The 72,089-nt window shown below is 35.0% G+C and overlaps 5 protein-coding genes across 7 annotated transcripts; 3 read left to right on the top strand and 2 right to left on the bottom strand.

The window, feature by feature from the left end:
• The first annotated feature begins 10,378 nt into the window (after nucleotides 1-10,378).
• On the top strand, nucleotides 10,379-20,426 carry LOC143923150 (GPN-loop GTPase 1). Its single transcript, XM_077446687.1, has 8 exons — nucleotides 10,379-10,612; nucleotides 10,744-10,869; nucleotides 11,450-11,617; nucleotides 11,693-11,889; nucleotides 11,974-12,156; nucleotides 12,233-12,285; nucleotides 19,783-19,976; nucleotides 20,056-20,426. Exons 1-8 carry the CDS (start codon nucleotides 10,510-10,512, stop codon nucleotides 20,157-20,159), a joined length of 1,128 nt encoding a protein of 375 aa, XP_077302813.1. The 5' UTR covers nucleotides 10,379-10,509; the 3' UTR covers nucleotides 20,160-20,426.
• Nucleotides 15,841-18,520, top strand: LOC143909198 (uncharacterized). Its single transcript, XM_077427103.1, has 2 exons — nucleotides 15,841-16,235; nucleotides 17,934-18,520. The coding sequence occupies exons 1-2, from the start codon at nucleotides 16,064-16,066 to the stop codon at nucleotides 18,518-18,520; spliced, it is 759 nt and encodes a 252-aa protein (XP_077283229.1). The 5' UTR covers nucleotides 15,841-16,063.
• A 91-nt stretch (nucleotides 20,427-20,517) lies between the features above and the next one.
• Nucleotides 20,518-23,054, bottom strand: Flad2 (Flavin adenine dinucleotide synthetase 2). The gene is made up of 4 exons (XM_077430176.1): nucleotides 23,010-23,054; nucleotides 22,580-22,927; nucleotides 20,737-20,858; nucleotides 20,518-20,662 (listed from the first exon to the last, which is right to left on the bottom strand). Exons 1-4 carry the CDS (start codon nucleotides 23,052-23,054, stop codon nucleotides 20,518-20,520), a joined length of 660 nt encoding a protein of 219 aa, XP_077286302.1.
• A 2,024-nt stretch (nucleotides 23,055-25,078) lies between these two features.
• Nucleotides 25,079-26,755, bottom strand: LOC143923131 (tRNA (guanine(37)-N(1))-methyltransferase). 3 transcript variants are annotated; one of them, XM_077446666.1, is made up of 2 exons: nucleotides 26,636-26,737; nucleotides 25,079-26,489 (listed from the first exon to the last, which is right to left on the bottom strand). In XM_077446666.1, the coding sequence occupies exon 2, from the start codon at nucleotides 26,459-26,461 to the stop codon at nucleotides 25,145-25,147; it is 1,317 nt and encodes a 438-aa protein (XP_077302792.1). In that variant the 5' UTR covers nucleotides 26,462-26,489; nucleotides 26,636-26,737; the 3' UTR covers nucleotides 25,079-25,144. The 3 variants fall into 3 exon arrangements, with proteins under 3 accessions (XP_077302792.1, XP_077302784.1, XP_077302801.1); XM_077446658.1 differs by having other exon boundaries at nucleotides 25,080-26,565; nucleotides 26,636-26,755; XM_077446675.1 differs by having other exon boundaries at nucleotides 25,080-26,489; nucleotides 26,570-26,714.
• A 2,541-nt stretch (nucleotides 26,756-29,296) lies between these two features.
• On the top strand, nucleotides 29,297-40,155 carry LOC143923156 (ionotropic receptor 40a-like). Its single transcript, XM_077446700.1, has 14 exons — nucleotides 29,297-29,399; nucleotides 29,463-29,547; nucleotides 29,613-29,708; nucleotides 29,786-29,922; nucleotides 29,986-30,145; nucleotides 32,615-32,721; nucleotides 32,794-32,887; nucleotides 34,802-34,960; nucleotides 35,038-35,191; nucleotides 37,374-37,603; nucleotides 37,671-37,836; nucleotides 38,017-38,113; nucleotides 39,194-39,423; nucleotides 39,536-40,155. The coding sequence occupies exons 3-14, from the start codon at nucleotides 29,637-29,639 to the stop codon at nucleotides 39,721-39,723; spliced, it is 1,794 nt and encodes a 597-aa protein (XP_077302826.1). The 5' UTR covers nucleotides 29,297-29,399; nucleotides 29,463-29,547; nucleotides 29,613-29,636; the 3' UTR covers nucleotides 39,724-40,155.
• Nucleotides 40,156-72,089: the final 31,934 nt, after the last annotated feature.

Below are 72,089 nucleotides of genomic sequence, written 5' to 3' on the forward strand. Positions count from 1 at the left end.
AATTAATTAATTATAGAATTAATCCATTAAAACATCTATGGATTTAGATTTTGTGCAAAATTTTAACAAATTATACACACAATAAATACAGAAGATTTGTGAGAGCAGGAAAGATGATTTTTTGCCAATTTCGAGGAACCGTTTCAACAATGATCAGATAAAATTGGCAAACTCTGATAAGAAACGATCGATTTAGTGTCACAAATACCCACAAATCTAACCAGCAGTATGGCGGATCGAACCCACTGATCACTTGGTGCTAAACATACCATTAAGCCATATTGCTGGCTATGTTATAAATTTAAATTGAACAAAACTATTGCGATTCATTTTTATAATATTTTCATTCGATTAAAAGTAACATTACATGGTATCGGATTTCGGAAAAACTTGGTCTGTAATTAATGAAGTGCTTTATATTGAATTTTGTTATATTTATATACATTATATGTGCCATGACAGGAATTAGCCCAAGGCGATACATATGGTTAGATTATCTTTGTATATAAGTAAATATTTACAATTTTTAGAATATAATACATAGAATACAATAGAGACATCTATGGACAGTTAACAAATTTTAAGTACACAGCAATTTTACGAGAAACACTTTATGTAGGTACCGTATTTAGAAGATTCAACATATTTGAGAAGTCAATAAATCGCGTTTGCGAGAAACTGAGGGGATCATACCGATTTATTGGATCAACAACTAAGCTAGAAAAACCTAAGAAGAGGCCATGTAAAAATTGTAAAATTCCAACAGAGGATTCGACCTATCTTTTAGTATGTAATAGCTCTACCAGTGCAATACACAGTGGATACCTTACTTACATATGTAATAAATGGTCAGTATGTACATACATATATCGATTGGTCGTTATTTTAAGTGGTCGGTTTTTCGGGACATAATGAAATGATTTTTTAATGCTGAAAACGAGTTTTTTTTATATCGTATTATTAGTTTGGTTTATCAAACCAAATTTGATGTATCCAATCAAACCAAAAATTTGTTGTATCCAATCATTTACTAATGACTGAACTAACCATATTCGGATATATTATAGTTGCTCACCATTTAATTTAAAATTAAACAAAAATGAAAGACCTATTTTAAGATCAAAGTTTTAAAAAGCATAAAATAAAATAATAAAATATTCAGATAAGTTGTAATATATTCATATAAAGTTACCGCAGCTAAAATAAATGTGGAAGCTTTATTTGTTTTTGTTTTTAAATAATAACATTAATCTACATATTTGATAATGCAACACGTATGTTATATTTGATATTTTACTGATTTAAGTTTATGTTTTCACTGTGACAAGTGTTACAAATTTCAATTTGCGATGAACCGACTAAATTAAGTTAAAAACAGAAGTTCTTTTTGGTTTTATTCGATTTTGCAGGACTGTTAAACTGGTATGGGGGTTTCATACCCCACTGTTAAAACGAAGTGGGGTATGAAAGTGCCCCAATTTTTACGTTTTTCGTAATAACTATGTGGTTTTCAAAGCTATACACCCTATATTTCTTGTTAGAATGAACTACAATAAATTTATTTTAATAGATTTCGTATGATTTAGAAAAGGGGTACATTGTAAAAAATACATTTCCACGTTCCAAAGTATGATTTAAAGGCGGTAGCGATAAGTCATGTTTTTGACTGTTAGCTTGCATATTCTTGTTGATCGATGAATCAATGCGAGAGAAAGAGACAGCTATATTTTCGTAAGCTATTGTTTTCGTCGCTTTTGGCGCGTGACTATTGAGTCATGCAGTCGCCTGTTGACCTTACCTATGTGCGTTGGCGTGTCAATGCTTTTAGTTATTTTTTAATACAAAAATAGTCAAAAATATGCTATAGGACTAAAACTTTTTTATGTTGATGTATAAAATGATTAATAAGATATATATTGAACCTATTTGTATTGAGAAGAGCTGTATTTTGATTAAAAAATACTGGGGTCTTACTCGACCCCGGTTCGGGTCACTCGTTCGATCTCCACGCTTCGTCCTTCAAAGGTTAAGGAAATATTTAAGTTTATTTTTTATGAGTATGTTTTAATTTTTATTGGATATAAAATATAATATATAGGAATTTACTTTTGTCCTGCGCGGCTTTGTCGGGGTGCCATTTGATGCATGTTATCCACATCTTATCAATTTAGGTTTTTGTAATCATTGTAACATGTACTGCAAATCTTGATTTATTTTATTTTAAAGTAAAAGCCAACAGTCTTAAATCAAAAACAGAATGAATAATAAAATACATTACAAAAGACCAATTATAGGATTCCGCTGGTAGTAATAAACTAGGGATCCCAATCGAATATTCGAATTATTCGTCTGATTTTTCAGCCATTCGTTATTCGAATATTTCATCAACTATTCGAATATTATTCGTGTATATATTTTTTATAAACTAAATAAACAAAATCAACATGAAAAGAGTGATGACAAAGAAGCCGACGATTATGAAGAAAATGAAAAATACATATAATGGGGATAATTGTGATAAAAATGAAGATAATGAAGAAGATGAAATGTCTATATGTGAAGAAACGGATTTTTATTTATTAAATACGGAAATGTTTGAAGAAAATCTCTTTTCGATCGATAATAATCTCTACGAAATTTTAGAAAACATCAGAAAAATAATACGAATATTTAAGAAGTCACCGGCGAAATATTCATAAATTTTTACAAGAAATCATAATGAAAAAAGAAAATAAAAAATTGAAATTATTATTGGCTGTAAAAATGAGGTGGAACTCAATGGCAACTATGATAAGACGATTCATTCAAACTTATGCTTGGTACATTATTCGAATATTCCAATAGCTCTTGATTTACTATTCGATATTCGAATATTTGGGATCCCTATAATAAACTAAAGGGTAAACCTATCTAATATATAATTTGCATACATATCTAATATATAATTTCGAAAGAGACTTTGTATGCATGTAAGTATCTTTGGTTGGGAACTTCGTAAACAAAATAAAGTTTCTATGACAACAATTCAATTGGTTGAATATTATATTTTTTTCGATTCAAATAAATTTAATAAAATAAAAATGAATATTTACTATTAGATTCGCCATGTTTACGCTGTTTATATTGCAAATACTGAGCGAAGCCGAGTAAAACAACTACTGTATAATATGTAGAATATCAAATATTAAGGAAATGATAGGCTTTAATTCGAGGTTAGTATAACGATCAATATCACAGATTCCCAGAAATCTTTGTATGATTTATGAATCTCTGTTTCACATGAAGCTTTTTTAACACATTACATTTTTAATATCGGCCGAATCTGAATCCACGTATTGTTTCAACTGCAAATATCACTTCGCCGAAATGTGGTCTTTCATCAAAAGGTCATTTCCAAATCAATTAAGATTCACCAACCACATTGTGCGTTGCGCAGCCATTTTCCCAAACAATGTCGAATGACCAAACCGTGCGATTTCACGCATAGACCATACGAATTGCATCGATTATATGAAATTACAACAGCGGTTCATCACTACGATTGGTTTTGTTTACAATTTGATGACTCGACGACCCATTTTCAAAGGTTAGATTAGTGTAACAATTTTCCTAACGGGACTTGCCTACCAATTTGTACGTATAATATATGTAATATATATAATACATATATAAAAATCAGGAGGCGAAACCGTTTGAAAAATGTTACTTTAATGATATCTGCTGATTCTTACCGAAGGTGTGTGGGATTCGTTTACAGTTTAAGAACACTCTTCACACACGCTTTTTTTCCTCTGACACCAATCTACTGCGTACATCCTATTATTGAGATTTGATCTGTAAATCTTAACGTCGAAAAAATGCACTCATAATAACTTACTGTATGCACCTCTGTGTGTACTATTATGAGAAATGACTCGATCATTAATTTTAATCACGTGAAGTTCTTTGAATTTCTTAAAAAACTTCTCTCTAACGAATGTGCATAAGTAGGGTACAACTGAATAAACATAAATGACAGTACTTAAACCTACCTATGGCTTGATTCTTGAAGAAAAATTTGAAGTGAAGAGATGTATATTTAAGATTAACAATGTATGTAGCTGAATTGCCCGGCGTAGCTCGGGTTGGTGAGAGTTGAAAAAAAAAACCACGGAATTTTTGCTAAATGGTGAGATAGTGTACCAAATTTGGTTGTTTTAAAGTGAAAACTGTAATTTCATAAAGGATTTTGATTTTTAAATCTTTTTACTATTACGAAATTATGTTCACAATACATCTTACATATATATATTTTAATAGCTACTGATCTACTGATCATTTTCTATTTTACAATTTTAATTTAATTTGGTTAGTAATCATAGTATTATATAATTCTAATTTTAATGTACAGCATAATAGGAAAAAGAGCTCAAAAATCTATTTAATTCATAAAGGATAAACATTTACTTCTATATAGTAGATAAAGAAGACTACCCGAACTGCCCGGCGTTGCTCGAGCTAGTGAGAGTTAGAGATAAAAATAAAAAATCAAACTTTTTAGTGAATTTTAGTCTATGTACATATGATCTAAGTAAAAGAATCATAAGATAATATAAAATAATTTGTGAAATTGTAAACTGTAGATTTACACAAGGACAAACAAACAATGAATGATGTTTCTGTGATTTTGATCGTTTTAGATAATTTGAAGTTAAAATAGAATACGACCAATTTTGAACTGTAGAAATTTCTACGAACATACATGTAAGTATAAAATTGAATGAATAATTTTAAAAAGTATTAATTACAATATTCATAGTGAAACAATTCAGCATAAATAATTATTAAAATACACTTTTATTTTCAAAAAGATTTATTTTTAATAAATTAGTAATTATTTAAGACTTAAAACTACTGAAATTCTTTCGAAAATGGAATAATATGTCTGCGAATTTTATTATAATTTCATAACCTAATATTAATGTTTGGAGTCATGTAAATATGTAAAAATAATATTCATATCAAATGTGCAATGACAAATATGTAACAGTATATTCCGCTTCAAAAATAAATATGTTTTTTAATATTAAAATCACATTATATACTTAAAAATATACACACCCAAATAAAATACATATAAAATTTACACTTGAAATTTTGTTTATACATTTTTGAAACCACCTAAAGGTCCTAATTCATAAACGTAAACTCTTTCACGAATATAATTCCCATTTGCATCATTCAAAGTCATACTTTTACTACCTTTTTTTCTATAATCATCATCATCATCACTATCCGTTACCACTGCATATTGACGAATCGGCTTTTTTCGCTTGAACGAAATACTGCTATGTTCCTCATCGTCTAAAATGGTATAAGTTCTATCGATGTTAACCTCTTGATTGATATTGAACACAGTCTGAGGCGAACTGGTACTGACGTTCATAACATCATCGTTGCTTCTGCTCTCTAGTTTAATTTCTCTCTCAGAGTTTGAAACGGTACCTCTGATGTTTACAATGACCGTTGGTTTGATGACCATTTGCGACTCTCTATTCCCAATCTGACTTTGACCTGCTAAATTATTATTTTGCGGTCGTAGCTGAGTGGTAGTAGTGGGTGAAGCTGTGGACGATTGGATAGCAACCTGTTGGTTTTGGTCCAACACAGGAAAACTTGCATCGTCGACTTGTTTGATCACTAGCGGTCTACCCGGTTCAGCTTGAGGTTTGGGTCGTTTAGTAGGAAGAGTTGGTCTCTTCAGATTTAAGCTAGTCGAGACTGGTTTGAGTTTTTCAGGTACTAAATTTTGAATCGCGTCCAGGAGGGAATCTTTCAACACTACTTTAGTCGTGTCGTTTACTCCAGGTTCCACAGATATGTGTAGAGCTTTGGGTTTTGGAGCATTTTTCTTGACGATTGTGTCGTAATTGTACATTTGATAAGTTTTGGGTTTGATCTTCATGTAGTCCATAGGCTTCATTTGCTGCTTGTCGCTGTCGTGTTGTATGCTTCTGTAATGCCATTGGATTTGGCTAATTGGAGCTGCGATCAAAGCTGGCCTGTCGAATGCTTCTATTTGATACCAGATGATGGCGAAAAGTACAACAGTGCAGATCTAAAATGAGTGAAAAATAGTTTTAAAATCAAAGTGCAAAGTTTGAAAGTATTTAATTGTAAATTTTCACTCACTTGCGGTGTCATAGTTAGTATACGATGTTGCTTTCAACGATTGCAGGTTGTAACTGAGCTTTTCTAGCACGATCGTAGTGCAAACTTGACTTTCTAGATGCATTTCTCACTTTGCGAGATGCATTTTTCTTTTTGCTCGTCGAAGAAACTAGAAGCGTTGGGCTACTTATTCTGTAGCATCTTGTACGTATGTATATATCGATGTAATAAATATAAATTTAACGAAATCAGTGTCAAATTTATGTGTATGCATCCTTATATTGGATTATTTCAAGATTTGATTCCGTTTAAAATAGAGTATCTATTTTCAAGTTGGCATATTTAACGGTATTTCAGAATGAATTGTCTAGAATTCTAAAAATTTTCCGTTACTTTCTATAACTGAAGACAGAAAACAGGAAATGGTAAATAGCAGGAATACTTTACATCATAAATATGTAGATACATAAGTATATATGTATGTATATATACATATACATATATAGTACAAACTTTATGTAACGAAAATAATTATTGTGTCCTTTTTACTTTATAATAGTAACAATAGATGAAGCTTTGTAAACACGCGAAAATTTCAACTCCAGATTTTGACTGATTCGAACTCAGAATCGATCACTGATCACGTTTTCATGATCTAGAAAAAATGTGTGTCTGTGTGTCCGTTTATTTTGGGGATTTTTTGAACATCGTCACTAAAATTCTTATTGATAACAACGTAAATTTTTAAATGGTACCTTCCCTTATATGTACATAGTAGGTGTCCCCTTTTTTTAAGTTTTTAAATTCAATTATCTCCCAAATCAAATTTCATTTTACATGTAATAGAAATTATAAATTTTATACCGTAATATTTTTACCTCAACCAGAAGTAGTACTTTTACTCTAGAGAATCGATGTTTCTAATATTTTCGTCAGAAACCTTTTAGTTTATTGAACTGAAATTTCATATCAAGAAGTTTAGGCTCAAAAACAAGTTATGTATAAAATTTGGTAAGGATACGTCAACTGAAAGTGGCAGTTTACTCTTGTTCGATTTTTCTTCCACTATTTTTTTCGACTCCTTAAACATCTGTGCTCTTCACGAAAAAATATCAAGTATAATTCTTGTATCAATGTGATTAAAATAAAAAGAAAACACTAAATTTATTAAACCAGAAGTGGGATTTTTTCCTCTTAGAAAAGTCAAAAATTTTGTGACCACGATTCTTTCCACACCCCTGAACGTATCAAGCTGAAAATTTATATTTGTATTCTTTATGTACTAACTTAGAGCTGATAAGGTTTTGGTAGGTTAAAATATTCAATTCTACTGAAAATTAGTGTATCATTATCATTTAATAATGATCAAGAGCATCAACAGCAGATACTTTGTAATGTAATGGAGTTTTTATTTTTTAAATTGAAAAAAAAACGATTTAAGAGCGGCCAAAGACTGTTTTGTTTCCCCCATTTTAATTATAGATTTCGTTAGTAAATATAATTCAGGGCTGTGGAGTCGGAGTCGCGAAGTTGTAGCATGTCAAGCGGAGTCGGACTAATAAAAAATCAACAAATTCCGACTCCTTTTTATTACTTTCTTAAATTAATAGTATTTGACGGTCTAAAGTCTATAATATTATTAAAGTAAATTTACTGATAAATTTAAATTTAATAATTTATTTATAAAAGTCATGAATTTAAATTACATTATAAATAAACGATAACACATTAAATGGCCAGTTTTCAATCAAGTATATAAATCAGTTTTCGGCCTTTCAGTTATTATTAAATGTCAGTATAAATAATAAATGGACAGTATAAAAATCTGATGTTCATTCGCCAGAACAAATAGCAATGCCTGTTGGATGGAATTGTCTATCAAGATCGTATCAATCTTGTGTTGATACTAATCAAAACGTAATACTGGCCATTCGTCAAAATAAAACTAGCCATTTAACATTAACTGACCATTTAATATAAATACTGACTTTTTATTATTTATACTTACCACTTGTACACTGAACTATGGATACTGGCCGTTTAATATATGTAGATAGTGGCCATTTAATAAAAATACTGACATTTCATATTTAAACACTGACAAAAATAGAGTGAAATCCTTACCAGTAAAATACAAGCCTAAATAAAATTGTGGAATTTCACGTATTTTGATGTATTGTGACCAAAATACATCAAAATTTTTTGCGGTCTCATACTAATTTTATTAAATTGATTTGTTTCTGTATGAAATTCATACACATACACTCTGAATGTACTTACTTCTTGTTTACACCCATTTCATTACCAATAATTGAATAAATGGGGTTACATGCCAATTTTTAGTGAATTTTTTAATTCCTTTAATTTTACATATTTTGAAAATCGGTATTATTTTTGGTTCGGTGATTATTTAGACACACGTCACTAAAATCTCGATCACGGAACATCTGGCATCCGAAAATCCCATCCATCGAGAGGTATGCCACGCGAACTATCATACTAACAAGAAAGACTGCCAGATATTACTTATTCGTGATTTTCGTGACAACGATTGTTGTGTGCACGATCACAATGTGCGAAATAATCCGTTAAGCATTATTTTTATTACTGTTACGTATACCGCTGAGTAAGTGCAGTCGGATTAGGCCGAGTAGCATCCCAGAGACTGTGTGACCGTTATAGTTGGTTTCAACGATTTTCTCCAGACTAGGTGCAAGTGGGCTAAACAATGGCCACCGAATTGGCATAGTAAGCGGCACCCGATCCCTTCTCAGAAGTGACCGATATCGTGGGACTGAGTGTCGTGGGAATACATATCCGGGTATATGCCTTAACAATGGGGAAGTAACCGGACGTCGAAGATGCCCTGAGCGACCTGTCCCTTTAAGGTCTGTTCATACTTAGCAGCACTGCACGGCTTCAGCACTGCACGACTCCGTTTCAAATATGTCATTTTATTACATTTCAATTCATATCTACCTACACGTCGCGGTCACGTCACGTTAACAGCACTTTGGCCGAGTGCAAGGCAAAATCGGCTTACTTATACATTACAGGCCATGACGACACGGCGCAATATTGCTTACGTCGTATTGTCGAGTATTAGCAATATGAATGCATACACGTGCATTCGTAACTACGCGTCAGAATACAAGTAAGCAAAAATGTTTCGGCGTTTATCGAACGAAAAATTATGTATAATAGCGCTTTTTTATTGCCTCAAGAAGGCAATAAAAAAGCACGGAGGCGTTTTGATGTGCATCCCATGTTAAAAAATAGAAAAACGGAAGGAGAGTTTTGGACACTGTATAAGGAGCTTGTGGATGATGGACAAAATTTTTTTAAATATTTCCGTATGAACCGATACCAATTTGAAACAATACTGGATAAAATAAAAACACAAATCACCAAAAAATCTACAAAATTTATGGAAGTGTGGGTCTCGGGGGAACAGGGTAGTTCCTCCCCCACGAGTTAGGGCCGAATGGTCGAACGACAGCTCCACTGCCGTAACCATGGCGACCGGTGCTGCCACCCTCTTCTATGGGGTCGCCACAGAAGCATTGTCAAAAAGTCATTGTCAGCGCCAAAACCATGTCGAAAGATTGAACAGCTGTCAACTGTCACTATCGATAATTGGTCCAAAACAGCAAAGCGGCAGACTCATGGCACGTAATTCGCGTTTATATCTCCACGATGGCGAAAAAGACGGATACGATACGTTGACGGATGTTGCTGTAAGGTATGAACAGGAAATGTCAGGTACTGCTGTAAGCCTGCCGTGGCGTAAACGTGACGGTTGATATAAATATACCCATACAAAATGTACCAAAGAATACTTTTCGTACGGCCGGATACCTGCTGAAGTCGGTACGTGCCGACTAGGTATGAACAGACCTTTATACGGAGGTACTAAGATCATATTAAGACATTCTGGACGGAGCACTGCCAGTGCGTGTATCTCCTTAATCACCAATAAATGCTGTGACACGACTTTGGCCTTTTACTTGGATCCTCCACCCACCCCTACGCAACATTACTAACAATCTTATACGTTGGCAAAAAAGTCCACCTTACTAAAATCATTCGACTTAGAGTCGGAGTCGAAGTCCAATCATAAGATGAAGTCGGAGTCGTAGTCGGTAAATTTTAAAGCAACTCCACAGCCCTGATACAATGTATCATATTTCACCTAAAATTATATTAGCAGATGGACGTACATAAATATGGTATAGACCAAATACATTTGCTTGACAGTTTGACGTTTTAGGTTATGTACATCAACATTCGCGCGTAGTTGACGTTTAGCTTCAAAACTGAGTTCAAAATTCAATTATTATTAACTTGTTTCTCAATAAAATGAGCACAATGGACGTAGACGACGTCAAAGAGGAAATAGACGAAATTGCCGCTAAAAATATAGAATCTCCACTAAAACAACCGATATGTTTGATAGTTTTAGGTAAGAGAATCGTTTCAATCCTTATAAATACAATACTAGCATAGTAGTAGTTTCGAAACAGCCATAGAAGCAATTTAAACGATATTTTCATCATTGAACATTTGAGGTTATATTACATGTAAATATTCTAGGAATGGCCGGTGCTGGAAAAACATCCTTTGTGAAAAAATTGAGTTCCTTCAAATATGACGAACACACTCCATATTTAATTAATTTAGATCCGGCCTGCCGAGACGTACCTTATCCTGCTAATATAGGTAACATACTGTTCGACACGAAAAATGGTTCAGCGATGAGATTAAACTTCAGCACACTTCCAATTAACCCTTTTAAACGAAAATAAAAAATAGTGTGGCCAGAACACTATCCCAATAAACATGTTTCAATAGAAAATAATCAATATAAAACAGTATTAACAGTGGGAAAAAATCCCAAGTGAAAATACGTACTTTTGACTTTTGATTTGAACTGGACGACTACTTGAAGAGATTTAAAAGCTGAAAAGTACTACAAATGAAAGATAAAATACCCAACTATAGATTACAATATTCATTTTGAACAGAAAATTGACATATTTTGAGACATCGACCGAACAACACCAAGATATAGAAAAATCGCGCGATTTAAAAAAAACACATATCTCCGAATCTCGAGCCAATTAACATATTTTATTACCAGATTCGTGTTCACTGGGCATAGATCTATAAAAAAAGTCATATCTCGTCTCTGAACCAAAACAAAAGTCATCATTTGTCGAACAGTGAAATCATCAAATGCACAATATAATACGAATAAAACAGCTAGTTCTGAATGTGAATGCTTAATCGTTTTCCATAGATATTAGAGATACTATAAACTATAAGGAAGTGATGAAGCAATACGGATTGGGTCCGAACGGAGGCATTGTAACATCGTTGAACTTATTCTCTACTAAATTTGCACAGGTTTTAAGTTTGATAGAAAAAGCTGGTGAAACACACAAATATTGCGTCATAGACACACCTGGTATGAATTCTATATATATATTGTATATTGTATTTATATCGGACTGTGTTAAATCTACTATTTTGTATATTACAGGTCAGATCGAAGTGTTTACATGGTCGGCATCAGGAGTTATAATAACGGAGACATTGGCATCGTCACGTCCTACGGTGATAGTTTATGTGATGGACACAGTGAGAAGTGTCGCACCCGCTACGTTCATGTCTAACATGCTCTACGCTTGTTCGATTTTATATAAGTCGAGATTGCCCTTTATAATTGTTATGAATAAAGTATGCTTTTTTTATTATACATACATATATATGAGAGTTTTCATAATGTTTTGCTTGATCTTTTGATAATGTTTTTGTTTTAAGATTGATGTCGTTGAGCATACGTACGCATTGGAGTGGATGCAGGACTTTGAAGCGTTTCAAGAAGCTCTGGAAAGTGAATCGGATTCATCGTACATAGGTAATCTATCAAGATCAATGGCACTCGCTCTTGATGAATTCTATCAGGGGTTGAAGTGTTGTGGTGTGTCGGCTCTTACCGGTCAAGTACGTATTTTCATATCATTGAAATATACATTTATTGCGGTAAAAATATTCATTGCATGTTTAATTTCAATTTTAGGGTTTGGAAGAGTTCTTTAAACTGGTCAACGAATCTGCAGAGGAATATGAAAGGTTTGTAATACTTCATTTTATGTATTTGTATGATCGAGCTTTGTTCGATAAAGAGGTGTTTAACTTTTTGCCCGCGGCAATAAATATAGCGAACTATCTCTGTACATTCTCGGGAATTTGGCAATTGAGTTTTTGGCCTTAAATACAGATTTTAATATTTACTCAAGTAACCAGATATGTTAATTAACACATAAAGTATTATTTTAAACAATAAAATACATAATATATCTCGTTGTTTTGGCTTAATTGTCAAATAATCATTCTTCATACAATTGAGACGTATCGTCGCCATTGTTCAACAGACGTGACGTCACATAAACGAGGTTTCAGTATGGTTCCACAAAACCACTAATTTTGACTGGTATATATTCATTTTAAGCAAATTGAATAGATGGCATTCAACTCTCAGTAATATATTCAACCAATTTTGAACCTTAAAACAGTTGAAATAGGCGCATATAAGGCTCAAAATCCCGTGCAAAGTTCAGAGATTCTATGGAAGACAGCCGCGCTACAGACTTGTCGCGAAAAAGTTTCCATAGAAGACGGCCGTGGGCAAACGGTTAATAAGAGTATAGGACGGGAGGTTATGTTTTGACCGTATTCTCTATATGGAAACTCGGTTAAATACAGAGGATTATTTATTTTTTGTTCAATATACAAGTCCAGAGTATTCACAGCTAAGAGGGCTAGTTAATGACTTCAGTGAAAGTGCTGGCTGGTTTATATATAATATTGTTGCGTAGGGGTGGGTGGAGGAACCAAGTAAAAGGTCGTTTCACAGCATTTATTGTTGATTAAGGAGATACACGCACTGGCAGTGCTCCGTCCAGAATGTCTTGATATCGCCGAAGTACCGCCTTATAATGGATAGGTCGTTGAGGGCATCTTCGACGTCCGGTTACTTCCCTATTGTTTAGGCATGTACCTGGATATGTATTCCCACGACACTCAGTCCCACGCTATCGGTCACATCTGAGAAGGGACCAATAGCAGCCAATTCGGTGGCCATTGTTTAGCCTACTTGTACTTAGTCTGGAGATAATCCTTGAAACCTATTATAACGGTCACACAGTCTCTGGGATGCTACTCGGTCTAATCCGATTGCATTACTCGGCGGTGTACGTAACAATATTATATATATGGTTGAGTGATGTCATCATGCTTCCGGGGTTTCCTATGGGCTCGAGGTTATTCTTTGTATAACTGCGCCTCAAGGTTGCTCGATGTGCGGTCGCGTGATGAGATCATGCTTCTGGGGTTCTTATCTTGGGCTCGCGATTGTTAATATGGAGCGAGCATAGATATATAATACATAGATGGGCCGTGACGCGTGATTTTGGTCGGAGATCTTGTCGTCACTAACTGAGGGGTGCGGGGGGTTTAACTAGCGGGGAAGTTGGGAAAAAAAAGGTTTTTTCCCTACGACCACTTTCCCGCTAGTTAAACCCCCCGCACCCCTCACTTAGTGACGACAAGATCTCCGCAATCGACCTTTCCTACTTAGATGCTAAATACCTACTGAGAGTTGGACCATGCACTGCTTTGATTGTGCATGGTCCAAAAGGGCGACCGGTTTAGAGCGTGAAGGCGTATCTATGGTATTATATATCTATGGAAGCGAGTCGAATTGTATCTTTGCCCTTGTGTGAATGAAGATATTTCAGGCAAGGTTGGCTCTGCATGCTCGTACAGGAACGCGATGATGCAATTGTATATGAAATAGATGATATCATCGAACTCGATTCAGGGTCGTATAAGTTGTACCACGTTCCTACAAGAATACTATTTATTTGCAACATATTTTATTTTTATTTATTCAATCAATCATGCACACTCGTCTACAATGTGACGAGTGTGCAGATTAAGAATTATTTAAACACTTATATATTAAACCCGACATCTATGGCCACAGAGACATCTATGGACAATATTTTGCAGCATTTTCTAATCGGCGAAAATCAAGATGCTGAATGATTCAATTTTCGCGAAAGGGTTAGGACAGGGTTGCCTATTCGTTGGAACCGTTTCAATGAAATCAGATAAATTGGAAAACTCTGATAGGAAACGATCGACCTTGGAGTCACATGTCCAAGGTCTGGCCAGGAGCATACAGGATAGAATGCGTGACCACATAATTGAAAGTATTGTATGCTAGTCATTGAGCTATGCTACTATTGTCTCGACACGTCTGGACTTCTCCGTTATTTACAATATATTGTTACATGACTTGTATCTTGCATCCTGCTCGCACACACCAGTATACTAACCTATGAAGGACGGAGCGTCGAGATCGAACGAGTGTCCCGAACCGGGGTCGAGTAAGACCCCAGTAGTTTTTAATCAAAATACAGCTTTTCTCAATACAAATGGGTTCAATATATATCTTATTAATCATTTTATACATCAACATAAAAAAGTTTTAGTCATATAGCATGTTTTTGACTGTTTTTATATTAAAAAATAACGGCAAGCATCAACACGCAAACGCGCATAGGTAAGGCCAACAGGCGACTGCATGACTCAATAGCCACGCGCCAAAAGCGACGAAAACAATAGCTTACGAAAATATAGCTGTCTCTCTCTCTCGCATTGATTCATCGATCAACGAGAATATGCAAGCGAACAGTCAAAAACATGACTTATCGCTACCGCCTTTAAATCATACTTTGAAACGTAGAAATGTATTTTTTACGATGTATCCCATTTCTAAATCATACGAAATCTATTAAAATAAATTTATTGTAGTTCATTCTAGGAATACAAGAAATATAGGGTGTATAGCTTTAAAAACCACATAATTATTACGAAAAACGTAAAAATTGGGGCACTTGCATACCCCACTTTGGTGAGGGAGGGCTAATGACTGCCCAGACTTTCAGGAATTAATTTAATTTAATCAAATATAATTTTGTATTTTTACATACCTCCTTTACGTTTAACTGACGATTACAATTCAGGAAAAAGTTTGCCTCTTATCCGATCGTTTTCATATGTACTTTGCCACATTGCTCATTTTGGTCATCAATATAAGAAAATGGAGCCTCCGCCATTACGATAGAGATAAAATATCGTATAAGAAGTATTTCAGGCCCGAAGATTTTTAATCTCGGTGACAGTTGGTAGTCATTAATTTTATACATAGATGGCGGTAGTAAAATAAAAAAATTGGTGTTTTTATTCAAAATAATAATTGTATATACAAATTATATAAGAGGTATGTTTTTAAAAAACTTTTTTTTGTTGCTTAGTGTAATCATTATTTGTTTACAATTTTATCTACAGGAAAATGACTCTTATGGCTCATTGTAATACATGTGAAATCCACTTCTTTTCGTGTGCGTATACATTTGGTGTGATATGGCCACATTCACCTGTCACTTTTTGTATGGAATCCGAATGATCGACCTTAAAGTCCATTTCTACATTTATTTGACAACCCAATGCGGTTATATTATATATTTGGGTTAAGGATAGATGTCACTATAATATTAAATGAAAATATCATTAACTTTTATAATTTATTTATTAGAAATCGTGAGTAATAGACCACGCGTCACGACAATGTCGTGCAACTCACGACTCGGTGTATTTTGTATTAGTCACTGCAATTTTGTACCTATGGCCTAGTCCATAGTGGCGATATAGTCCATATTAGACATTAGTATGCACAGCGACACTTCTGCGACTTTGTCGCAGCGACATTGTCCAGACTAGGGACTAAGCCTCAGTGTCGTCTGAGGTTCTGACAGAAGTTGACGTATTGTTTCGTTCAAGAATGTTTGACATTGAAGCTTTTATTTCTGCATTGGAAGAGAGACCGGCTTTGTACGATTTGAGCAATAAAGGATATCGCAATCGTGATATGAAAATGAAGTTATGGGAAGAAGTAGGTGAAGTTATGTATTCAAACTGGTCCAATCTGAATAATAAAGAAAAAAATGAGAAAGGTAAGCTTTGTATATATGTATATTTTCAATCGAAGTGATACTATTTAGAATATTATACATATCTATAATTGATTGTTTTTCCTTCTATTTTCAATATATGTAAATGAAAAGCGCTACAATTACAATGAAGAAACCAAAGATAGACTTCACTGTGAGGATTTTGGTGCTTTTTCTTCAGTTTTTGATGTTCAATATTAGCAAAATCACAGAAATATTTTAGTCTTTCTGTTCTGACGGTGTCTGCGTGTGATGAATCATTCCGAGTGTGAGAAAATTATCGATTCAAGATAAATTGATGATTGATTTTGTCTCCCTTCTACACGTAGTTCTCCAGAAAGTATAATACACAGACGAATAGTTCATTGATGCAGTGTTTACCAGACATCGAATTTTTTTTTATAGTTGAGTTAAAAAACTTGTGTAGGAATTTAAAAAGTAGTAAACCGGCACATTTGGGCGTCCCGAGAGGTTTGTTCGGGACACTGCACTTAAAACTGGTGGCAATCCCGATTAATCGGGACGCCTGACAACCCTAGCTATGATGTACATATTTCAATTACTAGGTTGATTAACATTAATCATATTGCCATCATTTTTTCTTACAAAATTGTGTACCTATAAAATGCACGCTGCCCTCTCAATTTCCGTAAACAAATCAGGCTGTAAATGTATTGCACTATGAAAAACTGTCCATTTATTAGCAACTATATACCGAAGGCACACTCAACGAAACGTCTAGCTCTTGTCAATCTGTAATTAAATATTCTCTTCTTCACATTTGAGTTTTTTCTGGAGTATCTTCTTAACCCTTTGCCCGCGGCAATAAATATAGCTAACAAGCCCTGTACGCTGCACCTTTTTGCGAATTTGGCAATCGAGTTTTCGACCTTAAATACAGATTTTAATATTTACTCAAGTAACCAGATATGTTAATTAACACATAAGGTATTATTTTAAACAATAAAATATATAATATATCTCGTAGTTTTGGCTTAATTGTCAAATAATCATTCTACATACAATTGAGACGTATCGTCGCCATTGTTCAACAGACGTGACGTCACATAAACGAGGTTTCAGTATGGTTCCACAAAACCACTAATTTTGACTGGTATATATTCATTTTAAGCAAATTGAATAGATGGCATTCAACTCTCAGTAATATATTCAACCAATTTTGAACCTTAAAACAGTTGAAATAGGCGCATATAAGGCTCAAAATCCCGTGCAAAGTTCGGAAATTCTATGGAAGACAGCCGTGCTACAAACTTTATATTTGTGTGGTATATCAGAATATTAAATGAGTTTTGTTGTATTCTCGTAAATAGTGATGAATCTTTGATTGAATATATTGGTAACTACACATTTTCATGGCTAGCAATACAATAGAAAAAAACTTTTTATAATTGTAATATAAAGACCGCTTTTCGTAGGTTTTACTATTCTTATGTGTTTCCCATCCAATGCAGTTGGGAAAATTACTGTCTTGAAAGAAGTTTTCAGCTATATTTCTTCAGTAGGTTCACTCATTTACCATTTTATCGCAAATAGCACAGCACGTCTCGTTCACAATTTCAGAAATGGTTGAAACGCCAACTCGATATTCAAATGCCAGAGATCTAACCGAATTTCCTGTAGCTAAGAACCTGAAAAAAAAGTATTTATTTGCTTTATTAATTATTTTGATAATTGTTTTAGGAAAATTTATGATGTCAAAGTGGAAATCTTTGAAGGATTGCTTCAACAGGGAACTTAGAGAGCAAAAAAAACACAAAAGCGGAGATTCAGCCAAAAATAGAAAGCAATATGAATATTTCGAGAGACTTTTATTTCTATTGCCAAACACCGAAAAACGGGAAAGACCGAGCAAAATTTCAGAACCGCAGAGTGTGAATGAAAATAGAAATACACATGGTACTAAACGAAAAAATAGCTTTGAGGAAAACTTATTAACTATTTTAAAGAATAAGAAAACCAACGCAGACGAAGATGATTGTGACCGTTTGTTTTTGTTGTCGTTTTTAAGTGACATGAAAAGGTTGCCAATTCGGTCAAAACATGCAGTCAAATTACAATTCTTGCAAGCTATGAACCAAGCGACACTTGGTTTGGAGATTGCACATCAAGGATATAATTTTAGCCAGTTTGTAGGAGCTGGATCAGGGCATCCGGCGCCTACAAACTCAAATCGTGACTATACGACTCGGAATGACGTTTCCAGCCCAAATTCCACGACGACAGACTCGGATGTGTGCGACATGTACGCAATTGCAGATTACATATAATTGAAAACATTTTCTTTGTGTCCAATTGGTTTTTATTATTTTTTTTACAATATGTTCAATCAATAAGTCGGATGCTTTGACGGTCATACGATAATAGTTAAAAAACTTGTCTTCATGTCGCCGTAAACTCACATATAATGTGTGAAACTGACCATTAGAAGATCTGTTTCTATTTATTGGATGAACAGAGTACTTTTTCTGTTTTCTTTCTGAACCCTCCCTCACCGAAGTGGGGTATACTATGATTTAAAGGGGTTTGGTGCAAACGATCGACAAGCGCCAGATAGACTAAACCACAGATTAACTGGATGGCTGCTTTAAACGCAATTCTCAACTTCACGAATGATAGATTGCACATCAGATGACGAGTAACCTTTCGATGTGCACAGATGTAACTATTAAAATTGAGTCGGATCTTTCTGGCGAGTTTAATAAGGCAAAATTCGGAACTACAGTATCAGAAGCACAGAACGTATACAGGGTAGGTGTATGTCGGGACTTTGGGTAGATTTCGCTTAGTGTAAGTGCGAGTAGTGCGCACGCATAAGGTACACGTGTCGTTAATCTGTGGTTCAGTCTGCCTGGCGCTTGTCGATCGTTTGCACCGCATCGGATTTAAAGGCGGTAGCGATAAGTCATGTTTTTGACTGTTCGTTTGCATATTCTTGTTGATCGATGAATCAATGCGAGAGAAAGGGACGGCTATATTATCGTAAGCTATTGTTTTCAGCGCTTTTGGCGCGTGGCTATTGAGTCATGCAGTCGCCTGTTGGCCTTACCTATGTGCGTTTGCGTGTTGATGCTTGTCGTTATTTTTTAATACAAAAACAGTCAAAAACATGCTATACGACCAAAACCTTTTTTTATGTTGATGTATAAAATGATTAATAAGTTATATATTGAACCCATTTGTATTGAGAAAAGCTGTATTTTGATTTAAAAATACTCGGGACACTCGTTCGATCTCGACGCTCTGTCCTAAAAAGGTTAAATATATCTTACAATAAGCAATGTTGTAAGATATTTATATTTATGGATAATTTTAATGATTTTATAACGACATTGTCGGGACTATGGATTAGGTCTTACATATACAAGATGAGTTTGTTTAATATGTAGCTACATATTTCGTATTAGGAAGCCCTATGGAATGTTTTTGAAATTAAAGATGTCTTAACGAGTCCATTTTTTACTCCCGTCACATGTTCTATCTACTTGAATCCAATTTGTATTATACATAAAGTTAATATTTTTATCTACAGGGATTATAAAGTTGAATGGGAGAAACGCAGAACTGAAAAGAGTGATGTGACAAATAAAGACGATTCGAGTAGTTCTAAAGAGGCTTTGGTTGCGGCTGTGACCGAAGGTCGAGAGTTGAGCGATATTTATTTGAGGCATCCAGGAAATGAGAGTTCAGACGATGACGAAGGCACAGAAGTCAATAAAATTCCAGGTAAGTTATTTTAATACGCGACATTTGTTTTGTATCAATTTATATTTATGTGTATTAATTCGTTTTGTTATAATGATAGATGATTCCCAAGAAGACGTAGACGCATTCCGTGCGTTTTTAAAGAAGCACATTAAACCCGAAGACAGAATTGATACCGAACATAAACTGCCAGATAGTACTTGAATACATTTTATTTTGTAAAGTTCATTTTTTAAAATAATAAATATTTTTTTTTAATAAAAGTTTAATTTTACAGTCTTTCATACTTGTTATAATAAAAATAAGTAACATGTGTTTATACATATAATATCTACGAGTCCTTTTCATTCGAATTGATTTCATCAATTATAAGAACGACTGAATTTATAACAAAACACCACCATTTTAAGTAAAAATTTGGAATGATTTTCCATTTATATATATATAATAAAGATTTGTAAACCTTCCCGCAATCAGTCAATTTTTAATTGATCTAATTTTTGTGACTAAACTAAATACAAAATCTCCATATTGAATTTCAACTATTTTTTATATACTAAAATCATTTTATATCTCGTCCATTTCTTTCTAACGAACCGTCTTTCAAATAATACGCCGGCTTAAACGTTATCGTGTCAGACGAAGAATCCACGACTCTCAACGCAGGATTGGGTATTGTATTTGTCGTACTACCGAGAGAAGTATACCTGAAAATAAAAAAAAAACACGTTTAAAACATTTAATTTATATATAATATATAAAGAAAAAACTTTCAACATACCCTAAATCGTACAGTTTGCAATAAGGCACCTGTTTGTCTATCAAATAACTCCAAACTTCTCGATAAGACCAATTCAATATTGGACTGACTCGCATTATTTGAGGCCAACTGGGATCAGTCATCTAAACATTACACATTGTTATTTTTAAAATTTGATCATAATAAATTTGATTAATTTTCGTAATTCTGACAATTTAGGATTAACCCTTTGCCCGCGGCAATAAATATAGCGAACAAGCACTGTACGCGGCACCTTTTTCGCGAATTTGGCAATTGAGTTTTCGACCTTAAATACAGATTTTAATATTTACTCAAGTAACCAGATATGTTAATTAACACATAAAGTATTATTTTAAACAATAAAATACATAATATATCTCGTAGTATTGGCTTAATTGTCAAATAATCATTCTTCATACAATTGAGACGTATCGTCGCCATTGTTCAACAGACGTGACGTCACATAAACGAGGTTTCAGTATGGTTCCACAAAACCACTAATTTTGACTGGTATATATTCATTTAAAGCAAATTGAATAGATGGCATTCAACCCTCAGTAATATATTGGTCAATTGTAATTTATTAAACTGGTCAATTGTCGTTTCTCACTATACGCTGATGATTTAAAGCTCTATTTGAGTGTCGATTCTGAACGTTCTTGTGAGCTTTTACAAGATGATCTTAATGCTCTTCATGATTGGTCGTTAACCAACTGTTTGCCTCTTAATGTCTCCAAGTGCAAGGTTATGTGTTACTCCAGATCCAGATCTACCCCCGATCGTACCTTTCCATATCTTGTTGGTAAATTTTTATTGAACTGGATCGATTCAACTGTTGATCTTGGGGTTGCATTCCAGAGTGAACTAAATTTCTCAGTTCATATCGACTCGCTTGGGTTTGTCTTTCGTAATTCTACACTACCATAATCCCGCTGTTTTGAGATTACTGTACAATGCTCTATTTAGGAGTGTCTTGGAATACGCCTCTATGATCTGGAGTCCTTACACTAAGTCTCTATCTGTGAAGCTTGAACTTGTCCAAAGACGATTTCTCAGACTGCTTTATAAGGAGCAATATGGGATTTACCCAGACTTATTTCCTTCAAAATTCGTCATGGGTATGGTCGGCTACAGTTCTCTTGACCACAGGAGGAGTGTTGCCCTCATCAAGTTCTTGTTTTCCATATTTAGAGGCTGTATCTCCTGTCCGTCTATCCTGGCTGAGTTGGGCCTTCATGCTCCAGAGAGTGTGATATGGACCCGCCATCGTCCCCTTTTTCACACTCCTTTGGCTAGAACTGTGGCATTTAGTTATTCTCCCATTCCTCGCGGCCTCCGTTTCTTAAATTCACTGGATGGTGCCATTGACATTTGTCACGTCTCTCTTCATTCTCTGCACCACTTCCTAAGTTATGGAGGTCGCGACCATTTAGAAAGGTTGAGTTAGTGTTTTTAATTATGATTTCATGTTTTATTTAGTTATCTTTTCCTTATTTAATTCGTATATTTGTTTATTTAACTTGTATTTTTTCCTTTTGTACTTCTTAATCTTTTTAGCACACTCGTCGCTTTGGAGCAATCTGTTAGCCGAGTGTGATTGATTAATTGATTTTGTAAAATAAAATAAAATATTCAACCAATTTTGAACCTTAAAACAGTTGAAATGGGCGCATATAAGGCTCAAAATCCCGTGCAAAGTTAAGAAATTCTATGGAAGACAACCGCGCTACAGACTTGTCGCGCAAAGCTTCCATAGAAGACGGCCGCGGGCAAACGGTTAAACAGCAAACGATATATTGTCATTTGTCAGCTAAAACATTAATAAAAAAAATTACACACATACATGAAAGAAATTAAGGTGTTCGCTGTGAGGATCTGATCTTCGAGTTCCCATTAGGCACGCTTTGATGTCTTCGTTTACTTTTAATGTATTTTCCAGGGCTAGCTTAATATTGCCGGGTACAACTGTTAAATTTATACCGTATTGGTCTTTAATGTTGAATATGAAATCTTCGAGTTCGGCAAACGGATTGTCCGGTTGGATATAAACTACAGACAGTGACTTTAAATCTCGCTTCGATGCGGATAACGTGTTTACAATTATGTCCAGAAGCACCGTACAGTCTTTGCCACCGTTGAAAGCTACGAATATTTCGTTTAAATCGTATCTAGTAAAGCACTCGTCTATAATCTGCAAGTGTTTAAAAATTGCAATTAATAAAAATATAATCTTTGGGCTGATTGAATATTTGACACAAAAACAATTGACTTACTTTAACAGATTCTGAAAATACTTTTGAATAATCGGCATGCTCCATGATTTATTATTTAATACTGTTTCAGACTATTTTCGGCAAATATGTTATGTGGAATTATATTGTTTATCTGAAAATAAATAAAATTTAATGTGTAAATATATAATTTTGTAATGTTTTTTTATAAAGACCGTTTATGAATATGTTTTTATGACTTATATAATAAGCAGACTTCGGCGGCCGACGATGCCACCATAAAATAACAATATGTATATATCTTCATAACCCTACAAAGCAAGAGAGTAGTCATAGTCGTAAAGAAAATAGTAGTATTTAAGAGGAACAGAGACTCGAAGCGTTCGTAGTCTGAGCTGTTTAAGTTGTAGATGTGGACAAATAAAGGTTGTATTCAATACTATTACAGTTGTAATCATTAATAATCATAATCGAAACAACTGTCTGATTGTATTTTTTACGACTTGGTTGGTCTGTGTTGCCACTCTTAGGCATGCATCAGTCTTACGAACGCACCAATGGTGCCAAAATTGTAGAACTATCAAACTGGTTCACAACTCGCTACAAATTATTACAATGAGTTATTATTACTACGTTAATGCTGTACAAAATTAAAAAAAGATAAACATGATAAGTACACTGTCTTGCATACCTCCTATTCATCCCGCTCAAAATTTTCGTCATTTTGAACATTTAATACTGAAAAAAAAACAAATCTGTCGATTTCCTGTTCAAAATGAATATTGGAATCTATAGTCGGATATTTTATCTTTCATTTGTAGTACTTTTCAGCTTTCAAATCTCTCTAAGAAGTCGTCCAGTTCAAATCAAAAGTCAAAAGTACGTATTTTCACTTGGGATTTTTTCCCACTGTTAATACTATTTTATATTGAATTTTTTCTATTGAAACATGTTTATTGGGATAGTGTTCTGGCCACACTATTTTTTGTTTTCGTTTAAAAGGGCTAAATTGGAAAGTGTGCTGAATTTTAAATCGGTAAAATTGCGAGCTAAAAGCTGGTACTAGTATTTACTCGTATTTACACGAATCTAAATTGAATTAATAGGGATAATATATTAAATTGTCTTTATATAAGAATTAAATTAAATTCCACTTAAAAAAATTATATTTTGACTATTCTAACAAAAATTCTATTGATAACTAGGTTACCCCGATAAAATAAACGAATAGTCGAAATATGTATGATTTTTCTAAGTGGAATTTTATTTAATTCTCATATAAAGACAATTTAATATATTATCCCTATTAATTCAATTCAGATTCGTGTAAATACTAGTACGAGCTTTTAGTTCGCAATTTTACCGATTTAAAATTCAGCACACTTCCAATTAACCGTTTTAAACGAAAACAAAAAATAGTGTGGCCAGAACACTATCCCAATAAACATGTTTCAATAGAAAATACTCAATATAAAATAGTATTAACAGTGGGAAAAAATCCCAAGTGAAAATACGTACTTTTGACTTTTGATTTAAACTGGACGACTACTTAGAGAGATTTGAAAGTTGAAAAGTACTATAAATGAAAGATAAAATACCCGACTATATATTCCAAAATTTATTTTGAACAGGAAATGGACAGATTTTGAGACATCGACCGAACAACACCAAGATATAGAAAAATCGCGCGATTTTAAAAAGTACATATATCTCCGAATCTCAAACCAATCAACATTTTGTATTACCAGATTTGTGTTCACTGTGCATAGATCTATAAGAAAAGTCATATCTCGGCTCTGAACCAAAAAAAAATCGTCATTTGTCGAATAGTGTAATTACCGATGGCGAAATTTTGACGATTTACCGGTAAATCAGTAATGCAATCCCTAATATACAGACATTATACGAATACAGGATGCGTAACCGAACGTCAGAGGCCGAGCAGAAGTTATTAAACTTTCCAAAACAAACGATAGATTTCACCACCGCGACTACTAAGCTAACACTTCAATAAAAGATAATGCTTGTTTGGGTTTTGAATAGATATGAAGCAAATATTACGTAAGCAATAACCCTATATAAATTAACATTTAAAATAAAACATCCTAATTTACGTTTCAAACAAGTATTTTAATAAATTTATAGGACAACATTAAAAATAAACACATGTAAATGGACTAATGTTTATGCACAGGTTCATCTTCTAGCGAATTGGAATGCTTTCTTTTCTTACTATTCACATTACCGAGGAGAATATCATCCGTTAGGTAAAAGCTCACTCTGAACATGTCCTTGTTAGGCGCGACACTCCGAACAAAATGAACTCCGTGCCGATCATCCAAACAGAATCCTAAGTTGGATTCGACTGTCTTTTTCGCCTCATCTTTAGCTGCATCTTTGCTAAAATCTCCCCCGACGAAGCAATAAACATGAACGACAATCTTTCTACCGTGCAAAAATCCTTCACCGGCATCGACATCTTTAATAATTCCGACGAAAGCACCTAAAAAAGTAACGGCAAGTGCCGGTAGATTCATCGTGACGTGAACCTGATTGTTTTCATTAAAAGAGACGGTATTGTCTTTCAGATTCGTTAGAAATTCGGCGAAATGTTTCCCGATGAATTCTCTTCCATCCAAATTGAACGCTTTAAAGTATCTCTCTTGTACTTTGTTCACTTTTGCGTTGTGTTCTAGCCATTTGTACGACTCGGGGTTTAAATCGTTGGCATATACGGTGCATTTTTTCTTGGCTGCCGGCACGGAGAAGGGTCCAATTCCGGCGAATACGTCGAATAGAACGTCTCCTTTGTGTATCAAGTTGACTATCCTTTCATGTTCGGCGCACAGTCTAGTATTCCAGTACACTTGGGAGAAATCTAAATCGAACCGACATCCGTTTTCTTTGACGGATGTTTCGAAGTTGTCCTTCCCGGATAAGACTTCCATCTGAAAGTTTCTGTATTCGTTGCTGATTTCATTCGTTTTGTTGACGACGGTTTCACAATTCTTCAACTTGTCTAAAAGCACGTCGCCTATGATTTTTTTGTACTCTAAATGAGCTTCTCTCAAGTTTAAGTGGACGATGTGTCCGATGAGAGAATAGCCAGAAGGGGTTTCTTTCCCGACCGGTAGAATTGCTTTAAAAATTTCATCACATTTCCAATTGTCGTACGTTATAGTGATGTCCTGGTTGTGAAAGTGTGTTTCGTTTAATCCTAATCCTTCTAATTCGGTCACAGTGTTCGGATCGAAGTCGGTCCAGTTTCTAATACACTTTGGGTGCATATAAACGATTTTCGAATCGTCGTCTCCGTTCTGTTGGATCGGTTTGAAGTTTTCCAACTTTAAAAAGTACTGCTTCAGATGTTTTACTATAGGTTTTATATTGTTCGTGTTCAATTGCAGTGTCGGGACTGTGGCGGTGATTGAAAATTGGCTCCGTTCGAGTGATGTCATTCCTCGGACGTGTTCTGGAGGGGTCAGTTCTTGCATTTTTAGTCCTTTAGCATTACCGAGTGACCTTGAACAATATTTTCGAATGAAACTCCTGATCATAACCTCGAAGATAAATAAAAAGCAATCGAGTGGTTTGAAGCCTACAAACAAAGTTGATCGCAGAATTTTGCAAGCGTTTAGTTAAATTAGTTAATTGAATCGAATATTTACAATTATCTTTGTAGATTGTACAATTTGGCCACGTTCAGTGTCATTCACAGTTCACACACGGTTTTTAACCTATAAATTTGACGTTTCGTATTTGGTCGTGACGTCTTGCTTATGGACCATAGCGTTTTTGATCTTTTGCAAACAGAGATGCGAATAAAAACAAATAAATTGTGATCCTTGTTACGTTGAAATGTAAAATGAAATAAATGTGGGAAAAAATGCAATAAAACGCTTTTTTTAAACTATAAATATTTATGATATAAATAATATATTAACACTTGCCTTACTATCAGTGGCGGATTATCGAACAGCATAATTGGCGCATATCTGTGGCCTCCAAATCGTTCTGAGAAAAATTATAATTGGGAAATTCTTATGCATTTTGCCATAAAATATTGGAGTTTACGACTACTTTTTTATGTAAAGTACAAAGCTTTGCAATAATTGCTCTCGTCGTCGTCGATTGTTTGGCCTTTCTAGATAAATTTCACCGCTACAAAAGAATTCGCTAACTAATTACATTAAAAATGGCAGAATATCGGAGAATAACAGTCTTCTGAAAGGAACGAAGACCAACCTCTTGAAAGGACCGAAAAGCAGCCCTGTAGAAGAACTAATGAGCAGCTCTCTGAATGGAACGAAGACCAACCAATGAAAAGGATCGAAAAGCAGCCCTGTAGAAGAACTGATGAAGATACCTTTGGAAAAATTAATGAGCAGCATCATACAACGTCTGAAGAACAGACTCCTAAAAGGACTGAAGAACAGTTTTCTGAAAAAGAAAATGAGGAAGAAGTAAAGGTGAAAATGATACTGTAATGGCTCCCAAAGAGTATGGATTTAGCATTGTGGCCAGAGTACCCATTTAAAATGTTTTACTTTTTTTCTTGATTGTTTGTATAAGTTTGTAAATAAATGTTTGTTTATATATTTGTATAATATATATTTTTTGTTTGTATAAGTTTGTAAATATTATATATTTATGTTATTTAATAAACAATTGTAAATACTGTGGCGGCTCGCTTATACGACATGGTCGAGTTTGGTTGCCTTCCTGCGAGTGGGGACCAACCCGGCTGGGTTCGGAGTGCTGCTACTCACTCTGTCTTCAGCTGTCATATAATAAACACGTGCATTAACATGCCAGTCGTCTCATTCGTTCTTCCTCCATAATACAAAATAACACAAGTTTTTTTTATAATTTACATACCTACGATTCACAATTGAAAAAAGTCACTTTATGATTAGTGGGGGGGGACTATTGGACAACACTAACATCTCCCGTTCTATGGTTATTTTTGAAAATTTTGCTTTTTGAACAATTTTGCTATTTAATTTTCTAAAGAGACTAAATTTAAGAGATTTCTAAAGAGACATCTTAGCTAAAACACTGTTTTTTCTTTTTCAATATTTTACATTAATTATAAAGATCTCTTTCGAAATCGCTAATTTCGCTAAATACTATCGAACATACATACATTATTCAATTTCGAATACGTAAATTTCATACATATGTACATATGTACATACATAGCAGTATGTACATATGTATGAAATTTAGTTTTTTGTTGATCTGTTATTATGTTCGTATCATATTCGTACGTTTTGTTGGCAGTGTTTTAACTGTGACTTACTTATGTCGAATCGAAACAACTATTATAGTACGGCGAGCGTTATCTTACACACACAGGCACATACAATAGTGATATTGAAGCAAATGCTAAAAGGAGCTGCCATCATAATTGGTTTTCGAGGATTATCTCCAGACTTAAGTGCTGTCGGCTAACAATGGAGACCCCCGAATGGACTTAGTGGTCGGTAACGGCACTCCCGCTGGAGTTCTCAGAACTGACAGCGCGAGACCGTGGGACTGCGTATCTGGTACGTGACGTTAGGTAAACAAACGTGTCGAGGAAGATGCACTGAGCGACCTGCCCTTTATAAGCAGGTACTTAGGCCATACCAGGGCATTCTGGATGGAACACTGGCAGTGCGTGTATCTCCTTAATCACCCAATAAATGTTGTGAAGCGACTTTGGCCTTTTATTTGGATCCTCCACCCACCCCTACGCAACAATATTATATATATGATTTTATGCGCTTTTGTAAGTATAGTTTCATTGGAGATACCATTCATGCATAGTCTCCAGTTTCCCCTTATTCACTTCGAAAATATCATTTAAATTAAATGTATGTAATTTACACCTATCTTTGTATGATAATTTGAAGCAAACTAGTATATATGTAAAATATCCACATAGGTACATATATACATATCATATTATATATATGTATATGTATTGTATTAGGTATATGTAAAGGCCTTTCTAGTTATTATTATTTTCATAAGCAAGGAAAGTACGTAATAACCACACGAACTTTATGCATCGTAAGGAATTATAATTGACCTATCATGTAAAGGTTAACAGTTCATAATAAAGTATTTAAAGCTCGTTTATATACAGGCATATAAATAAGGGCTGGGGGTTTATTTGGAACACTCTTCAGTGTGCTTCAGTGTGTCTGAGAATGTTTACAATATTTTTCTTAATATTTTTACTCGGCTCTTTTGGCAGATTTGTGCTCGGTGATTTTACACATCAAACTTCGTATTAGTAAAAGCGAAATGAATAAAATAATATTTTTCCCTTTCAGTTGAGGGAAACGAAATCGATCCGAATGTGTTCGATGCTTTTAAAGATATTTTTCTAAGTCAAAATATTAATACAGTTGTTATTGTTAATGGGCTGCAAGAGGAGCATATGTGAGTAATTTTGTAATATTTAAAATGTAATTTTAATTTACCAATTTAATTATATTATTTTAGAAAATATCGTATATCGAAAAAATTCCACGAAGGTTGTATCACGACTATTCAATTTTCGTTCAATCATTCGGATAAAAATGATTCGGTATAATATTATATATTTTAACATTTATTAATATAATATAAAATACATTTCATCCGCCTTTAAAGTATTTCAGTTACATTTCAACAGCGATGGAGAATTCTATTGATGTAACGACTTTGTTCTTGTGCGATCCTTGCGACTGTGAACTTTTATTAGAACAAGTATTATATGTAGTACTTTTGATTAAATTTGAACATTTTTTTAGAGCAATAACTTGATATTAAATAAAATATTTTAGTTGAAAAATAATAAAGTAATACGTCGTAGTTTACTTTACTTTTTTTATTGGGGTCGAAATAATGTCACTTCAAAGTTTAAGCGTACAATTGAAAAACCTATGAAGATTTCAACCGTTACCAATCCAAGACATGGAGTGTGAGTCTCATTTTTATAGCTGTTTGATTGAAATTAATTTAAATATACAAAATTTTGATTCAGTTTCAGAATATATTATAATCAAGCATCAACTAAGTACGACAATCAATTAAAAATGGTAAATTGGTGGACTGGAAGATTGTTTAGTTCACCAGCTCTCCCTCCAGCTGATGCAGTTTACAACAATTTCAATGGTCAAATATTCAAAGTACCTGTATTTCACGTATGTTTTGCAAATTTAATATAATTCTAATGATAACACTGAGCAAAAAAAAAACATTCGTTTTTTATTTACTTATCGGAGCGGAGACAAATCTATCTTTCTTAAGTTTGACCCATTGAATGATTTTTGTTGGCTTGCTCTCGTTTAAGAGATGTAATTGTTCAAAATAAGATATATAAATTATTATTTTGAATAAAAATACCAATAATTTTATTTTACTACCGCCATCTATGTATAAAACTAAAGACTACATATACGTCACCCAGATTTCAAATTTGCAAACTTTAAACGCGTCTTAAACGATATTTTATCTCTATCGTAATGGCGGAGGATCCATTTACTTATATTGATGACCAAAATGAGCAATATGGCAAAGTATGAAAACGATCGGATAAGAGGCAAATTTTTTCCTGAATTGTAATCGTAAGTGAAACGTAAAGGAGGTTTGTAAAAATGACCACGTTTATAAGGGCTGGTTTTCAATCTCAATATATTTTTTATTTTATCTGAACGTGATAATTCAAGTGGTAAATGATTTCAAATTGTAATATGAAACGACTTAGATGGGACGATCATCGTTCGTAAGTGAGCGTGAGCGAGTGAGATGGAGTGATGCGATCTCCATTTTCTATCCCGCTCTTGCATCATCCATGCGTTCTTTAAACAACAGAATTTAACTCAATTTAAAATCATTTACCGCTTGAATTAGTACGTTTCGATAAAACAAACAACATTGAAATAAAAAACCAATCCTGATAAACGTGATGAAGGGAAAATTTTGCGAAACTAGCTCATCATATTACGAAAAAAAAAGTATATCTTCCACTTTCAAAATTCGCTAGATAATTAATTATAAATATTTCAAAGCAATAAAACATCACAATCAATAGAAAAAATATTTAACTATTGATTCTAATGCTAACTTTTGGCACAACAATACTAGATTTTGAATTAAAGACGGCAAAAGCCAAAAATCTGTAAAAATTGCCCATTTTTTTTAAACTAGAAAAAGCCAACAAATAACATTGTCATATTCAAATTTTATGGGTGTTCAAACTTAGTAAAGAAAGATTTATTTACTCTTAATATGATTCTTCATCTGTGGTACACGAACCTGCTGTGAGTTTATAGAAACACATACGTACCAGTGGCGTGCCGTTCATGGATGCTGTGGATGCTGCGCATCCCTTAAAATTTACGTCAAATTTTTTTCATACAGTTTGTTTTCTGAATTTCTTAGTTTTATTTCTCTTTAATTTATTTTTGATTACGTGATTACGATATATGCGATCTTTTGTCTGATCCAAAATTGACATGAAAGAGTATCCCAGTTGAAAGGCCGCAGTCGTCTTCGCGACTGGTGCTTGTTTCCCATCAAGCTTGTATTACCATGGACGCTGAAGTTCTCTACAAATATTTTGCGCATGCGCACAAGTGAGCCGTCACTCTTGCGTATACGCATGAGTTAGACGACTCTACAGTCGTCTCGCTCGCGCGACACTTGCTCTGGAAGCAAAATCTTCTTTTGCGTATCTATGGACTTTCGCTTGATTCGTTGATTGATATTTCATACGTTACGTCCTAAGTTTTTTTACTTTTATTGTTTTATTGTAATTTATTACGTCCTAAATTATTATTTATTGTGGCCCTAAATATATGTAAATAGCAACAGTAACAATGCAAGTGGATTTACCACCGTTGTTAATAATAATTGCAATTGTTTAATTAAAAATGTACTAAAAAGGAAATTTACTTCTCTAGCATATAATAAAAAAGAGATTATTGTTAAGAACCCAAAACCCACACCATTGTTGAATATTCATTCAAAAACGAAAACGTATCAAAGACATTTTAATAAATATAAATATGACAATGTTCGGAAGAGTAAAATAAAATTTAAAAAAATAAACTGATCGTGTTTTGGACAGCATCCTCTAGTTGAAAAGGGGTGACCGTAAAAAAGTCGAAAATGTTCGTTTACCATGCATACACATGAAAATCGGTTAGTATATATATCAGTGGCGTGCGGTAAAACTCTCTCTACCCCCGTCGTATATTCTCACTTAATTTGCGCGAGCAGGATACAAGAGGAACAAGAGGAACAGGCTTTTCCTCCCGTATCCTGCGCGCGCACATTAAACAAGGCTGTATGACAAAAATAGAAATAATTTCACTTTATTTCTTTGCCTTCCGATAATTTTTTCACGTCACCGCACGCCACTGATACGTACATACGTAGTATATATCATAGAGTTCCTGATCAGTTATTGAAAGTATCAAATTTTGACTTATTTGAAACCGCAATTCTGTATACAAAAGCTATCTATACGAAAAAAACCATGATTTTTTGCCTAACGTAATATGCGTGCTTCATATTACATAGTATGATTTGGAAAAGGGTTCATGTAACAATCGAGTTTAAGAATCTCTGCTATTAAGCTTTGTAAGTGTAATTTATATTTTTCAAAGGCACCTCCTTGGCATTTCGTCCACCAGTACAACAAATCCGTGATTGAAGTGACCGGTGGGAGAGATCACAAACTCCTTATACTCTTAGCTGAGAAATTGAACTTCAGGCAAGTGTGTTGGAATGTAATTTAGCCGTTTCAAATTAAATTCAAACGTTTATTGGTGACTTTTCTGTTTAGATATGAATATTTCGATCCTCCCGATCGCAGCCAGGGTTCCGGCGTCGGGAATAATGGCTCGTTCAAAGGAGTTCTCGGAATAATTCAAAGAAGAGTTCGAAATTGACATTTTCAATGAAATACATATTTCATTTCAGTAAATTAATTGTATGAGGGTGTCACGAAAAGTTTTCCTCCGAGTGTATTTTATTGTCAGAGTAGGGTTGAAATGTTTACGAAAGGTCATTTATTATTTGCGAAATCGAACTTAAATATTGAATGTGGATGTATAAGTTTGCGATTCGCAACATCGCAAGTGCGTCATTTGATTTATAATTTATAAATACTGATAAAAATATTGAGAAATGGGTCAAATGATTTGTGGGAAAATTATTATGAATGATGATATTTTTTTTTAACTTTTCAACACTTATTTAAATATGTAGGGAGAAATCAACTAATATCATTTTTATTCGAAAGCCGCAAAATAAGAAGATTCCACGTTGAATTTCTCTTTCGAATGTACATACATATGTATGTTTGTATCTAGAATGAGTTTCCACTTTCGAATGTTGAAAAAGCAGCATAGCTCGGTATTTGCGCTAATGCTAACCAACGAGAGGTTCCCGGGTTCAAACTCTGTGTTGACCTCGATTGAAAATAACTTATTCGGAAGTATTTCTGCAGCGCTGCTGGTCAGGCTTGGATATTTTTGACACCGAGTAGATCGTTTCCTATCAGAGTTTGCCAATTTATCTGATTTCATTGAAACGGTTTCAACAAATCGGCAACACTGTCCTGTTTCTCGCAAAATTTACAGTATCTCGAATTCGCTGATTTATAAAATGCTCCAAATTTCGAGTTTTTCAGCATCTCAATATTCAACGATTTATTTTCAAAATTCAAAAATGCAGCAAAAAAATTATCCATATATGTATGTTTCTATGATCTTCTGTAAAAATAATTTCAATTTTTACTCGATTTCAATTTACTACTTATCAAGACTATGAAGTCGAATGAAATGGAACTACATATTATAATAAACTAGTGGTTTTACCCGGCTTCGCTCGGCATTTGTATTATATAAACCGCTTAAACATGACTCATCTAATAGTAAACATTTTATTAAATTTATTTCGATATTTTTATTCTATATAAATTTATTTGAATACTCATTTGTTTTTTTTTATTAAATTGACTGTCACGAAAAAACAAACATATATAATGTCTCTTTCGAAATTATATGTATACCAGAATCCGGCGCCTGCACCCTTGGATCCTTCGCCGCCTAGGGCTTTGCTCCCTAGGGCTCTGCCCTTCGCGGCTGCACCCCCAGGGATTAAATTTTTTTTTATTTATTTTTAAATTTTTTGCCTTCTAGGGCTTCGCCCTCGGCACCCTCTGAGCCTTTTGCCGTCTAGGGCTCCGCCCTCAGCGCCCCTTGAGCTTTTTGCCGTCAATGGCTTCGCCCTCGGCACCCCCTGAGCCTTTGTCTTCTAGGGCTTCGCCATCGGCGCCCCTCTGAGCCTTTGCCTTCTAGGGCTTCGCCCTCGGTGCCCCCCTGAGCCTTTGCCCTTTAAAACATAAATTGAATCGGCGCCTATGATTCGAAAAAAAAATAAATCGAATCATTTGTTCAATGACCTCACGAATCTACGAACGAACGAACCAAGGATACATATGTACAGACATGGGTCTACCTTACGGAGGTAGATCACGAAGATCTTCCGATTTTCGATCTTTGCCTTCCGATATTTGCGTTTTCGGGCGTTTCACTTTCGGTCCCGTGACCGATACATACATATATACAAAGTCTCTTTCCAAATTATATATTAGATGAGATTAGATATAGAATAATTCCAAATTTCGTTGTTCATAAAATCAAAACGACATTTGAAAGTAAGAAAAACATATTTCTAGGTTTATTGCTCAAGTTTAAATTAATACTTCGAGTGTTTTCGATTCACGAGGGGGGGAAGCTTTTCGGGAAACCCTCCAAGTTTAATTTCTAGGATGAAAATAATTTCAGGAGGCCGACTTCTTCCTTGGCGACGTGACGGTGACGTGGGAGAGACAATTGGGTGTGGAATTTTCCGTTTTCACTTTGGCCGACAGCGGGGCATTTATTACCCACGCGCCGCGTCGACTCAGCGAAACGTTCGCGTTATTAAGGCCCTTCAAATGGCAGGCGAGTAAATACATGTAATACAATCGCAACACGCCAAAATATCCATCAGCTCATCTGAGACCCATTCTTCTACATAGGTGTGGCCAGCAGTTTTGGCAACGGTGGTTATTTCAGGACCCACTTTCTGGGCTGCAGCCTCGGGCTCTGCTCTTTGGAGACCACTCAGATCCCCACCAGCTCCCACTCTCTCCACATGCGTCTGGTTCATCACTTCCATATTCCTGAGACAGAGTAAGACCACTTTAGGTCTGACCGCACTATGCGACAACCGAACGATCCGACACTTCACAACAGTACGCGACCAAATTTTGTTTGTATGAAATTGCATGAGACATAACGCACTGTGCGACAGTCGCATGATGTAGAACGACACTGTGCGTCAAAGTTGACATTCCGACCAAGGTGTCGTTCGCGACATGTCGTTGAGTGGGGGTTGCCTTGCGACAATTATTCTCCTTCTTCATATCGTGACTTTGAAATAGCATGTAGCCATAATCTTTTGGTTTTAATCGATTGTTCTTCTTCCTCGCATATCAAAGATACTATAATAGCGTCCGTTTTGTCCATCTTGCTCCGATGTACCAATCGAATGATTGACATAATTTACTGCGTAGTGTCGCATCGCTGTCCTTCAAGTGCGGTTTACCTAATATTGTCACACAGTATTGTGAAGTGTCGGATCATTCGTTTGACGCATAGTGCGGTCAGACCTTTAAGCTATTTGGACGTAGAAGTATTGTGAAAGCCCTTGTTCAAGATTGTTTATACATACGTGGCTGGTAGGGTTCAGTGGCGGCGCATGAGAATTCATAGTAGGGGGGGGAGGGGGGGGCTGTAGAGATTAATTGGAAGAAGCTCGTTGACTAAACCGGTGATCAAAAGAAAACAAAAATAGCATGCATATGTACTGTATTGGGAGGTCTGCAGCCCCGCAGCCCATGTTGGCGACAAAAACAGCATGCATATGTACTGTACTGGGAGGTCTGCAGCCCCGAAGCCCATATGGATGAACCGCCACTGGTAGGGTTTCAATCTAGAATCGATTAAATCTCCTCAACGAAGCTGAAATCCCTCCAGCAAATCCGTAAAATCATTATTGAGTGGGGAGAAATATATGCAATTCTTTAAACCAGCAGCATAGATCAATGGTAGCGTGTATTTTTTTCAATTGCGTGGTCACGGGTTCAATCCCTGGCAGTGCTGCTGGTCATACCTTGGATATGTGACTCCAAAGTCGGTCGTCTCCTATCAGAGTTTGCCAATATGTCTGATTTAATTTGAAACAGATAGATTATTAGTCGATGTTTGTAATTGGCCTTGAAAAATACTTACAATACTTATGTACAATGTTTATTTTTTAATGTTTATTTTATTTCAAACAAACATGTACACTCGCCTTTACAGATCGCTCCATAGCGACGAGTGTACTAATATAGATACAATACAATAATACATATAATACAAGAATTTTATACAATGCGAATTCATACAAACATCATCCACAGTGACAACTATGGAGATTTTTTTTGCAGAATTTTATTATAGAAATTGGCGAATATCAAAAAGATGAATAACTTGAGATTTTCAATAGAGATTCGAAAGGAATTGCCAATTTACAGGAACCGATTTATTGAAAATCAGAAAAATTGGCATACTCTGAAAGGAAACGATTGGCCCAGAGTCACAGACCAAGGTCTGGCCAGCAGCGGGACTCTAGTGGGACTTGAACCCGTGACCACTCTGCTCGAAACATAATACGCTAACCACGCTGCTGGTTATGTAGTGTAAAATAAAGTAAATGGGTGTTTACCTGAATAAATGAATATTTAAGCTCCCTTGGTATTGTTACGTACGCCGCGGATTAAGCGAATAGAATCACAGAGACTGTGTGACCGTTCAAGGATTATCGGTTAACGGATATCTGTTAACGGATTAACTAAGTGCATACCATGCGACCGGTATAAGTGGGTTCAAGGATTAGCGACAGGCTAAGTGCAAGTAAGCTAAACAATGATTGCACTTCTCATACCGTGGGAATACATATCCGAATACGTGACTATACAGTAGGTAAACAGATTAGACGTCCTGAGAGATCTACCCCTTATAAGGCGGTACCTAGGCGATATCATGTCATTCTGGACTGAGCACTGCCAGTGCGTGTATCTCCTTAATCATCAATAAATGCTGTGAAACGACTTCGGCCTTTTACTTGGATCCTCCATCCACCCCTACGCAACAGTATTATATCAAGGAGTAGAAAAGGGCAGGTGGAGTCTTGAACCAAACTGTATACAGCGATATATTGGAATTAGACGGCCAAAGGGTTAAGCCAAAATGAATTCATAAAGTAACGTTTCGATGCGGTAGGTAGAAAAATTTTACAAAAAGTACATTATTCAGGGTTTTTTTACAGGTGGTCGTTCTCCTTCGAACAGTGGTAGAGCAAGAGCTTTAGTACTTTTACTATCACTAGCAGCTACTTACGTCTTAGCTGGAGTGTATTCAGCAACTTTGACTTCTCTTTTGGCAAAACCAGCCAGAGAACCACCTCTGGTAAATCTTTTCGCACTTGAGAGAGCTATGATTCACTCAGGATACAGCCTCTTCGTCGAAAGGCACAGCTCTTCTTTGGCGATTTTACAGGTTGGTTTGAGCACTGGAACTTTTTAAAAGCATGAATTTTTTTCACTCGAACATACAATTTTAACAGAATGGAACTGGAGTTTACGGTCGTTTATGGAATTTAATGCGAAGGCAAAGAATCTACGCTGTGAAATCTGTGGAGCAGGGAGTACGCAAAATGCTACAGACTCCTGATTCTCCTGTAGCACTTCTGGCAGGCAGGGAGACTCTATTTTTTAATTCTAAAAGATTCGGTTTGTACACTTGATTCAATACATACATATTTCAAATCAGTGTTGGTTTACTTTGTCAACTCTTTTGCCATTATCTTCAAAAGTTCAATGGCGTAGTTCAAAGTACGTGTATAGAAGATGGCAGGTTGGAACAACGCTGGTACTATTGATATAAACTATTGAATTCTCGTTGTTCAATAGGTGTTTCGAGTTTCCAATTGAGCGAAAAGCTCTATACTAGATATTCGGCCATTGCTATGCAGCAGGGTTGTCCGTATTTGAATATTTTCAATAAAGTGTAAGTATATTATAATACAAAATAAATGTATGGAGTCTTTTCGCTTACAGAATGAAATGCATTTGCTATTTGATGATATAATATTATGTAATCCTTTTTTTATAATTGTATGTGATGTATGAGTGGAATTTTGATCATGTCTCTTCCATATGGGCCTCGCAAGGATGTTTTGTATTTACGTTTGGTTCTTGTTTTATGTGTATGTATATTGATGCTGACATTCCATACGTACTCTGTTTATTTGATATTTTTTTATTGTATCTACTTTAAATAATTCTATTGTTTTTAATGATTATTTATTATTATGTATTTTTGTCTGTATAATTTTTTTTCTCTCCTCTATTATATTTTCGACCATTGTAGCGCAGTAGGCTGTAATTCCACAATAGTCTAAACTTAAATAAATAATATGATAAATTCTAAGAATATTCAGAATTCAGAATTTTAAATATTCTATGACTTCTGAAGAAGGTTGTCAGGATAATATAATATATATATATAAAAACGGACGGAATGTTTGTGGATTTGTGGGTATGTGGGTACGTAGATATATGAGTATGTGGCGAGTGCGTAGACAAGTATGGAGATTTCAGAAAAACCAATTTTGGTTTGGTTATTATTTTCAGTTTTCCGATTTCAGTTCCGATTCCCGATTCAGTTTATTTTTTTTTCCGAAACCACCTGTTGAAATATCAACGGACACACAACACTAGTTACTTTATAAAAATAATGTAAAGTGATATAAAAATAATTTAGCGTGGACGAGTAGAGGGGTTTCCGATATCGGAGATAAAGACGCAGCGAGTATTAATAGAGGTTGTTTATTATTGTTCCGTCAACGAGCTAGCTCCGAATGAAGCACGGAACAAATCCGCCGAATATTTATAGACAACGTGTACTTTAAGCATTGGTCGATGGGTCGTGAGACCTTAGTGGTCGACTAGCACCAATCAACTAATTTATACGTTACAATAATTATAATATTTTTATTCCAGACGATAGATTTAGATTTTATAACTGGACAAAAACCGATGAGAAAATTTTTCCATAGATTCACTGTAAAAATCTGTATTTTTTAAGGCTCATGCAATTGTTCGAAGCTGGAATTCTCACTAAAATAACATTAGAAGAATATGAGAAGCTTAGAGATAGCGGCATGGAAGTACCTTCTACAGCTAGGTCAACGGGAACAAACGAGGACAAAGTCTCAAAACCCAATTCAAACGAAAATTTGCAAAAATTAGAGCCAATAAATATGAGAATGTTACAAGGGGCATTCTATGTGCTCATTTTTGGATACATAATTTCTGGTAATTATATTAAAACAAAAATAACTATACAATGTTCAACTTGTATATACATACATAGACATATGAGTATTGCTGAAATTTTCATTTAATTTTTAATTTATTTTAAAATTAGGCGTGGCGTTGTTCGTGGAATTTCAGAAGAAAAACAGAGCTTTTGTCTTGAGAAAGAAATTAAAATTTTCACCGTTCGAACGTTTCGAAAGTTTGAAAGGTGCTCTGGCAAAGTTCAAGTCACGTTTAAGGACCCGTTGGCGAGCCGCCACTGCACTCTCTGAAGTTTCGATCGATTTTGTGGAATAACACTCAAAAGTAATTCAAAAACACTTTAAAATTCACAAAAGTGCGTGTTTAAAATGGCTACATCTAAAAATCAGTGTGAAAAAATCAGTAAACGCTCTCTGTTACGTCACGAATAGAAAAAAAAATGAGAACCACTCTCAAATCTCACCTACATATAAATAATTGCATCTTCTAACTGTCTTTATTATTCAAAACCTCATCAGTTTGACCTTGAGATATCCTGAGACCTTGAAAATCAACGACCATTACAATTCGGATCACTCGACTTATGTTGTGAGCAAAAGCCTTATCTGTTGACAGATGAGTTGTTAGTGTCTGAAAAATTGATACTATAAATAAAGTTTAGTCACCTTAAATTTTAATCTGCATTGTGAAATTAATTAAAGTTAATAATCGCTTTTATTTTAAAGCATCAGCATTCTTGCTCTACATATTAAAAGAAAAATAATCTCGAACTTTGGCGACTTAAAGATAAGTCGCCATCTATGTATTTTGATTTTGTGCATAATTTTTACAAATTAAACACACAATAAATACAGAAGATTTGTGACAACAGGAAAGATGATTATTTGCCAATTTTGAGGAACCGTTTCAACAACGATCAGATAAAATTGGCAAACTCTGATAAGAAACGATCAATTTGGAGTCACAAATATCCCCAAATCTAACTAGCAGTATGGCGAATCGAACCCACTGATCACTTGGTGCTAAACATATATAACGTTCCTTTCTTCGATATATGTATATATTGAGTGAATTAGACAATATATATCAATATATATATTGAGTGAATGCGACAGTTTCGCTTCGACCAGATAATACGTATTTTAAATCGACAAAATCGAGGTTTCGTATTCTACTATTTTCTACTCCAAAACTGGACCGATTTTTTAAAAAAAATTCATCATCGATATGAGAAAGATATTTTCTGTGCATCTATCAGCGTATTTTTTTTTAAATCGACCGTTAAATAAGCACGCTGGACTCTTTTCGTGGGTGTAAAAAAGAGGCGATTTTATAAATGTTTGGCGGCTCCTAGCTCCTATAAAAAATAACTAATCAAAAATATAAAACGATAGATGCATCCCAATGGTGGATATCCATAGCATATTAAAAAATAATTTCTCTAGTGCCATAATTGAGGAAGGGAGAAGTCTAATACGTTTGTATGGACAAGCCCTCTTAAGCCATACTGCTGGCTAAAATAATACTTATAATACTTGTATCAAACGTACAATGTTTCTGACCAGGAAGGAGCATTGGGACCATTACCTGTTAGGTAATAATAGAAAAAAAGCTCAACAACCTATTTACAATGTTATTATTACAGTACTAATTAAAATCTCTTTAAAAGCAAATAGCAGTAGCATATATGTACATATTTATGATGAAGTGTTATTTATAGCGATTTTAATGGCGACACATTTTCATGTCGCTAATAAGTAGGCCCTACAAACGGACGTAGTCCCAGGTCAAAATTCTAAATTAATAAAAATAAATACACATTTTAGTAATGAAGAGTTAAATGTAAACGAGTCGCTCAAACGTCGGGAAATATTTTCCCTCGGTCTCGTCCGGCTAAGATTAATTGATGTGGCGACCATTGGTTGGATTGCGGTCCATGGCTTAAGTCGACCGGGGTTTTCCTCCCCATTTTCCCCCCTCATACCCTTCACCTCTGATGGCAGTGCTTTTCTCCGTCATTGCCGGCGAGGCGTGCTTTGAGGTTTGCATCAATCTTCCAAAAGCCCGGACACACTCGCAGATGTGCCGCCATTTATCAGCGACAAGCCATCTCGAAAAGATGGCGGCGCTTTTGCAACGCGCGTGAGACGAAACTCGAATTTATCCGCCAAAACCTCTCGTATTCTGCCACGATTTCCCTCTGTGATGGTACGCTGACGCATTTCACGTTAAATACGCCTTTTTTGAAGCTTGAAACATGGCGAGATGACAATGGCCAGTAGATTATTTGTATATTGTTATACACCCTACTACATATTTTTTAAATGCATAAAAGGTTTTTTATTTTTATTTTTTATTTTACAAAATCAATTAATCAAGCACACTCGTCTAACAGATTGCTCCAAAGCGACGAGTGTGCTAAAAAGATTAAGAAGTACAAAAGGAAATAATACAAGTTAAATAAATAAATTATATATACAAATATACAAATTACATAAGGAAGAGATAACTAAATAAAACATGAAATCATAATAAAAAACACTAACTCAACCTTTCTAAATGGTCGCGACCTCCATAACTTAGGAAGTGGTGCAGAGAATGAAGAGAGACGTGACAAATGTCAATGGCACCATCCAGTGAATTTAAGAAACGGAGGCCGCGAGGAATGGGAGAATAACTAAAAGCCACAGTTCTAGCCAAAGGAGTGTGAAAAAGGGGACGATGGCAGGTCCATATCACACTCTCTGGAGCATGAAGGCCCAACTCAGCCAGGATAGACGGACAGGAGATACAGCCTCTAAATATGGAAAACAAGAACTTGATGAGGACAACACTCCTCCTGTGGTCAAGAGAAGTGTAGCCGACCATACCCATGACGAATTTTGAAGGAAATAAGTATGGGTAAATCCCATATTGCTCCTTATAAAGCAGTCTGAGAAATCGTCTTTGGACAAGTTCAAGCTTCACAGATAGAGACTTAGTGTACGGATTCCAGATCATAGAGGCGTATTCCAAGATACTCCTAACTAGAGCATTGTACAGCAATCTCAAAACAGCGGGATTATGGTAGTGTCGAGAATTACGAAAGACAAACCCAAGCATTCGCGAGGTAGAGCAACACACAGAGTCGATATGAACAGAGAAATTTAGGTCACTCTGGAATGCAACCCCAAGATCAACAGTTGAATCGATCCAGTTCAATAAAAAGTTACCAACAAGATATGAAAAGGTACGATCGGGGGTGGATCTGGATCTGGAGTAACACATAACCTTGCACTTGGAGACATTTAAATAAATCCAACCAAACAATAGTCAAGGGCAAGATGCACATTTACCATGTTTTTTTAGAATTTCCAATAGAAATTCTAAAACCTTGAAGTTCAATACACAGTTTTTGTTTAACCGATATTATTTATTTATATATTATCTTACCTATCAAGCTAATTTAAAAATAAATCTTAATTACTTAACTCTAAAATTTATAATTAACTTATATGTACTGTCCATCACAGAGGTGTCTTTTCGCACCTCGCAAGAATGCATCCATGGACTTAACAGACCTGATGCACTCAGGGAGGGCATTATACATGAGCACACCCCTGTGAAAAATACCCCCAGCTGTCTTATTTTTTCTTACTCTACTTACAACCAGTTTGTCCTTATTTCTAGTATAAAAACTATGTTTATCTCTATTCCTTATTATATAATCATCAAAGTACTTAGGCAATAACTTGTGATCTAACATATAAACAAAAGACAATGTACTAATATTTAGACTAATTCTAATACTCATCCATCCCAATTCATCTAACATACATACTTCCAACACTCTTAAATCGACTCACATTCAAAATACCTCTCATAGCTTTATTCTGTATTTTTTGCATTTTTTCTAAATCTTTGCCACTAAACAAATTGCAACGCATTTAACATTTTTACCTTTTCGTAAGTGGCGAAAGCTTTTAAATTGATTTAGAAATTGCATCATTGTACTTTTGCGACAAAGGAAAGACCCTTTTGTCCAGTAGAAATCTGCAAGGCCAATGTTTCTTTTCAATGTCCGAAACATTGTCATCAACAAAAAAAAGTCACCAGACATTGTTAGGGATGTCCTTGCGACTGCTCCGATGATTAGGTATGCCACGGAATTTAAAGAAAGAACACCCCCACTTACATAATAAAAACACGTCTTTTAAAAAACCGTAAAGCTAATCAAACGAAGCTGATTGTCGTCAGACATATGACCCATGTCGGTCGTACCTTTGTAACACATTAAATAAATAAACATAGAAGATATCAAAAACCATCTTTGATTTTGACGACGCTGCCCTGGAGACATCACCAACACTGATCCCATTCCCTCACACTCTGTTTAATCATAACAATATACATATCAGTGTCTCTGACGATAAATTTCATCATGGCCGCATAGTCAGTGATCCAATAAAAATGTCACTTACTTTAAAAGAGGTGGGGATATTATTTTAAAATTTAGATTTTTATTAATATCCTTAACGTGCCTTAAATGTATGTAGATAATTTTTATTAAAGCTTTTTATTGTTCATATATTATTACTAGTGTTGTGCCCGATGAAATATCATCGCATGGGCTATGGCTAGAGCTTCCAATCCCGGGATCCTGGTGCTGAAACTAGTCTGAATACCGGGATTACGGTGCTGGCAGAAATTTTTTTAAAAATATTATTTATACAAAAATAATAAGGAAAAAACATTATATAATAGCCAACTGCATAGCTCGGTCGTTAAGCTTCTGCTTAACACCGCGAGGCGCCGGGTTCGATCCCATGAGCTGACCTCGATTGAAAAATATTTTTTTCTGAATTTTTTCTGAGTAGTGCTGTTGGTCAGACTTGGATATTTTTGACTCCAGGTCGATTGTTTTCTATCAGAGTTTGCCAATTTTCTCTGATTTCATTGTTGAAATGGTTCCCGTTTAAAAATTGGCAAAAAATCCTTCCTACCTACTATGTCACCACTACGATTCATAGATGTCTCGTTAATTTGCGAGTTTTCAGTGTCTTGTAATTCAAAGACTTGTAATAAAAATGCTCTATTGTAATTGTAGTTGTAATTTGTAATTGGCCAGGAAGGCGCATTGGGGTTTACCTGTAAGGCCTTCCTAGTATATACATATGTAAAAAAATAAAAAGTAAATAAATAATGAAAAATGGTGGGATGAACAATGACAGTCATAGTCCATTTGTTTGCTCTGAATCGTTTCAACGCCGGCTCGCCGTTTCCACAAAATTAGATATGGATATTTGCGACTTCAAGTCGACTGTTTCCTATCAGAGTTTGCCAATTTATCTAATTTCAATGTTCCATCATCCTACCTATTGTTTGTCACCAATATTTGAATATGCTTTCAAAGCACATAAGAAAAATCCATTTCGATCCAAGTAATGTTATAGTTCAAAAGTGGATGTTTCAACTATTACTAACGTACATGTATATATTTATAAATAATAACTGTAGAGCAATAAACAAATTAATTACGCACTTAGAGTTAAGGTTAATTTAAAGAGGACCATTTTTTAGATCCTTAATTAAAACTAATTAATTTAAGCGTCGAAAATTTAACAGTGAGTTGAGGTCCCCGCAGATGTTGGTCGTAACGAGCTGTGCCATCGTATTTCCTCGGCTAATCGTTTTATAAATAATTTCAAAGGGATGTCTGGCCATTTGAATGTTGATGGAATTTGTAATAAGATGTATTCTATTACGAGAAACATATTTAATAAACGTTGCAACCCATTATTTTTAATTAAATCTATGAAATAGGCTGGCTTTGCGTAAATCATGGAAGACAAATTCAAATATTAACGAAATATTTCAAAAAACGATTTTAATTATTAAAATTTGTTTTTCTAATAATAATAAATAAGAAAAAATACATATCTAATTTTGATCTCACCGTAAAGAAGACGAAGAAAGCGTTTGAAACGTAATACAAATAATGTTTTAAATAGTATTCAATTTTAATAATTAATCTAGGTTTTTTTTATCCCGACTTAGTCTAGGATTTTTCACTGTTTTATTAAAACTTGTAGCTTTCCCTTATTAGAAATAAAAAAAAAATAATTCTAATTTTTTTTGGCCGATTCAGAGAATTTTGTCTGCAAAATTAAATAAATGTCCGTAGAGAGGCTTAGCTTCAAAAATAATTTCAAAATAAAATATATATTTTCAATTTACATTGTTAAGGAATGCATGAAAATATTTATGTATAAATCGTATTTTCGAGCTAAAATTCACGTATTTATTGTTCGTTATTGTTTGCAAAAAATACAACTCGAATGTTTTAATTTTACCATGCGAGGCATCATGTATACAATTTTATTTTTATAATTAGCACGGTATGATATTTTAATAAATTTCATCATATAATATTACGGAATAAAAAATATACTCGAAGAAAGTCTTAGATTTAGGCGCCGATTTGATTAGGCACTCGGCTCAAGGGGCACCAAGGGCGAAGCCCTAGAGGGTAAAGGCTCAGGGGGCGCCGAGGGCGAAGTCCTAGAGGGCAAAGGCTTAGAGGGGCGCCGAGGGCGAAGAAATAGAGGGCAAAGGCTCAGGGGGGCACCATAAGAAAACAAAAAACTTGTATATAGAAAAACAAAATGAACATTAGAAAAAAAAACAAACGTGTAGAAGGGTTTCCCAAATTGGAGTGAATAACGCAGTTGTATACAAATTAGCTATTTATATATGAAACTAGCTATTGATGATATAAAAAATAATAAAATTGATTCCAAACTTTCGGCCCATATGTATTATGATACATATGTACGCACGTTCATAAGGATATTTGCTCTTTATTTTCGTCGGTGTGTTCATGCGGGTGGTTCTTGAATTATTTGGTATTAAGCGGATCTGGGAGGTGGTCTGACCGGCCAAAATCAACACCTTAATAGTCTGGCCGCGTTTGCCAAGATTTATGGAGCAGGTTCACACGCCTCTCCCTCTGGAAAATTCATTCTTTCCACCATAAATTCACCGGTTCGAGTCCGTTTCCCCCGTTTATTTCACTTACTTTTATACGGTGCACCCCACAGGTAAACAGAGCGCCCTGGGCCGTCGCCTTACGGACGGAAAAAAAACAGAAACGAAATTGTAACGACCGGTTTGTATTTAATTCAAAGATTTACCCAGTCAGACCCTATTACATAATATTATGGTTAGGGATACGAACGAGGCGTAATATATTCTTCTATTTTTCTGACTACTTATTTTGCTGTAACAACTCAACTTATATATGTACATATGACAATACTCAGCTTGTTCGTAAGAGTGAGAAAATGTTTATTTATTTATTACTAGCTGAACCCTGCATGCCTTGCAATGCCACAGTAACGCATGCAATTCCCGTTCCCGTTCCCATTCTCGTTCCCGTTCCCATTGGTCGGAAAAACGCAGGAAGCAAACACATTTGAAATTATTCAATTGTTTGTTTATTTTACCCTAACAACGCAGGTGGAGACGCGAGAACATTTGAAATTATTGCGTTGCAATGCCACTCATTCCCGTTTTTTTCCGTTTTCATTCCCGTTTTCGGGCATTTTTTTTACAGAAACAATCGCGGGCATACACACAATAACTCCTGTAAGTTTCATAGCAATCGGTTGAATGGTATAGGAAGGCATACGTGACGGACAAACAGACAAACAAACAGACAGATAAAGACAGACAAACAGACAGATAAACAGACAGACAAACAAACAGACAAACAGACAGACAAATAGACAGACAAACAGACAGACAAGCAGACATACATACAAACAGACAGACAAACAGACAGACAAACAGACAGACAAACAGACAGACAAATAGACAGACAAACAGACAGACGAACAGACAGACAAACAGACAGACAAACAGGCAGACAAACAGACAGACAGACAGATAGACAGACAGACAGACAGACAGACAGACAGACAAACAGACAGACAACAGAATTGTGGCTAAACATATCAGTTACATTTATTTATTTAACAGATATGCACCCATATTAAGAGGGCTGTACACCCGAAACCTTAATTTTGTTACCGTTCCTTTCTTCGATATATATATTGAGTGTATGTATATATTGAGTGAATGCGACAATATATATCAATATATATATTAAGTGAATGCGACAGTTGCGCTTCGACCAGATAAAACGTATTTTAAATTGACAAAATTAAAGTTTCGTATTCTCCTATTTTCTCCTCCAAAACTGGACCAATTTTTAAAAAAATTTCATCATCGGTATGAGAAAGATACTTTCTGTGCATCTATTTTCGTATTTTTTTTTAAATCGACCGTTAAATAAGCACGCTGAACTCGTTTCGTGGGTGTAAAAAAGAGGCGATTTTATAGATGTTTGGCGGCTCCTAGCTCCTATAAAAAATAATTAATCAAAAAAATAAAACGATAGATGCACCCCAATGGTGGATATCCATAGCATATTAAAAAATAATTTCTCTAGTGAGAAGTATAGTACGTTTGTATGGACAAGGCGCTGCTGTCCAGCCCTCTTAAACACGACGTATCTGGTCAAAAATTGTACAGAAGTATTATTAAGTGTTATACAGGACAAATACAAATATCAATTAACATTAACAGAGACCTATATGGTTAAATTTTCAGCATTTTATACAAATCAGCGAAATTCAATGTGCTAAAAACTTGAAATTTGGAGAAATGGATAATATCCAAGGTCTGGCCAGCAGCAACAGGTGGGATTGAACCCGTGACCACTTGGTTTGAAAACATTATATACTAACCACTAGTCTGCTTTTTAATGCTGCTGTGAGTTACAGAACATTAAAAAGTTCAAACTCCGTGTGTATTTTTGTTTTAGGCTAATAACCTCTCCTGAAAATAACCATTTTGGCTATCCTCTTTTAATATTTGCATGTTTGTATGTATGTAAGTAATGAGAATTCAACTTTGGTATTTTACGAGTATCTAACAGTACTCTAAATTAGACCATAGACAGGTTTTAAAAGGTTTTTCAGCATTCACGCGCCTGGGCAATGCCGGTTATAGCCAGTTAATAATAGTATACATTTATTTAAGTCTGATTTGCGTTAATTTATAACATAAAATATGACGGTTTAGGACTTGGTTGTATCAAACTAACACCGAAGCGTTGAAGCCGTGTGCCACTTGTTTGGGACATGTTAAAGCTGGAAAATTTGTTTTGTTGTTATTATATTGACAATAGTGATATTTTTGTAGCAATAATGACGCGTCATATTTCCCGGAGGCCCCGACGCCGGGCATTTATCAATGGAATGATGTGGAAAATGTGAAATATCGCCTTAGGGAAAGGTCGTTTGTTTAGTGGGAAACGTGCTGGAAAATGGCGCGTGTATTCTCTCACTGTTAATCAATTCGCTTTCCAAATGGAAAAAATATATAATTTGAGGATATATAGACCGACAGGAGTAATAGGAGCGTGAAAAGTAATAAAGAAAAGGTGATTAACGAAAATGATGATTTTTAATAAATGCTTTTTTAACTGAAAAGTCGTCTGTATGATACATATAAATTAAAATATTCATGGTTTCAATTCAATGACCATACATATATTCAAATACATTAAAATTTTCCGCTTTATGTACTTGTATATTCTCCTGCTCGTCAAATCATTCCTTTTCCACTTTCCATCATGTCCTGTCTAGAAGGCAAAGGTTAAACATTGACGAATTGCCCTATCCGAGCCGTTTATTTACATGATAGGCAATAAAACGTTTGAGGAAGGATTTGTTGAATGTGAAAAATGCTGTGTAAAATTCTTCTTGGCATGGAAATATGTGCATATGTACGTATATATATTTAGGAAAAATTCACGTAAACATTTATTTAATAAATAAAAAAATAAATATACACACATTAAATGAGTTAAAACTTTAAAAAAATTAGGCATTTATAATAAAATTTTAATTATTTTCGTAAAATGACAATATTATTGTAAGTAATTGTTGCTCGTGGACTGTTGGTTTATCATCATTCGCCGCATGATCGCGCGTTCGCGCCAAAACGGCCTCGACGAATGAACAAGCTGTATACAACGACCAATAGGGTTTGCCCCCGGCGAAAAGCCCCGGGCCATCGCCCCCGGTGCGCCCCCGGCGCCCTCCGGGCCTTCGCCCCCACCACCCCAGGGGCGAAGGCCCGTCCCCCGTCCCCATGTCGTCGAAACTTTGACTTGTTTACAAAGCTCCCAACGAATTTTACATATATACAAAGTCACTTTCGAAATTATATATTAGATTATTAAAGGTGTACGCAGATTATATTATTAAAAAAATGGCCAAAAAAGTTGGTGTACTTTGTAGGTTAAGAAATTTATTAAGTATAAAAAGTAAAAAATTGATATATAATTGTATTGTACGGCCTCATACTGTATACTGCGCTACAGTCCTCAATCTATTTAGTGGTTTGTGTATTGATAAACTGCAGAAAGTGCTGAATAGAGCAATGCGTGCAATTTTGAATGTGAGGAAACGTAAGAATGTAAGAAGTATGTTAGATGAATTGAAATGGTTGGACATTAGAAATAGTCTTAAAGTAAGCACTTTAAAGTTTATATATAAGCTAGATAAGAATCTATTACCCAAATATTTTAATAATCATATAGTTAGGAATAGAGATATACATAATTATAAAACGAGAAATAGGAATAAATTAATTATAGGTAGAGTTAAGAAAGCTAAAACTGCAGGAGGTGTTTTTCACAGAGGTGTTCAAATGTATAATGCCCTTCCTGAAGGCATTAGAAGTTCTAATAACATTGCTGCTTTCTTGAAGGGTGTTAATGGATACCTTTGTGGAAGATGATTTATAATTTTTTGTTGTTATTTTGTTATTTTGTGTATATGTATTAGCAGTTTTGCTATATAAATAAATAAATAAATTTTGTCGATATCTGGAAAATTTTTTCTCAGCCCAGATAAAAAGTGGCCGTGGGCTACTCTGACTTAAAGTTTTTGTTATCAAGACACTAACATCCCACACCCTGTACTTGGAATCCAAATCGTTGAAACTCATAATTTGCAAAAATGTTAGCTTCGACGGGTCAAAAGCGGAAAAGCACACAAACGGAAAATTTCATCGCGGAAATTTCCATTAGTCACGTCGGTGTGTATGTGTGGGTGTTTTATTAGATCGGTACCCGTGGGAATAACCGTAAAATCCGTCTGGATGAAATCAACGCGGGTGTAATCGCGTCACCAGAATCCACCTGACTTTCTTTCCACCCCTCGTAAAAGTCGACATCAAAGTATAAAATATCGGAAGCCGAGCTTCGGTTGTAACAACTTCGGTTTTACGGTCGCGCGTCGTATGCAAATTTACGCCGCGCTCCCGGTTCGGGATGAAGACGGGATCTGGCGGGATCTGTCGGAGTCTGTAAAGAATATTCGCCGTTTTCCCGTTCTCATTATCAACCTGGTGGCAGCGTCGTAAATACAGATGGTAGTTTCGCATCCCGCAGGATCACTCGTCGCCTGTAAACTGATCGAATAAATTCAACTGAAGTATGGAAAATATCGAACACATACACACACACACACATAGAATGTAGAAGTGCATATTGGTCCCTTGTCTGCACTTTAAAGAGTAAGCGTTGTTCAAAGGAAAGCTTTCAACGTGGCTCTCATTCATATCATATATTAAACGAGCCAATATTACATGAGTATAGGTATAATTTATCTTTTGAATCATTTATTTATTTATTTATTCTAAACAGACCATTGTGGCATAACAGGAATTCCTAAAGCGCCACAATGGTCAAAAAATATAACACAAAAAAAAAAAACAAAATAACAATTAAATATAAACATAAATACATCCATACATAAACATAAAAAATAGCATTTAATAATAACAGATAAAGTAAAAATATCAAATAAAATATAGCATAAGGAATGCCTTGCACCTACAGCCAGTTTCAATAAATATGTAAGAAACAACTACAAATACAAAACATCCCTGTAAGGCCCAAATGGAAGAGAGTTAATCAAAATTTCACTCATAAATCACAATCAATCATGAAAACAATGATGAGCGCAGACTACCGGATAAATGGGTTAGAGTAATTTCCGACAATTTACGCTCACTAAGGTGGAAAATATCACATTCAGTCTCGGCAGCAACGATTTCATTAAGAAGTCGAATAGCTCTTGGAATAGGAGCCATTCGAAAAAGGACTGTGCGGGCAGGAGGTACAGCCAGCAAATGATGATGTCTACCACGCACATAGTGATTAGGGACATAAAGTCCATAAAGACATAAATCATCTAATTCTGGCCTCAAAATCACAATGGAATAGATTCGGACTTGGAAAAACTTATTTAACTTAAATTAAAATTTCGATATCTAAGTAAGATATATTTGTAAGTAAGGCTGTGTGTGAGCAAAATGTAAGATAAAAGTCACGCCAACTTTAGTACAAAAGCTCTAGTGGTATTAATATCGGGTTGACACGATACGAGTAACTAGGACGTTCAAAACGTTAAAAACAGTTGGATCACCCATTGCCACGCTGCGAGTAGCATCTAAGTTACTCGTCCAAGCTACTTGGTCGTCCAAGCTAGTCGCATCGTGTCAACCCGGTATAAGACCATGAATTTCAACCATAAGGAAATCAACCTCTCTATTATGGTTTCACGACATAAAGTCCAATGATATAAGATCCAACGTCAAGGGCACTACTTATTTTCGATCAAATCTCGATCTTTCCAATATTTTTAAATTACAAATTAATTTGTAAACATTGACTATATATTTATTTATTAATTTTATAGTTTTGGACCATTGTGGCATTACAGGAAGAACCCAATGTGCTACAATGGCCTACATAAAAATTAAATTAAAAAAGCAAAAACAGAAAAATTATATACTATAAATAATATAAATCTTGTAAAAATGAACATTTTTTTTATTCTTGTAAGAATAAAAATAAAATACAGAATAAAAAGAGCAAATAACATAAAATATAGTAGGGAATGTCTTGTATCCACAGCTAGTACCAATATATAAGAACCAGCCGCAAATACAAAACATCCCCGCGAGGCCCAAACGAAAGAGAGAAGATCAAAATCTCACCCTTGCATCGCAGCAATTATGAAAATAATCATGAGCGCAGGCTACCAGACAAATGGGTTAAATAATATCTAATATCCTACGATCACTGAGGTGGCAAATATCACATTCGGGTACGGCAGCAACGATTTCATTAATAAGTTGGATAGCTTTTGAAAAAGGAGCCGTCCGATAAAGAACGGTGCGGGCAGGAGGTACAACCATCAAATGATGATAACTATCACGCACAAAATTATAAAAACTAGACTAAGGATTTTGCCTATTTTTTTCATATCCCCTAATTCTGATCATAAAAAAAAAATCATAAAAAATGGGTTTCAACTTTAGGACATCTCATTTAGGGGGTAAAATCTAATATTTCCTTGATGAAATTTTGAGCATAGTTTCACTTTGCTCAAGAAAATTTTGAGCAGGATGTAAGATTCCATCTACATATTTTATTTTATTTTATTTTAACAAATTATTTTAAAAATCAATTAATCAAGCACACTCGTCTAACAGGTTGCTCCAAAGCGACGAGTGTACTAAAAAGATTAAGAAGTACAATAGTAAAAAATATAAGTTAAAAAACAAATTACATATACAAATATACAAATTAAAAAAGAAAGGATAACTAAATAAAACATGAAATCATAATAAAAACATAATTAAAAAACACTAACTCAACCATTCTAAATTGTCGCGACCTCCATAACTTAGGAATTGGTGCAGAAAATGAATGGAGATATGACAAATGTCAATGGCACCATCCAGTGAATTTAATAAACGGAGGCCGCGAGGAATGGGAGAATAACTGAATGCCACAGTTCTAGCCAAAGGAGTGTGAAAAAGGGGACGATGGCGGGTCCATATCACACTCTCTGGAGCATGAAGGCCCAACTCAGCCAGGATAGACGGACAGGAGATACAGCCTCTAAATATGGAAAACAAGAACTTATGAGGGCAACACTCCTCCTGTGGTCAAGAGAACTGTAGCCGACCATACCCATGACGAATTTTGAAGGAAATAAGTATGGGTAAATCCCATATTGCTCCTTATAAAGCAGTCTGAGAAATAGTCTTTGGACAAGTTCAAGCTTCATAGATAGAGACTTAGTGAAAGAATTCCAGATTATAGGGGCGTATTCCAAGATATTCCTAACTAGAGCATTGTACAGCACGGTATGTATATATGTACGTCCACGGTAACACAAGATAGTAGATACGTAGTAATGTGACGACCACTTTTTCACGCTTAAAACGGCTCTCACGTTGAGAGCGTGGATGGCGAACAGGTGTCCTTCCAGGCCCGAGCGTAGTTACGTAAACCGTTGACTGATTTGGGATATGTCGTAGGATTGTAGAGTTCTCCTGGTTGGATGCTCGTCGTCGAAATGCTGTGCAGCGGTACTAGCTGGCGATCAGGTCACGAGGTCCTTCTTCTAGCATAGATGCTCAAACCGCACGTGGTTTGAAGGCGTCGTAGAAGAGACGGGGGCAGGAGATGTGATTTCCACTGCCTCGGGTCACGATCTCGATGAAACTGCGTGGGACAGAGAGAACTAGCTTGACCATGTCCCTTGAAAGTTCAACAAACAAGAAGTCCGTCTGGGTGGGTAAGCGCCCAGGAAGAGGGAGTTTGGGGTGGTTGCCATGCCAAACAGCCAAACTGACGGGACGATTAGGAGAACGTAGTGTTACAGTAATATATTGTCTATCTAAAAAGATACACTCATAAACAAATAGTTGCTCAGTTAAGTTGTTCTTTTCCACTTACCAAAATTGATGTACATATGTGTGTGAGTGAATTATGTAATGAGTAATGTTGAGGAGTGATGTATAAACAGTGGTACACATGAGTGTACACTGTTTGTGAGTTGGCAGAAGTGTGACGCCAACTGAGAGTTAGTAGACGAGCCGTTGGCCGGATGGCCACCGGTAGGTGCGTACGCGCACGTTTGTATACTTAATGTACAATAAACGTACATTGATGGACTAACATCGTCTTTGATTATCTCTCCCGCAATCCTCCCTATATCTTCGAATTCTACATATGTATAATATTGTAACGTACGCCGCGGATTAAGCGAATAGAATCCCAGAGACTGTGACCGTTCAAAGATTATCTGTAACGGATATCTGTTAACGGATTAACTAAATGCATACCGTGCGACTGGTATAAGTGGGTTTTAAGGATTAGCGACAAGCTAAGTGCATGAAACAATTATTGCACTTCTCATACCGTGGGAATACATATCCGAATACGTGACTATACAGTAGGTAAACAGATTAGACGTCCTGAGAGACAGTGAGACCGGTGTAAGTGGTTTTAGGGATTAGCGACAAGCTAAGTGCATGAAAGCTAAACAATGATTGCACTTCTCATACCGTGGGAATACATATCCGAATACGTGACTATACAGTAGGTAAACAGATTAGACGTCCTGAGAGATCTACCCCTTATAAAGCGGTACGTAGGCGATATCAGGTCATTCTGGACTGAACAGTGGCAATACGTGTATCTCCTGAATCATCAATAAATGCTGTGAAACGACTGTTGGCCTTTTTACTTGGATCCTCCACCCACCCCTACGCAACAATATTGTAGCGAATGCTAAAAAGAGCCGCCGTTATAATTGGTTTCAAGGATTATCTCCAGGCTTAAGTGAAAGTGGGCTAACAATGAAAGACCCCCGAATGCACTTAGCGGCGGTAACGGCACTCGGTCGCGTTCCCGTGGAGTTCTTAGAACTTAAAGCGTGGAGCTGCATATCCGAGTACGCGACTAAACAATGGGGAAGTAACCGGACGTTGAAGATGCCCTGAGCGACCTGTCCTTTATTTAGGTGTGTATGTATGTATATGTATATATGTGTATTTTTATATTTATGTATGTATGTATGTGTATTTGTGTATACGTGGAAGTATTTGTGTATATATGGATGGTGTACATCTATGTTTATATAATTGTATTTGGCCAGGAAGGCGCATTGGGCTTACCTGTTAGGCCTTCTTGGTGTAAATTAAATAAAAAATAAAAAATAAATAAAATAATGAGGTACTTAGACCATATCAAGGCATTCTGGACGGAGCACTGGTGGTGCGTGTATCTCCTGCATCACCAATAAATGCTGTGAAACGACTTTGGCCTTTTACTTGGATCCTCCACCCACCCCTACGCAACAATATTTTGAAAATAAATCCTACACTTCTCTTTTTTAACGAGAAAAGCTTGATCTTCTTGAAATACATAATATATACATATTTATCACTCAATGAGTGATCGACATTATACGTCTAATGAGTGATTGACATTCTTTGACCAATCAGCGCTCAGTAAGCAAACTATAAAAGACGGGCGAATTAGTATGCGAGACCATTCTTCGTCTGGCCGCTAAGGAGAGTTTATATATTTTCTGTGGTACAATTAATTCAAATTAGTAGGTTAAATAGTGCAAGTAGTATGTACGATAGAAAATTTATGGTGCTTCATAATGACGTTGGGTCGCAAGCTGTGGAAACACTCCTTAACATCGGAGATATAATTCGAAGGAGCGTTTTCGAAAATCTTTTATAATAGTAGTGAAAGCAAGTTGCGTAAACAGTAAGGAGTATCGGATTTCGTCGCCGGGCAAAGTTTAGCAGGACTGTTAGTGGTTAAACGGCCATCTTTATGGCGGACACGTGAGCCGGTCACCCAATTCGCCAAGATTATTTTCGCCAAGAAATGGGGGAAATGCCGCACAAGTGCGAGCCAATAACATGGAATATTAAAGCCTCCAATCCCGAGACCCACTATTTACCGTTATAGTTATTGGACACTCACACCCCACTGACCCTGCAATCTCCAATCCACCGAAACGCTCGTGAATTTTTCAACCACCACACATACATATACCCACCCAGATTTAACGGTCGGCGATACACATCACTCACCCTTATTATAATGCCTTTATGTATAATAATAATTAATGACTTAAGCGGTTGTGAGTCAAATTTCGTCGTATGTATATTTTGTATGTATATTTTGAAAAGGCATGACTCAGGTGATCATGTATATGTTTAGCACCAAATGGTCAATGGGTTCGATCCGCTATACTGCTGGTTAGATTTGGGGCTATTTGTGACTCCATATCGATCGTTTCTTATCAGAGTTTTCCGATTTGATCTGAAACGGTCCCTCAAAATTGGCAAAAATTATCTTTCTTGTTGTCACAAACCTTCTGTATTTATTGTATGTACAATTTGTAAAAATTATGTACAAATCAAAAATCCATAGATGTCTCAATGGATTAATTATTTAATTAATTAATTAATTGTTATTTCGTGTTCTTCAGCTTCTCGAAATACAGTTATTTATGTAATAATAAAATGCTGCATTATGTAATTAATGTGCGCGCGTAGAATACGGGAGGAAAAGCCTGTTCCTTTCGTTCCTGTTGTATCCTGCTCGCGCAAATTAAGTATGTACTGTTTACCATGCATCCTTTTTTTTTGATCTTTCGCCTTAAGATCTTTCGATTTTCGATCTTTGCCTTCCGATATTTGCGTTTTCGATAATTTAACATTCCGGCTCGTCACGTAGACCCCATATAAACATACCTTAGTTTTTTTCCCTATAATATTTTTGCAAAATATTATTTCCATGTTTATTTAGCTTCGAAACTATAATCGTATATACATATACATATGTATTTCATTCTTATTCCGATATTTGTGTTTTCTGTAATTTAACATTCTGGCTCGTCACGGAGACCGCTTCCTGATATACATATATCTATGTAAAATAAAATGCTGGTCATTCGTAATCATGATATTTATCCTTCATTTTATATATCTACTAGTATTGTGCCCGTTGATTTCAACGGGTGGCTTCGGAATGGAATTGATACACGAATTTAAATAGTTATAATATAAAAATATATGTAGTGTAAGGTAATAAATATGTAAGGTAAAGGCACACGCGCGTATGAATTCCCCGTTCACCCATTTGAAATGATGAATGAATGTGTGTGTGTGGGTTTTCGTGGATGTGTGTATGTGTGTACGCTTCCGCGCAGCGCATCTTACGATGACGTTACCCGTCGCTCAGCCTGACGTCACTCGGCGCTCAATTATTAATCTACGATTCTATTATTATTATCATTAAACGCGCATATGCTATATTGTATTCACCGACTTAATGTATGCGCATAAATTATCGCCAAAATATAGAGTGAAAAAAGAAAAAGTTAAAAGGGTTTTAAACAATTAAAATCTGACATAGTGAGATGGTGGCGAAAAGGGAAAAACGATGGGAACAGTGTGGATAAATGCGACAATGTGGACGATAACGTCACCGAGAAAGATGATGGAGTATTTTCAAACGTGTCTATTACGATTATTTTTCACCATCGTAATGGCGATCATTTCCACATATGTATTTTGATGAAAAAACCGAGCAAAATGGCAAAGTTTGAAAACGATCGGATGAGAACCCAAATTTCGTCACACGAAAAAATCGAAAGTGAATTAAGAAGAGGCTAGTAATAAATATTAATAAAAATAGCGTTTTTTTCTGCGCGTATACGGTCGTTTCGGCATACGCGCTTACACGCGCGCTACTTTTCGCGCTTCAAAAAACCGGACGCGCGTACACGGGCTTATTCCGGCGTTTTCGCTCGAACCGGTAGTGGTGATTTAGTATCAACATGGATAATACGAGCTTATAAGCGCGTCTACGCTCGTACGAGTTGCGCGTATGAAAAACGACGCGCCTATACGCGCCTACATGCACTTCCAAAAACGAGATGATTCGCGCGTATAAAACGCTAGTCTGAAACCGCCCTTAAAATGCACCTATTGGTCAATGGTTTTAGTCCACGTGGACCACTTCACTATGATTGGCCACATACGACGCACATATGTATAATATGTACATCGAATCGAAACTTCTGCTTAGCGTCAAGACCTCGCTTTCTTTACAAGCTGACCTCGATTGTAAAGAATTTTTCTGAGTATATCTGTAGTGCTGCTGGTCACACTTGGATATTTGTGCACCAGGTCAATCGTTTCCTATCAGAGTTTGCCATTTTTCTCTGATTTCATTGTTGAAACGGTTCCCGGTAAAATTGGCTAGATATCCTCCCTACCTACTACATACATATGTCACCACTATTTGAGATTGATTAATGTACAGTAAAATTTATCTACAATTCATAGATGTCTCGTTAATTTGCGAGTTTTTCAGTGTCTCGTATAATAAAAAAAAATTATATCAGCGACTTGTATAATAAAAAAAAATATGCTGCAATGTTTGTAATCGGCCAGCAAGGCGCATTGGGGTTACCTGTAAGGCCTTCCTGGTATATATGTAAAAAATAAATAAATAAATTATAGTACGACGAGCGTTATATTAGACAGACAGACAGACACACAGAATAGCGATATTATATTTATGATGTATATATGATTTCAGACATGTGATAGTTTAAAGCGCGTGCAAAGGGCGCCATCCGATTTCCACAATTCAAAACTTCAAGGTCAAATTTTTACACGACAACTTTGCCTATTAATTCTGAGACAGATAGCGTAAAAACTCCGTTCTCCGAGTGTGTTTCGTGAATTTGAATCGCGTAATTGTTCAGGCGTAATGTGAGAACGTGTCTCGCTTAGTGAACGCTCTATGGAGCGCGGCAATTCTAGCCCCCTCCCCCTCGCCTCGCACCACAATATCGTGCACGCCTCTCGAGGGTTTCGCCCTTTTGATATTTTTGAAGGGCAATAAACGATGTCATGACATTTCCCCTCCTGATCCGCGGATTCGGGTCGATCGTAAATTAACCTCTAGTCTCTAGGTTAGGCTACTTCTCTTTTATCTGTCCTCCCACCCCCGCCCCCGGCAATTTCCCCTACCCATTATATTTCTCGTCCCCCTTGCGCTTCCACCACAAGGGATAGGGGTTTTCAAACCCGACTATCTTACGATATCAATCAAATCACAAAACTAATTCGATCCACCAGCTTTACGAAACTTCCATACGTAAGCCTGGTAGCTTAGCTTGGTGGGTAGCGGTTGCTATTTCCGACTGAGAGGTATTGGGTTCAAACCCTAGCAATTGAAATCAATTTTCGATTGCATTTGAATTTTCAATGGCAAATTTTAAATATAAAAACACTTTATTTAACTAAATTATTGAGATGGTTTTTATTTTAAAATTTTTAGTTTACTAGTTATTTATTTATTTATTTATTCTAAACAGACCATTGTGGCATAACAGGAATTCCTAAAGCGCCACAATGGTCAAAAAATATAACACAAAAACAAAATAACAATTAAACATAAACATAAATACATCCATACATAAACATAAAAAATAGCATTTAATAATAACAGATAAAGTAAAAATATCAAATAAAATATAGCATAAGGAATGCCTTGCACCTACAGCCAGTTTCAATAAATATGTAAGAAACAACTACAAATACAAAACATCCCTGTAAGGCCCAAATGGAAGAGAGTTAATCAAAATTTCACTCATAAATCACAATCAATCATGAAAACAATGATGAGCGCAGACTACCGGATAAATGGGTTAGAGTAATTTCCGACAATTTACGCTCACTAAGGTGGAAAATATCACATTCAGTCTCGGCAGCAACGATTTCATTAAGAAGTCGGATAGCTCTTGGAATAGGAGCCATTCGAAAAAGGACTGTGCGGGCAGGAGGTACAGCCAGCAAATGATGATGTCTACCACGCACATAATTATTAGGGACATAAAGTCCCAACTGTTCCAGTCCCAGCAACAACGGGCATGACGTATTACCACGTAAGAGCAGGAGAACGAAACGAATTAATGAGAAGTTTCTCCGAAGTTCAAGGGAATTATACCCAAGCATGCCCAAAAGGAAAGGAGTGGGGTAGAGATATGGGTAATACCCATATTCTTTCCTATATAGGAAACGAAGAAATGCTTTTTGCACTTTCTCAATCATCAGAGAGTAATTTGCTTCATGCGGATTCCACACAATCGCATTATACTCTAGCTTACTTCTCACAAGCGAATTGAAAAGCAAGCGAGAAGAAAAAGGATTGGAGAATAATCTTGCATATCTCAAAACAAATCCAAGTCGACGAAAGGAAACGTCAGCAACTTTCTTGATATGGTTGTGAAAGGTGAGCTGAGGATCAAAAGTGATACCCAAATCGACAATAGATTCCACACGCTTCAACCGTTGTATAACCGGAGTAGAACTTTTAAATCAGCTGATAACTAATAACTAAAAATAAAACTATCATTGTTTGATCCGTGTACATATATTAAGCCTGTATTGGTTAGAAAGTTTGTTTTGATTTGAGGTTATGGTTTAAACGTCATTCTGTCATCATTCTCACCGAACAGTGCTGCCACCCTGCATAAAGGCCGGTGTGGCAACACCCAAGACCGTTGGCTCAGCAAGCCTCCACAAAACTATAAATATTTATATTTTATAGATAACGAGAACCTATAAAACAAATTTTATAAAATATAGAGTGAAAAAATAAAAAGTTATGGGCATTTAAATAATTAAAATTTGACAGCGAGATGGCAGTAATGAAACAACCGATGTGAATGATGAATGTGAAAGATTAACGTCACCGTGTAATACGATGCAGTATTTTCAAACGTGTCTAATACGATATTTTTTCACCATCGTCATTGCGGATGATACCTTAAATTATATTGATGACCAAAATGAGCAATATGGCAAAGTATGAAAATGATCGGATAAGAGATAAGGGATATAAAAAATGACCGCTTACACGAAAACCATGTGAAACGTATTCTTAGGTTAGTAAAAAAACAACAATCGCCTTTACAGATTGTTCCAAAGCAACGAGTGTACTTATACAGATACAATATATTCAATGAATATACGTACATATAGCCAGCAGAATAGCTCGTTGGTTGCGTTTATGTTTAGCACCGAGAGGTTCCCGCGTTCGATCCCGTGCTAATCTTTAATGTGCATTAGGGAAATATCATAATTATGCATTAGGGAAACTTTCCCTTTAAAAATGAAATTTTTAATATTCTAATAAAAAATTGATGTGACTGTATCTTGTATATTTAATGAATAAAAGAAGTACAAAAAAAAATTTGATAATGAAACATATTGTTGCGTAGGGGTGGGTAGAGGATCCAAGTAAAAGGCCAACAGTCGTTTCACAGCATTTATTGATGATTAAGGAGATACACGCACTGGCAGTGTTCAGTCCAGAATGACCTGATATCGCCTAAGTATCACCTTATAAGGGATATATCTCTCAGGACATCTTCGACGTCTAATTTGTTTACCTATTGCTATGGTCGCGTACGGATATGTCTTCCCACGACACGGTACAGGTCAATTCAAGGACCAATACCAGCCATCTCGGTCGCCATTGTTTAGCCTTCATGCACTTAGCTTGTCGCTAATCCTTAAAACCACTTACACCGGTCACACGGTCTCTCAGGACGCTACCCGGCCTAATCCGATCGCAATTACTCGGCGGCTCTTTTAAGGATACGTAACATTATGTACACACACCGGCTATGACAGAATTTTTGAAACAAATTGAGCGCAAATGTATGGAAACTTAGACAAGACAAAAGTTCTACTTTCGGTTGTCAGATTTTGTTTAAACATTTTTCATTACTTAAAATCATATATTTTATAAACGTAAAATAAACAAGAAGATAGATATAATTCAAAACGTCAAAATAAAATTATGAAATATTGTTTTAAAAAAAATACTACTTCCGGTATATGCATTCTAACCAAAACCTTATCAAATCTTATTAAGTACGTAAAAAATAAAAATATAAATTATCAACTTGATACGTTTAGTGGTGAGGCAAAATTCGTGTGGTCACAATATTTTGACTTTTCTAAGAGTTTATTAAATTTACATTTCCAGTTTATTGAATTAAATGATTTTTTATTTATTTTCCTCATATTGATACAAGGACTATACTTGAATTTTCTCGTTAAGAGCACACATGTTTATGGGATCGAAAAAAATAGTGGAAGAAAAATCGAACAACAGTAAACTGCCACGTCCGGCTGTCGGGTGCTCACCAAATTTTATACAGAACTTGGTATTAAGCATAAACTACTATATATGAAATTTAAATTGAATACATTAAAAGGTTTCCGAGAAAAACATAAAAACCTCAGTAAAAGTACAATTTTCCGGTTGAGGTAAAAATATTAGTGTATGAAAATTATAATTTCCATTGCGTGCAAAAGAATTTCAGTCTGATTCGTTAAGTGGTTTGGGAGATAATTGAATCCAAAAACTTAAAAAAGATTTCGGGTGTGACCAACCCATGACTTTATCTATGTATTTGAGGAATATAAGAAGGTTACAAAACAAAATTCGATATTGAACTAACAACTATGATAGCGATACAAATTGAGCGCAAACTTGCACAAGACAAAAGTTCTACTCCCAGTTGTCTGATTTTGTTCAAATTTTTTTATTATTTAAAATCAGTATAATTATTATACACATTAAATTTCAAGAGGATAAAAATACTTTAAAAGGTCAAAATAAAATAATAAAATATTGTTTTAAAAAAAAATACTACTTCCGGTTTACGAATTCTGATCAAAACGTTACCAAATCTAAGTTAGTACATAAAAAATACAAATATAATTTTTCAGCTTAATACGTTCAGGGGTGTGGACATGATCCAGGCGACAACATTTTTGACCTTTCTAAGAGGAGAAAATCCCACTTCCGGTTTATTAAATTTAATGATTTTTTTTTATTTCATCAAATTAATACAAGAATTATACTTGAATTTTTTCGTGAAGATCACACATGTTTAAAGGGTCGAAAAAAATAGTGGAAGATAAATCGAACAAGAGTAAACTGCCACTTCCGGTTGAGGTATGCTTTCCAAATTTTATTTATAACTTGTTATTACGCTTAAACTTCTAGATATGAAATTTCAGTTCAATAAACTAAAAGGTTTTTGAGAAAAACATAAAAAAACTTCGATTCTCTAGAGTAAAACTACTACTTCTGGTTCAGATAAAAATATTTAAAAAATACAAGGTTATAGATATTATTATTTCTATTATATGTAAAAAAAGTTTAATCCGATTTGGTTAGCGGTTTGGGAGATAATTGAATTCAAAAACTTAAAAAAAAGAGGACACCTATAAGGGGAGGTACCATTTCCGGTCAACTTAAAATTTGAAAAAAATTTACGTCGTGTCGATAAGAATTTCAGTAACCGATACTAAGTTTCGGTTTGATAGGACTAACGGTGTTGAAAAAATCCCCAAAATACACAGACACACACATTTTTTCTAGATCATGAAAACGTGATCAGTCTGAGTTCGAATTCTGAGTTCGAATCAGTCAAAATCTCGAGTTCGAATATTCGCATGATCACAAAACTTCATCTATTGTTATTACGTACATAGATAAAGTAAAAAGGGACACCTATGTACATATGAGGGCAGGTACCATTTTCGATCAACTTAAAAATTTGAAAAAAATCCACGTTGTATCGATAAACATTTTATTAACCGATGCTAAGTTTCAGTTTGATAGAACTAATGGTGTTCAAAAAATCCCCAAAATACACAAAACTTATGACGGAATATGTAACAAATAAACAAAATTTAAGAAAAAAATTTAATCCTATTAGACAGACAAAACGTCCAGTTTGAACATTTTGACTGGACGTTTTGTGTATTGCATAGACAAAACGTCCAGCTTGTAAGCCACATTAAAGCCGAATTTTTCACGTACCACAAAGAAAGTTCACGTCTCGTTCCTCGAATAAAGTACACTCATAACCGAACAGCCACGCAATAGAAGCGAACAAGTAGGAAATTACCGAACTTGGTCCACTCTTGCGGATAGGCATGAATATCAAACTAGATTCGTTCGGTTTTAACACCCCTGCGGGAGCTAATGGCGGATCTTTCCGGCGTAAAGGGGTAGAGGAAACGAACCGGTTCCGGATAAGTCGTACCTATATACATAGAGATCTGTACATAAAAGGACCCGACCGGTATTCGCCGAGTCGAGCCAACCGTTATCGATATTGCGAAACGGCCGGTTATCTGGCCGGTTATCTGAAATAATACGTACACGTGTATCTACACGTTGTTATGTAACATTATCACACCGCGCGAGAGTGCTAATTAGTCAAATGTCGGGGGAATAAAGTCGCTTATATTGCGGGAATTTTGTACAAAAGCTCTCGTTTATCTCGTATACTTACCTAATTGGCTTCAGCCTCTATTTGGGGCTCACCCCAGCATCGTTCGGGGTTAGTGGACCCCGTATGTGAGGATCTTCAATGAAAGCTATATAATTTTTTGCCTTATCGATGCTTGCACGTTGCCTCATCCGTTTATAACGGCTGTGATATATTTCTGAAATAAAACGAAATCGAATATCTGTATCGTGTCTGAAAGTTTGATTTATGACAATTTTATGTGGAACACAATATCGATTACGGTTTCATTTGATTTGACCTCAATGCAATCACTGAAATTTAGGTAAAAGTTGGGCTTCTAGACGAGGTGGTCCACCTCGTCGGACCCGGATCCATCGGGTTTTGAAAACCTGGGTTTTCAGAAACCCTAGAGCAGTGCTACTCAAACTTTTTCAGCTGGCGGACCAGTATATATTTTTCAGTAATTCTCACGGACCAGCATCATATATTAAAACAAAAAGGCTATATATGTATATGGTTGAAAACTTGTAAACAAATAATAATAAAATAAAATCTTAGTAGTAAAATTTATTTTATTGAATTCAAAGAAGTACAATATGTATATACTTAGACAAAGATAAAAAATGAAAAAAAAAACTAATGAGACATACATATGAGTTTGTTTGTTATTAGATAACTTATCCAGTTGTGGTTTAATCGAAGACAATGCCACACGCAATGGATCATAAATATCCACACTATTACGATGTTTTGTTTTAATTATACTCATGGTTGAGGAACCAGTCTCGCAAAGGTAAGTTGATACAAATGGTAAGGGCCGGGCCGCACCGTGCAACTTTGTCGGCCGATTTTTTGCGCGACACGAAAAAATGTATGGAAATGTGTGCGACAAACAAGTTGACGAGTGTGGCATGTCCCATCTACCTGCATACATTGGTCTGGTCGCCCTCAACCAAGTTGTTCGCGAGTTGAGCGGTGCGGCCCGGCCCTAAGAAAGTTTTCATAAATATATGGGAATTCTACTTTTATCTGATCTGATTTGCAGTCAGATCAATTAGTTTACCTTCAAAATTACGTGATATATCATCATTCTATGGCAAAAATGGATTTCTTATCCATCCTTTTCCGTTTCGTGGATCGTCATGTGGTGGAAAATAGAAATCGAATCGCTCTGATAAATTTGTCAAATGACAACTGATTATATCGCGCAAAGACGTCATATTAAGCTCCTCTCCCCCTTCGTAAATAATATCAGTCGAATTGTCATAGAAATCTTTTGAAACACGAATCTTCCATGTTTTTAGTTTTGAAAATGGGTAAGATTGCATTTATACAAATTAGTGAAATTCGAGATGCTAAAAACTTGGAATTAGTAAATGTTGCCAATTTGTTGGAACTATTTCAATGAAAATCAGATAAATTGTCAAACTCTCAAAGGAAACGATATACCTGGAGCATAAAGCCAAGGTCTGGCCAGTAGAAACCAGTAGGATTTGAACCCGTGACCACTTTGTTCAAAGCATTATATGCATGCAATAGTCTTTGCTGCTGGCTTACGTTTAATGGATCGTATTTATAATTAAAATTTGAATCCAAAGTAATGTACTACGACTGTAATGTTTCTTCCACTCATTTTTATTACATACCTCCTTTGAATTTCACATGGTTTTCGTGTTAGTGGTAATTTTTATATCTCTTATCTCTTATCCGATCGTTTTCATACTTTGCCATATTGTTCATTTTGGTCATCAATGTACGTTAATGTGTCGTCTGCCATTACGTTGGAGATAAAATATCGTATACAATGCGTATCAAATATCCACAATATCGCGTACAGTGACGTCTATGACGGTGACGGCAAGCTACTATAATCTATCTTCAACCTTTTCGCCATGATATGGCCATATCAGATTTTAATTGTTTAACCGCCTATAATTCACTCTATATTTTATAAAATTTGCTCTATAGGTTCTCGTTATCTCTAATATTTAAATATTTATAGTTTTAACTCTCATATGTATATATATTTCAAATTTGGCGTCTAGCTTCGTGTAATGTAATACACGATATATATTGATTTTTGGCCAAATATGTCAGATCTGACATTTCACTGTATATCTCTTCAGTGAGTTTTATCTGCGAGATAAGTATTCAATAAGAAGTTATGTTGTATCTCATTGTTAATATGATTTACTTTAATCTTTGCTGGTTCACGTCTAATGGATCTTATTTATAATTAAAATTTGAATCCAAAGTAATGTTTCTAAAGATCTATCTTTAGAAACACTACGACTGTAATGTTTCTGCCACTCATTTTTATTTGGCTTCTATTTTTTCATAAAAATAACAAACTCAACTCATACTTGCCCCCTTCTATGTAGTTAAAGAAAAAGCTCAAGTTACCTCGAACGAGTCAAGTTGCGCCAAAAAAGAAGTTGGCTTGATTTAATTTGTATTCGCGAAGCGCGCAACGTCCTCGCTGTACGGAGGATGTATTCATTAAAGCTTTATAATCTGGGGGTTATAGTTTTGGCGTAATAAGCCGTTGAATAAGCAAATAGAGCGGAGCTGAGGAGCTTTAGGCCCGACTGGTATGTTTGTAACTTTGTTCGTTCATTAATCAATGACATTCATGCGCGCCAGATGGCTGAAACGGGATTCAGCGCCGAACCTGAAATTCTCTCGTACATATAATAATTAGCAGGCGGTCTCTGCCTCTTGAGCCTTGTTTGTCAAACTCCTCATTTAGTCAACCGACCCAATACTCGTTAATGTCACCGTTATATCACCCACGCCTTGAGAAATGCTGGTCTAGTGGTGCTTGTACTACCTAACGGCGCGCTCGAACGATATTATGTCCGAGTGTTCAATGGTGATTAGAGAACGATATACTATCTACATCTGTGTATATCTCTATAAGTATAGGTATGGTATAATTCACCTAATCGTATGACAGTTGTTTAATAAAAAAGTATTTTGTTTCAACTTTTTTATCGCCGAGGGGCGCCAAACTCCTTCCAAAAACCCGTCAAGTTCTTAGTTGGTTAGGTTAGCTAACATTGAAATAAATTAATGTCTCCGACACGAAGCTAGAAGAGTTTAATCAACAAACGAACTCAATAAAGATTGCATGAGAATCGTGTGTCAGATCGAAGCGATGACAGCTAGCTATCCGAACGCGGCTTTCTACCACCCCTTCGCAACTCAATTAAAAGATATTTGTCCACTCTTATTTTGTTATATTGAAACTGTAGAGTCACATAACGGAGAAGAATGATTGACCAGCGTTGGCCGAGCGTTTTGTATGGCAGTCCTTCAATTCCTAGCTCCTACATCAAATATATATATCTATGTACTAATTATGTAATAAAAATGCTGCGTTGTTTGTAATTAATTGTCCAGAAAGGCGCATTGCGGTCTTCCTGTCAAGCCTTCCTTGTATGTATATGTACATATATCTATGTAAAATAAAATAAAATAAATATATACATATGTATATATATATACATATATATATATATATATATATATATATATATATATATATATATATATATATATATATATATATATATATATATATATATATATATATATATATATATATATATATATATATATATATATATATATATATATATATATATATATATATATATATATATATATATATATATATATATATATATATATATATATATTAGCCAGCAGTTTGGCTTAGTGATAGCGTATATATTTAGCATCACTGAGGTCATAGGTTCGAGTCCTCGCCACTGCTGGTTAGATTTGGGGGTTTTGTGACTCCAAATCGAGCGTTTCTCTATCAGAGTTTGCCAATTTTATCTGATCATTGCTGAAACGGTTCCTGAAAATTGGTATTAAAATCTAATCCTGTTGTCACAAAAATCTGCCTGTGTATAATTTGTATTAATTATACACAGTAATCTGAAATCTATAGATATCTCTATCGACATCTCTATAATTTCGTATTTATTGTATGTATAAAAATTGTATACAAAAATCTAAAAATAATCCATAGATGTCACTATGATTATTATTTCTGATTAATTGCTATATTCTATATATTCTGATTGTATATGTATGTATTACTGTATTTCTGATTTCTGATTGTTTATGTATTTCATTAACGTACACCCGTCGCATTGGAGCAAATCTGTAATGGCGAGTGTGTATTGATTTGTGACAATAAAAAAAAAAAAAAAAAAAAAAAAAATATATATATATATATATTTTTTTTTATTATTTGATATTTTTACTTTATCTGTTATTATTAAATATTAAAGCTATTTTTAATGTTTATGTATGGATGTATTTATGTTTATGTTCAAATGTATTTTTTTTTATGTATAATTGATGAGTATATTATTTTCGTTATGTATTAATTTATGTTTAATTGTTATTTTGTTTTTTTTTGTGTTATATTTTTTGACCATTGTGGCGCTTTAGGAATTCCTGCTATGCCACATTGGTCTGTTTAGAATAAAATAAATAAATAAATATTCAATCCAACAAATACTTCACAGGTATCCCCAAAGCGTCACTGTAGTTTTAATACAAATATATGTAAGTATACATAAATCAAGAAGAACAAAAATAATAAACAAATTAAAAGCAAGTACGAAATTTGTATAGTGAAAAACAAACACATAATAAATATAATTATGTCGTGCTATGAAGGATGTGTTCGACCAACTCAACATATGTACATAACTGGCGTTGAAGAGATCCAAGGAATGTGCCAGCAAGTTGAGGAGTCGAACAGCTCTCGAGAGGGGGAGTTCATGAGCATGTTTGTTTTAGCTCTAATTGGCAACAAGATGTTATGCTTTCGCAAAACCCTATGATTTTCCGGGGCCAAAAATTTCTCCAGGATAGCGGGGTTGCGAATCTCTCATCTTAATAATTTTACGAATGTTTCCTAAGAAATAAATCTCTTCTCTTTACCAAGGAGTTGTATGTATGCAGTGCCGGTTTTAGGGAGGGAGCTATGTCGGGCAAATAAGTTAGGGCGCCGAACGCTTTAAAATTTAAATTAGAGCCCCAAAAGCCACTCAAAAGTTTAGATTAGAGCGCCAAAGGCGAAAGTTCTTTCTAAGGGTGTTTAGAAAAAATTGCCCGAGGGTGCCATCGGGTGTAAGGCTGGCACTGTACGTATGTATTATATGTATGTAAATATATACAGCAGTAGTATAGGTCGGTGGTTGCGTTAACCTCCGATAGTTTCGCGGGTCCAAGTCCTGGGTTGACCTCGATTGAAGAGAACTTATTCAGAGTATTTCTACAGTGCTGCTAGTCATACTTGGATATCTGTTACTCCGATTCAATCGTTTCCTATCAGAGTTTGCCAATGTACATATCTGATTTATTGTTCAAACAGTTCCTCATCAAATTGGCAAAACATTCTACCACTATATATAATAGTTTCAAATTTATAATCTATAAATGCATATATTTTTTTTTTATTTTTTTTATTTTATTTTATTTTTATTTTTTATATGTATGTAAAAGCCTAATGCCATAGATGTCGCTAATGATTAAACCTTTTAATGGCATCATGCTAAATTATAATAAAAAAAAATGACATCGTCCAAGATAAAATTATTATTCGATAATAATAATTTAATTAATAATATACATATATTATTTACATTACTAGTAACTCTGCGCACACAAACTTAATCTTAGGGAAAGGGAAAAAATAAATGTAAGAGTTAAGATAAGGGTAAGAGGGAATGGAGGGGGGGGGAGGTGAAAAAATTTCACTCCATTTAAGCACGTGTTTTAAATGATTTCAACAAATGCCTAAAATAAATCATAAATTAAAGCAAAAACATATTCGGAATGATACAAGCAATGAAGTTTAATTTTATGCCTTGTTTTTCTTCTTTCCGACATCGTAGATCAGCGCGGAAAAATAGCAAAGTCGTGAAAATTTATGCAAATACCGAAAGACACATTCTGCTCGGCATCACAGGCAGAAAATTCCATTTTCTTCTACTTATCTAGGGATTTGCATGGATAAATTCGTCGCGAGGGAAAAAAATGTAACAATTCCTTTCCTCTCGGTCCATTCCAAAGTTTCTCAGCTTGAAATGAGCGAGTCAGTGCGTATTGAATTTCGCGAATTAGGTTGCACCGTGGAAATTAGCTTTTTCGACTTTTCCATGAGTGTTTATAAGTTAGATTTTATACTCGAGGGACGTTCACAAAGTTTTCGGAAAATATAGTTTGGTGTATTTCACCCTATGCACTATAGAAGCGAAGCTTACTTACGCAAAATCTATATAGACGAGTAAGAAACAAGATATTGTGAGGTAATTCTAAAGGATCACTTTCTAGAATCCACTCAACAAGCTTAAGAGTGCAACGTTTCGGAAATCCTATCCACTTTACTATGCTTAAGAAAGTTTTCACTTCACAAGACAGCAAATTTAATTTGTTTAATTTAACTTCCATACATCTAAATCCTTCTGGTAGAAATTGGTCTTCTGATTTTTCAATTTGGTCAAAATTTTTCATTTTGGACGATGATTTCAGCAATCAGCATCTTTTAGAATGCTCTTACAGCCCTATATATGCACATATATATTTTATTTAACATACGGCAAGGACCATTGAACAATAATAATAATACATAGAACAATAAAACAAAAAAACGCAATATTAATATAAGAAAAGAAAATAGAAAATATAATAGAGTTTTAAAACTAATTGAATAAATAAATGAATGAATAAAACAATAAAATTAAATGCATTTAGCATTTGTATAAATCAAAATAATTATGATGCAACAATTTTTTTAAACTATGTTTACTAATATTAAAAAAATAAAATTGGCTAAATTCGTTTCCCAGTTTAATTTGAAGTCAGAATAACGTTGAATTTTTTTTATAACTAGTGGCATGATTTTTGATGTGGAATAAATAATTGCATCTGGTAAATCTCCCCGGTCTATGAAAATTTATGAGGTCCACTAATTCACTACAGTCCACAACTCCGCTGGGTACACCAAACAGACATAATAAATCAATGATATGGAGCTTTAGTGATATAATCCATTGCTTGGTAATTAAGAGAGTAATAATTGTATGTATGTAAGCTTATTGTAAAAAACTAAATGTATGTAAGCTTATTGTAAATCATATTAACAATTAGATACAACATAACTTCTTATTGAATACTTATCTCGCAGATAAAACTCCGTGAAGAGATATACTTTTAGCCGTGAAATGTCAGATTTGACATCTTTGGCCATAAATCAATATATATCGTGTATTACCCTACAAGAAGCTACACGCCAAATTTGAAATTTATATATACATATGAGAGTTAAAACTATAAATATTTATATATTAG

The sequence above is a fragment of the Arctopsyche grandis genome, chromosome 1 (genome assembly GCF_051622035.1).
Source record: "Arctopsyche grandis isolate Sample6627 chromosome 1, ASM5162203v2, whole genome shotgun sequence".
In the NCBI taxonomy this organism is placed as follows: Eukaryota; Metazoa; Arthropoda; class Insecta; order Trichoptera; family Hydropsychidae; genus Arctopsyche; species Arctopsyche grandis.

What these genes read in the sequence shown, in the direction of transcription:
- LOC143923150 (XM_077446687.1), top strand. Translation starts at nt 10,510, where the DNA reads ATGAGCACAATGGACGTAGACGACGTCAAAGAGGAAATAGACGAAATT. An exon ending in ACCTTATCCTGCTAATATAG is followed by an intron (nt 10,870 to 11,449) that starts GTAACATACTGT and finishes CGTTTTCCATAG; the next exon opens with ATATTAGAGATACTATAAAC. An exon ending in AGAAGTCAATAAAATTCCAG is followed by an intron (nt 19,977 to 20,055) that starts GTAAGTTATTTT and finishes TTATAATGATAG; the next exon opens with ATGATTCCCAAGAAGACGTA.
- LOC143909198 (XM_077427103.1), top strand. Translation starts at nt 16,064, where the DNA reads ATGTTTGACATTGAAGCTTTTATTTCTGCATTGGAAGAGAGACCGGCT. An exon ending in TAAAGAAAAAAATGAGAAAG is followed by an intron (nt 16,236 to 17,933) that starts GTAAGCTTTGTA and finishes TAATTGTTTTAG; the next exon opens with GAAAATTTATGATGTCAAAG.
- Flad2 (XM_077430176.1), bottom strand. Translation starts at nt 23,054, where the DNA reads ATGGAGCATGCCGATTATTCAAAAGTATTTTCAGAATCTGTTAAA. An exon ending in TATTTTCAGAATCTGTTAAA is followed by an intron (nt 22,928 to 23,009) that starts GTAAGTCAATTG and finishes AAACACTTGCAG; the next exon opens with ATTATAGACGAGTGCTTTAC. An exon ending in TGCAAACTGTACGATTTAGG is followed by an intron (nt 20,663 to 20,736) that starts GTATGTTGAAAG and finishes TTTTATTTTCAG; the next exon opens with GTATACTTCTCTCGGTAGTA.
- LOC143923131 (XM_077446658.1), bottom strand. Translation starts at nt 26,524, where the DNA reads ATGATCAGGAGTTTCATTCGAAAATATTGTTCAAGGTCACTCGGTAAT.
- LOC143923156 (XM_077446700.1), top strand. Translation starts at nt 29,637, where the DNA reads ATGGAGAATTCTATTGATGTAACGACTTTGTTCTTGTGCGATCCTTGC. An exon ending in TCGGAATAATTCAAAGAAGA is followed by an intron (nt 32,888 to 34,801) that starts GTTCGAAATTGA and finishes AAATAATTTCAG; the next exon opens with GAGGCCGACTTCTTCCTTGG. An exon ending in TTCCATATTCCTGAGACAGA is followed by an intron (nt 35,192 to 37,373) that starts GTAAGACCACTT and finishes GTTTTTTTACAG; the next exon opens with GTGGTCGTTCTCCTTCGAAC.